This window comes from Taudactylus pleione, unplaced genomic scaffold, assembly GCF_031769625.1.
Source record: "Taudactylus pleione unplaced genomic scaffold, aTauple2 ptg000053l, whole genome shotgun sequence".
NCBI lineage: Eukaryota > Metazoa > Chordata > Amphibia > Anura > Myobatrachidae > Taudactylus > Taudactylus pleione.
Window position 1 is genome coordinate 32,812,118 of NW_028284455.1, and position 72,089 is coordinate 32,884,206.

The 72,089-nt window shown below is 42.6% G+C and overlaps 1 long non-coding RNA gene across 1 annotated transcript; it reads right to left on the bottom strand.

Moving 5' to 3' along the window:
- Nucleotides 1–14,477: 14,477 nt before the first annotated feature.
- On the bottom strand, nucleotides 14,478–29,270 carry LOC148535344 (uncharacterized). Its single transcript, XR_015875558.1, has 3 exons — nucleotides 29,195–29,270; nucleotides 14,690–14,800; nucleotides 14,478–14,581 (listed from the first exon to the last, which is right to left on the bottom strand). It is a non-coding gene; the product is annotated as an uncharacterized LOC148535344 (long non-coding RNA).
- Between the last annotated feature and the right edge of the window lie 42,819 nt (nucleotides 29,271–72,089).

Consider the following 72,089-nt stretch of genomic DNA (forward strand, 5'->3'; position numbering starts at 1 on the left):
GTCAAATCTGTAAGAATTTGTTATGATCCAAAATTTTTTTAGCTCAGGTTGTTTGACTGACCGGTGGAAAGGTCCGTATCTGACGATACAGCATCCTCAAAGGGTGGCCGGGGAAGATACGTGGGTCTATTCCACTCACTATAAGGAGGTTAACCAACCGGTGGAGATACAAGGCAGAGACAAGACCGATAACATGGACCTGTCGATTGCGAGCTTGTGCCGGAAGGATTAAAAAGGTGACGGTGAGATATCTGAGCTAAAGAAATGTGTAGATCAGTGCTTCCAGCAATGGAGTGGTCTGCTGTGGTCATCCTAGTTCTTTTTCTTTCCAGAGTTTTATTTTTTTTGTCATGATGATCTGTTTGGGGATGCTCGGTGTCTGTGATGGGGGACCGATAAAGGAGATGTGAGTTTATGGCGGAGCTGATGGAGTGGAGTCAGGAGGAGGAGTGCAATGCCAATCAGAGGAGTGTCTGACCAATCTTAGTACTGTTATTGTTAAGAGAGCTGTCATTCCGGATACTCGGGGAAGGTGTGAAGGGTTATCGTCTGAAGATTCCTGTATTTGTGAGTTTAGTGGGTCCCTAGTTGATGAGAACTGTATTCAACGGTGCCAACCTAAATATAACCCGTACTTCCTTTAGAGGATTATCACAGCATGGTAGGCAAAGTGTTAAATCAAACCGATTGCTGGTTGTGTTCACATGTGCCACAGGGACAGCATAATGTAGGGTTGGTGCCATTTCCGCTGAATATCACGGAAATTTTAGAATTACAAAAGGGGAAAACATTGGATGGAAAATTCCTCTCATCCAAACCGCCTCATTTCAAACTCTATCAATTTCAAGTAGATAAATCACTTTTGTGTTTAAACATAACCAACCCCAATAAACCCGGAGGTTGGGAAGTGACAGGGAATAATCAGATGATGACCTTCTCACAAAGAGCTGATAATGAGTCCATAAACTATGATCTGCTACGCTCAATTAAATCAAGTGGGAAATATTTTAGGTACCGGTATACATTGAGTTCCACCAAAGAAATGATTGGTAAAGTACCAGATGGTTATTGTGCTAAAATAATACAACCAGAAACTTGCATATACCAGATGGAAGAGCCTGAGATAGGATTGTTTGCAAGAGAAATGTGTTTAATGATAATGATGCATACCATTCCTTATATTCTCCCTGATAATGTATATTTTATATGTGGAAGAAAAGCGTATAAATGGCTCTCCCCGAGTTCCGAAGGTTTGTGTTATCTGGGAAGAGTAGTCCCAGAAGTTATGACCCTCACACATGTTGAAATGTTGGGAAGACATAAAAACACACCGTCACCATATCTTCACACACAATATGAACACAGAGGCAAGAGAAATATGATACCTGGTGATATGCATAAAGCCGCTCAGTTAATCAGTGAGACAACTGGCTTCCAAGTTTTAGTCTCCCTGGATCCCACCAGAATTGCTAGGGGTACATTAAATTTTAGATATATCCAGGAACTTGCTAAATTAATAGATAATATCACCGAGATGTATGATGACACATTCAGGTACACGGGGAGAGAATTGCAAGCGTACAAGAAAGAACTAGTGCAACACAGGCTAGTGTTGAATTATTTAACCGCTGTTACTGGAGGGTATTGCGTAATGTTAGCCACCCAATTTGGAGTAAAATGTTGCACTTATGTCACCAATGATACCAGCGACCCTAAGGAGGTGATAGACCAGAAGATGGATGAGATTCTGCAGCTAAAGTGGGAATTTCGTAAGAACCATAACGCATCAGTGGCTGAAGCAGGGGAAAAGATAGAAGGATGGGTGTCATGGCTGAACCCAGTTAAATGGTTCTCGGGTCTAGGGGAATGGGTCCAGGAAGTGATCGCCAGCATAGGCAAATTCTTGATCCTTATACTGATTGTCATCATAAGAATTGGCATATGCGTCCGGTGTGTTCCTATTGTGTTGAAGTGTGGAAAATGTAAAAATAGAGTAAAACGAAAGAATGAAATTATGATGGTAGTCAGAAATGATAATATGTATACCGAGGTAGATACAGAACTGCATTACAACCCTGAGCTAGGAAGTACCATCATTTAAATGAATAATATTTAGACATGCATAGAAGATATTATTGAAATGTTATTTATAGAACACCTCAGATAATATAAAGTCTCAAATTCCCCTTCAAGACTGCTGTTATAAGACTGGTGCATTCCCACATCTGTTACATGATCTCCCAAGATCCGCGGTGTGCGTATAATAGTAGTTTTATGCCCCCGCCTAGAGACACATTATTGATGGATTAAGAACCACCTTGTGCCATCCCATAATAACACCAAATAATATGTAAATGTAAGCCTAAATTAAATTCTAATAGCAGATTGTGATAGCATGTTGTTTGCTATCAAAGGGTGGACTGTCGAAGCTGAATAATTGGCTGAGACAAGTTCAGTTTAAAATTTAATCGCGGCGACGCCATCTTGCGAATGGCCGCAAGACTCCATTTTGGAAATGAGATCGCAAGACACCATTTTGTGGTCAGCATCAATTCAAGTTATAACTCAGGAGCTAAGAACAGATGGCAATGTTTTTGTTAACCTACCAAGGGCAACTGGAAAAACAAGTTTTCTGAGTAAAAGTAAATAAGAATAGACAATGGGTATTTTTACATACAAATTGGGAATCCCTGGATGCAGATAAAGTATAGTTGTGGCAATTGTAATATAATCCAGGCATTGATCTACACAATTGGATTTGTCTGAATCCTAGACAGGATGGCCCCAAACTCCACAGCTTGAGGTGGTAATACATTTGCATTTCACACAAGAGTCTGTGAGAACAAAAGAGGTTTTGTTTTCCTTTGAACACACAACAGGTGGGGGCCTGCTGACAGAGGGCATGTAGAACTACAACCCTCAGCCATCCACACTGCTGGATGTTCACTTCGTGTATGAGAGATTATGCACTTAAATCTCACCCATTAATAACTAGCGTCCTTATACCAAACCCCGAATACCCACACACTACATATTCGCACACAAGGTTCCATTAGCATCAAATTGTATGATTCAAGTTGGTTAAGTTAGTTTAAATGCTAAGAAATAGAGGTTTTTGATAACTAAGGTATTATACATGATAAGCAAGGTGTGTTTGTTTTCGTTCTGATGCGTACGCTTTTTACAGCATCCCGGTGTTATCGGTGGAGAGATCGCATCATGCAAACTCAAGTTATGGATCGCAGAACTTACAAGCAACAAAATGTTTAGCTGATGGAATGTTATAGGAGGCGTTACTAGAAAGACCCCTGTTGTCGGAGGCAGGGAAAGTCTATTTGAAACAACGTGTTAAATGTTCCGTAACATATGCTTCTCCTCTGGGAACTAATGAGATCAGCAGGAAGTTTTCCCTTTGTCCTGTTTCAGTCTGGGGGGGAATAAATACATGTGTCCAAATACTGGTTTGCCAGTCCATGCTGAAGGTTGTATGTACTAGGAGTCTCTAGTCTGAGGTCTATCTCTGGGTCCGGAGGCGCAAGCGTATGTATACTGTACTTGGGTCTGTATTATTTCCTTTTTACGCCTAAATTATGTATGTATAGATTGCGTGTAACTGACTGTACTTTTACCTGAATAATACTTGTGCGTTGGAACCACAGATTCCACTCCTGTCTTTATTTGCGGTCATACTGCGTACGCAATTAGCGTTGTGTTTAGAGGTTTATAGGAAGGTTTTCAGAAGGTATAGGCAGGGGTATATAGAGGTTCATTTCTAATATTGTTAGTACCAACCAACCAGCTCCTGTCATTTTTCAAACACAGCCTGTGACATGGCAGTTAGGAGCTGATTGGCTGGGACTTTATCTCCGTTCATTTTATCTCCATCCAAGGCTTAATAAATAGACCTCTTAGACCCTAGCTCATGCTATTCCTCCTTCCCCCTCCCAGGGTTTTAAATTCTGAGCAAACTTCCAGCATAACCCAACAGGCATCAACCTTCACCATATTACAGCTGTATACAAAAGATAAAGGTAAAGGTGTATACAGAGCTACATGTATCTTAAGAAACGTAGAACTCCCATATTATGGTAAATGTGTACTGCATGAAGAAGCGCTTAAAGTGTATCATACAATAGAAACCAACAAACAAATATTTAGGCGCTAACCTTCTGGGAAAATATATCTATCAGTTTATATATATACACACGTAAATGCAGTACTTGTTGAATAGTTTTAAATAGATAAGAATTTGACTGCTGCCCTCACACAGTTTGGGAGATACTGGATCTCTCAAAAAAATAGGAAAAATATAAAAGAAAGGTGTTGGAGGCGCTAGTCAAAATTTTAAAAATGAACATTTATTGCATATAAAAAACATAAAAAACAAACACATCTATAAATGAAACACTAATAGATTAAGCATACTAATGAACAATTTAACATAAAAATCAAAATGGCTCCAGCTATGACGTAATTCGTAATTCACTTCTTGAAAAAGCCACCGACGGGTCTAAGAGGCGGAGAAACACGTTGAACTGAGTACCCACATGTGGAAAAGTCTCCGGTGAAATAGAGGTTCATGTGTAACCAGTCTCCTGGTTTGACTAAACGCTGTTTCCAGCACCCAGTCTACATCATTGCATGACCGGCAGCCGGCTTTTGGAATGTATAGCAGCAGTACGATGGACTGGTAATATGAGAAACACTTCATATTAACAAAAATATAGTGCTGAGCATTTAAGGAAAACAAAATTCTGGATTTTTTTGCACTATACAAAAATATAAAGATATATACAAAAAATATTTTTGTGTGCATGCATGCTAAATTCAGAAACTGTTTCACCTATGCCTAATGATCCACAGCATTTGTTACTGAAAGTTGGAATATTGAACAACTAGAATTGGCTAAAATCTTTTTTTAAAGAATTCAGCATTTTGCCTAAATATATCCATCAAATGTCTGTATAAAATCATAGAGAATTGTTTATAAACTCACTTGGATTTTTTATGCTTGTATGAGTCTCCAAACAGAGGGACAAGCTGATTCACAAACTATTTAATTGGAACATTTAGAGAGAAATGTCTTTTCCCTCTCTAACCAAATAGTAACATCGCCACAAAAGATATCATTCTTTCCTCTTTGAGACCATTTACATTACAAATTTGTATTACGAATTATGTCATAGCTGGAGCTATTTTGTTTTTTATGTTAAATTGTTCATTAGTATGTTAAATCTATTAGTGTTTCATTTATAGATGTGTTTGTTTTTTATGTTAAATTGTCCATTAGTATGTTTAATCAATTCATGTTTCATTTATAGATGTGTTTGTTTTTTATGTTTTTTATATGCAATAAATGTTCATTTTTTAAATTTTGACTAGCGCCTCCAACACCTTTCTTTTATATTTATCATACAATAGAGATGTCCTCATCATCATCAATGTGATGACGAATGGCGTCCTAGGGGCATATTCAATTAGCCGCGAAATGTACCGTACTTTTCGCCTGCCAGACTTTCCATGGCGTGTTTTTGGAGAAAACAATTTTCGTGCCCGAGGCCGCTTTTCGCCCTATTCAATTCCAAAGGATGCGAAACACGTCCCGGTGAAACTCAAACAGGCGAAAAGTGCTGTCTGATTTGCGGAAATCAGCCTGACACCCCCGAAAAGATGCACTGACATTGAGGCTCGCTATAGATATCCCCGAGTAGCCCTGCTGAAGGTATTTAGTGTGCTTAAATGCTCTCAATAGCTGCTATTTAGCGGTGAAGAATAGCATTTAGCAGGGGTTTTTTGCAAAAATAAGTAGTCCCTGCAAATTTGGGATACATGAAAATGGGTGCAAGAATGGTTAAAAATCGCTAAGGTGAGGTTTTAAAAACGCACCTTCAGCAAGCACCTGCAATAAAAAAAACACCAGGGGCACATAGTTTGTCCCCCAACTTTGAACTTTTTCGCTCCCAAACTGAAAGTATTTTTTTGTGGTCATTTAAAATGTTTTTTAAACTTTGTTTTATGCAGTTTACCTTTGGGGGACTGTCCCAAGGCTGCAGGGGTGTTCCGCAACTTTGCACCCCAAACCCCCAATTCTGCACTTTTTCTCGCCTACATTCAGAGGCAAATCTTTTTCGCTGGTTACAAGGCGCAGACTTTTCGCACTGGCAAAAAGACTTTGGAATTGAATATGTGGATAAGTTTTCGCCTGGCGAAATGACGTCATTATCGCGGCTAATTGACTACAGCCCTTAATGTGTCAAAAAATTCCATAACTGAAGGGGATTTGAGCCATGGAGGAGGTGGGGAGGAATCTGCCTGTTTTACTTGTACTGAGCCCCACAATCGCTGAAAGTAGCCCTGCGGGAATAAGAGAAATGGGGTTGGAGCTCTTCATGTTTGGAAAGACATGCTTACGGGGCAGGCTTTCTAGTTCTCTTTCATGCATTTAGTCTGTTCGTTCCAACTGCTCGATCCAGTTGTCAAAAAGTTGTGCATGTTTATATTTGGGCTTCCCATATTTGCACTCATTCCTCTTAAAGCCCTTATCACATCATGGACTTGGATGTTGAAATCCACATTTCTTTTCCAGTGCCTCCTTTTTATATAGGCAAGGCCAAGGCTAAGGATTTGACATTTTTTTTTATCACGAGCTTCTGTTTCCTCTGGCTCATTGTACTGTACCATGAGCCATCTGTACATCTGACAGAAATGATTGTCTCCTCTTTGAGTGACTGTTTCTTATCCTATTTGCACCATTGAGAGGGTATCATTCAACATTTTTATCTCGCTTTACCCAATTGGTGTGAGTCTGGAACAAGTGAAGAGAGATCTCTTTATCCTCAAAACACTTAATTTTGTCACTTTGTTTTACACAAGTCTCTTTCTTTTATCATTAGATCTTAATAGGCCACTGCCTCCTTTCACTCTGATGCATAGGCTTATTTATAATGGGTGCAGAGTGTGTGGTGCACATGGTGCCCTGGGTCCAGAGAGGACCATACACCCTGCTCCCAGAGTATACTTACCTTGTGCCGGCAAGCGGGACCCTCCTCCTCTGTGGCGCCATCTTCCCAGTGACATCTTCAGGAAGATGTTGCTTCAAAGTGAAAGTAGACTCTAGTGCTGTGCCAAAACCTCTAGTGCACATGTGCCATCTTCCTGAATATCACTGGGGAGATGGTGCTGCGGAGGAGGGGGGACCCACTTGTCGAAACAAGGTAACATAATGCGGTGATGGGGGATTCGAGGAGGGGGTCTCCAGCACATGGGCCCCTCTGGAGTTATTTCACCCTACTCTAATGACCTTTTATACATTCTCTTAATGTCACCATATCTTGTTGAATGATCACAAGTTCTTTTTGTTGAAAAACAGCAACTTTTTGGCGCTATCTCTGCTATGATGATGCTACTGTTCTGCTCAGCTTTTACTGCAGTCTCTTCCAATAGTTCCTCAAGGCACTTAGCCATAACTGCCAGTTGTATGTCTGTCTCTTTCTGTCACTTTCTATTGTTTGCTCTGCACTCTCTTTAGGGGCAACATGTATTAATGCTCACATTTTTTAATGTGATCATTAATGTACATAGTTGCCTACTTACCTGTGGTAAAGTCCACCAGAATTCTTCATCTAAGATACGTAGATGTCCAGGCAATGTCTTCACTTTCAGGATTATGACCCAGCTGATGTAATGTGCATGCGCAGCCATAAGCTTAGCATGCATTAGTGGCCACAATTGGAGAGGGATCCTTCTGATACTTCTCCAGGCCTCTGCAATATTGTAACCAATCCAGCCCAAGCTTCATAAGTGTAGATTTGTACAGCCATATCACAGCCCATAGAAACCAATGGGGACTGCTATACCGCTGATGATATCAGAGATATCTGCTGTTAATTCTAATAATGCATATGGGGATGCTATAGTAATGTGTTGAACTTCTGAAAATAGCAGTTTTTTGGCAGGTTTAATCACAAAATTAGTTTGAAATATCTCACCCTAAAAAGAAAAAGTTTCCTTGGCAGCTTTTTCTAGAAAGAAAATGTTTGTTTAAATTGCTGTAACCAGTGTGTGTGGGTGGATTGTAGAGTCTGTATGGGTTAGTGTATGTTTTGTGCAGTCAGGATGACAAAATCCCAATAGTGTTTTGAGCTGTTTATTCCTATATGAGAGGCACAATGTTTTTAGTAAAAGACAGGTATTAGAGTCAGTGGGGGAGTGTTGTTTTTAATAGGGTGCAGATGGCTCCTGTAGGGAGCAAGTCACCTACATACTGGTCCAGCCGGCCTTGATGTACATCCCCATGGGTAGCTACTGTGTAGCTGTGGGATTAGTCTCCTCAAGAAGGCTTCTATGGTAGGTAAGCTGTGTGGGTCATTGACATGAAGGCAAGGGGGGGTTGGGGTTGGGGGTGGGTGATACAGATTCAGAAAATGTCCAGAGATATGTTGCGGCTGTATATAAATATTCAAAAGATTATCAATGTAGTTGCTGTCTCACCATGAGACAAGTCTCTGAAGTCTTACTGCAGTCTGGGTCTTGCGCTGTGTCTGGTGGGGCGGCGTCCCGTATCCCCCAGGTGCACAACTTACCCTTGGGGGCTTTCTTCACTCTCCTCCTGGAGCGTGGTCCGCTCCGATCTTCTCATCCTAGTCGTCCTCCGCCCGCTGCGCCTCTAGGTTGCAGTGCGTTTATGGTTACACGTGCTGTGGGAAGCAGCTGATCGCCGGCTTGCCACGTGACTTCCAGGGTGCCCGCAATCTCACAAGGTCACGTGGTCCACGGGTCTCAGTGGTAGCCTGGCCGCTCACTCGACTCCAGGCAAGGAGACTTGATGTTACTATAGGCGCTATGGGGTCTGGTCGTAGGATAGTGCTCTGGGTGTGTAAGAATGCAGGTTCCAACACTTATCGGCCTCCGGGCCTTCCTCAGGGAATACAGTGGTTGCCATATTAAGTCTGGTATCCTATTTATAGGGTGGTGTTACAAGGCGCCATCTTTGTTATGGTCTAATTCGTAGGTCATTGTGGGTAATATTTGATCGCCATCTTGGAAATTGACAAAAGGATGCCTGTGGCCATCTTGGTTGAGGGATCTGTTACTAGTATTGCATCTCTGTTATGAATGCGATTATTGCACGTTATCTATATATGGGGGATGACATATCTATATATCAGCTGTTAATTGTATCAATAGTAGGTTGTAAATTAGTTTCATTACATTAAGAAACTGGTCGTTCTGGCTGTGGATTTTGCACTATACCTGTGCAATGCATACACTGTTAGTTCATAATCACTGCCTTGATTTCATTATCTAAATTTAATCCATAGGGTTTGAGAGTTTTCATAGTGAAGATCCATTTTAATTCCTCCCATGAATATATGTTGCTGTATGAGTGGAAGACTTTTATACATCACAAATTTCAGCAGATCATTGCTGTAATGTACAGATGAGTACTATGTACTTTGCCATACACTGGGAAGGGGCGTGGCCACACAATAGTACCAATTCAAAGTATGCCACACAGTAGTGTAACCGTATTCAAATTACACTGCACAGTAGTGGCCATTATTCACATTACACCACAAAGTAATATTTCTTAGTATGTCTTTAATTGAGCCTCTTCTGTTCAGTGTGAACTGCTGCCATGCCAGTAACAACATTGAAATTAAGGAATGTTCTACTTACATTTGAAAGCACATCTGTAACTAATGGCACAGGCATTGCATGCTAAAAATCTGTGTTCACTTGGGATCTTCCAGCACTGAATCCTGGGAAAAAGGTGAAGTGTCATCCTCTACCCCTGTACCGCCAGCGCCCATTCCCTGCTGGAGGTTTGGAATCCATGCAGCAGCAGGTATCACAGCTGCCACCTGCTGGCTGCGATCTTTGAAGTTTAGTGAGAGCACTGCTGAGCGCTGCTCACTCTAGTCCCGCTATCAACTTTGCCGGTTTTGCAGCGCCCACTGCCTCTGTCATAGCCTGGCACTCTTGCTCCATGTGCATCACCCATGCTATGCCCCTGCACTCACAGCATCAGCAGCTTGTTGACATCGTTCTCCTCACTGGACGGGGCGCTGGCAAGTTCGCTACCCCCGGCCCACGGGTAGCACCGCCAAGCAGCATTCCCCCTTGGCCAAAGCTCCTGCCCAGCTTGTATATGCAAATTATAAAGGTTTCAATGTTATTGTAAGCAAATAATTATTCCAAATTGTTAGTAAAATGCAAGCTGGTGACATTATAAATATATGAAGATTCTAGAAGCTCCAATGCTTGTATAAGCAAATAATCGAAAGCTCCAAAGTTCTTAGTCTATAAGATGCTGCATGCTCCTAGTATACAGCTAATAAAGAACATCAGTAAGGTCTAGTTATTCATTCCTCCCAAAACAGCGGAGAATAACAGTCCGTATAGTAACTTGTGCTGTTATCTCCTTAGGAAAAATTAACATCTTTAACGCGTTTCTCCACCTGTATACAAAGTCGGCAGTTGCATATTATCCTAATGGAGATTTTTTACAAGCCGGTTGTTTCAGTGAGGATGACATTCACTTTACATGCAAATATGCATTTTTATAGCTGCAAAGATAAAGTAGCATTACATATAGAAGGTCATCTGATGGCAACGCTGCCTCCAATTTATGTGTGCTTTGGAGCGTCATACACCCTTTCAAACATAATCATTATACATAAACATAATATGATTTGAAAATATTATGTTTGCAATAAATAAGTCATTATTCCTATAGTAAAAATGCACAGCGAGTGGCTTAAATCTACATGATTTCAACTGGATTAAATTTGATTTGACAAGATGAAAACTAACTTTCGCCCCATTGGCACGTTTGTGAGAGTTCATCAACTAACTCATAAGAGGTCTAGTAGCTTATGAGGTTAATATGATCAGATTGGGGAATTGCAATCCAATAACAGGGCTACTCATTTGTATAGTACTTATAGTATTATTTTGTAAGTGGACCTATACAACCCCCTGTACATGATGCTTAATTTCTTCCTCTAACTCCTTCTTATAATGTCATAAGCGGCTTCTTGTGATCTATCAATCCCGCTCACATACATACAGTATACATGTGCACTAATGCTGCTAGAAAGTAGGCCTCAAAAAAACTACTGGTGTTCTGCCTCTGCCTGTATACGTGTGGCCACATTTCTAATAGATCTGATTATGCTGCAACATTTATGAATATCTTTAATCATATATATATATCAATTTGACAGTTTAAACATAAAATTTGCCAGCGAACAAAGACAACAGATTGTTCTTTGTTTCTCGCATCTTACATAGCACCTTTATTTCTCATCACCCACTCTGCTAGTGAACATATACTGCTATAATTGTCTCTAATTTTACCTAAGTCAGGATTAGACTCTGAAACACCTTGTTTGTGTGGTGTTTGATCTTTACATAAACACCTTCATAGCCCTTGGGGCGAGCTTCACTCTCCCACAGGTATGATCGTTTTCCAACCTACTGGTTTTTTTATTTTTTCAACACTGAATTATTTCTTCTCTCATCTAGTTGTTAATAATTTCTCTTTGCTATTTTTTTTACTGTATTTTCCAAAATCCAAAGAAATGTTTTCATTTTTTTATACAGTTGTTCCTCTGTTCTTCTCTCCCAGAAATGAGAGTCTGGCCCATGATCAGAGTAGATTGTACTGACTATTGTATTACGGAGGTGGCTGAGCTGTGTTGCCTCCAATGTGATATGTTATGATGTGTGTTTTATCGTCTATTTTGCCAAAGATGAAATGTGGGTACTCCTGACTATAGGATGCCCACTGTTAAAGGTAATAATCTGTTTGCTAATGTGTCTTTAATGTAGGGATGTGCAGGCTCGGATAGGTTTGAGTTTGCACGTGGAGTTCGGATTTTTCCCTCCAAAAAAACGGAACTCAGAACGAGGCAAAACGTCATCTTACATGGACGAACATCATCATTCCTGGACAAAAGTCCAGGAATGATGATGTTCATCCATGTAAGATGACGTTTTGCCTCGTTCTGAGTTCCGTTTTTTTGGAGGGAAAAATCCGAACTCCACGTGCAAACTCGAACCTATCCGAGCCTGCACATCCCTACTTTAATGTAAAACTCATTCTAGACTTTATCTAAAACGGTATGTTATTTATTTAATATTAACCTTTGCAGCATTTTATATGATCGCTTATGAATAAGAAATACTTTTGTGTAAGATTTATGTTAAAAATGCTTTATTGAAGCTTTGTAATGCTGACTTACTGGGGTACCTGGGAGACGGAAATAAATTAGAACAAAGTGTAATTTTTATTTAAATTAGCCTATAGAAGTACTCTGACATTCATCATTCTTGTTCTCTAAAACTCTACATCATTGTTCTTCCTATGTTAGTGTCTCTGTGACATGGCTCACTCAGACCACTAACCCCGTTAGACAGTAGATGATGCACATATATGATCTCCCATCATCTAAGCCACTAACCTCTCTAACATTAGTGTGCATGGAAGGCAGTTTTTGGGGGTTTGGTACGGGATCCCGGTGTTCATAATGCCAGTGGTCAGAATCCGGGCATCGTAATTCCGATGGTGGAAATCCGATGCATGCAGGTAAATATCCTACTCCTTCCCCTAGCCCTACCCCTAACCGGCATTTTGACCGCCGGCACTGTGTGCAACAGCATACTACTACTGTACATGCTGTTTCTGGTGCTAGGTACATTACCCTCCACTTTACATTCCAAACAGATGCAACCTTGCCCATAGATACATGTAAATATGTAACATTTTTAATATTTGAGAAGGCCTGAAGGCTGATGTAAATACACAAATGATGATGATTGCCAATGGTGAATCTGCTGTTGGTGCAGACCTGCACGTATCTTGCAGTAGTTACAACTTTGTATATGCCTTCAATTACACCTATCTACACTTGGCAATTTGGGAAGCAATTGCACCCCACTCAGCATCTGCAACAGTTTGTGTTAGAAGGTAAAGAAAGGTGAGATAACCCATCTCCCCAACGGGGCATTGAGGTACCCTGGGATGCAGGGGATACTTTGGTGAAATTAGAAATTCCTTGGAATTCTGATTTTTTAATATATCATAAAGAAAAAAAGTGCACTAATATTAACTTTGTAGACTGCATACATTTTGGATCCACCTTTCGATGGGGTACTAGTTATTGTTCCTAGCTTTGCAGGGTGTTTTCCCTCTCTCTTCCCCCACCTTTCCATATCTATCCCCATTTTCCCCTCGTCCTTCCATCTGACTCTCTCTCTCCCCTCATCTTCATTCCATCTCTTTCTCTCCCTCAGCTTCCTCCCAGCACCACCTCTTCCCTACATCTCTCTCTCTCTCTCTCCCTCTATTTCCATGTCAAGAATGGACACCATAGCAAATTATATAAAATATATAAAATTTGCTTATCTGAACTGCACTGACCTCTCAGCATTACATTTCAGATGTATGATTTGATGTGCGCCAACCCCCGTGTTTTGGTTTTGGTTTTGGATCTGGATCTCCCATGGTTTTGAATCTGGATTGGTTTTGCCAAAACCTCACCTCCGTGCTTTGTTTTTCGGTTTTGGTTTTGGATCTGGATTTTTCTTAAAAAATCATATAAACAGCTAATATCACATAAAATGGGCCTGTTTTTGTTCCTACAGTATTACTAACATCAATAACATTTATTTCCACTCGTTTCCAGTCAATTTTGACCACCTCACAGCTCACTATATTGTTTTCATCCAGTTTAGGCCCAAAATTTGCACCAAGCTAGCTGCTGACTGTTAAGTGGCAGCACTGGGTGACACAAACACGTGGCAGTTCAACTTCAATCAGGAAACAAATGTTTTTATTATTCAAGAGAGGCCTGAGGGAGTTGGAGTATGTATGTAGTTGAAGGCAGGGCAGGGATAGGAAGGGCTGATTGGTTGTAAATTTTATTTCATATTTTGATTCCGAAGAAAATGTATGGGGGAGAAGGGGAGGGGCGGAGGCATTTACAAAAAAATATTTGACACATTCACATCAGTCCTTGCCCCTGAAGAATCCTTGAGCGCCATGCCTGCTGCTGCTGGGAGTGGATTTTCTCATCCCAGAAGGGGACCAGGAAGACTTCTAGTAGTGCTTTCCACATGAAAAAGCATTTCCCAACCTGTACAGGGACATAAAAAAAACATAGTTAGTTAGTGGCCTCAAAGTGCCACTTAACCAGCACAGATATGTGGGCAAGCGTAATATCTATGATTTAAGGCAGGGGTAGCCAACCCTGGTCCTCAAGAGCTACCAACAGTGCATGTTTTCCAGGTCTCCTCACAGAATATGGTAATAAATAATTAAATGTGTTGGTGAGTAATGAATACACCTGTGCACCAGCTAGGTGGTCTGGAAAACGTGAACTGTTAGTAGCTCTCGAGGACTGAGGTTGGCTACCCCTGATTTAAGGCCTTATGTTGTGTCTTTCTTGAGAATCCTGCACCTGCTTCTGCGGCTAGGAGTGGATTTTCATCCCAGCAGGGGACCAGGAAGAGTGCTTTCCAAAAACAATTGACTTAAATAATCCTTTGCAAACCTTCTGTAAAGGCATTTCCCAACCTGTACAAAGACATTAAAAAAAACAGAGTTAGTTAGTGGCCTTCAAACTGCCGTTGTTCCCACTGTCCACTTAAATGCAACATTTCAGATTTAAGGTTTAAGTCTTACGTTGCATCCTTCTTGGGAGTTCTTTCTTGAGCGCCATGCCTGCTTGCTGGGAGTGGATTTTAATCCCAGAAGGGATGAAGACATTGTTTTTTCTTCCCAACGGACACAGACCTGAAGAGAAAGAGATACATGTAAATAACTACTGGCAGGAAAAAGTGGGGTAATTTTAGTTTTACTAAAGTTTCTAAAAATGAAAAGTGTTCATGTTGCCCATAGCAACCAATCAGATTGTAATTATCATTTCTCTATTGCATTCTACAAAATTATAGACAGGATCTGTTTGGTTGCTATGGGCAACATGAACACTTTTCATATTTAGAAACTTTAGTAAATAAATATACCCCTTGGAGGCCGTTACACAAAAAACTGTGATTGCTTTACTTGAGCTGCCCACCTTCCAGTGTGTACTCAGAAAAAGTTTTCAGCACACCCGGGAACCTTGCCAGTGATCGGCCTGAGACTACTTCCCCAAAATGTTGAAAAGATGATGTCCATCAAAATGAAATACAAATTGTACAAGAAAGACCTTTACTGTCAATTACGTGCAAAAATTACAGAGGTACCTGTAATGGTGGATTCCAGTGGGGACAAATTAATATTGTGTAAAGAAGATGATGTATACATCACCCCAGATTATACTATCACCCAAGCCTATATTATCATCCCATCCTGTGTTGTGTATAAATTACAGCTGCGCTCCCTGTTAGATTGGGGATTCATTGTCCACTTTAGTGGATGTGAGCTCCATTTTAGTCCATATCATCACCACACCTCCTACACATCTTCTGACCTGGGCTACAGGAGAAGCAGCTGCACTCTGGAATACGGTTGCATGGAGTTGCCCCTTTAACTCACTGAAAGTCAGGTAGAGGGGTCATGGGTAGGGAGTACGGACACTATAATCAGAGAACACAGTTTTAGCTGCTTTAATCCATTTTTTAAACCATATCCTATATTTTCACCTTTGAAAATGTTTATGCAAATCTCAGCAGAGGCGTTTGTGATGCCATGGCTAATGCGCACACACACACACACAGAAAAAAACAAACACATTGATTGACAGATTGATTGATTTAAAAAAAACAAAATTGGCACTTGGGAGGGAGAGCACCCGAACAAGGCAGCAGCCTCTTGATAAACAACACAGGCAGCACCCCTGACACACACACACAGAAAGATTGATTGATTGACTGACTGATTGATTTAGTTACATTTTTTTGGGGCACTTGGGAGGGAGAGCACCCGAACAAGGCAGCAGACTCTTGATAAATGGCACAGGCAGCACCCCTGACACACACACACAAAAAAGATTGATTGATTGAATTATTTTTTTTTGCCACTTGGGAGAGAGAGCACATGAATGAGGCAGCAGCCTCTTTATAAACGACACAGGCAGCACCCCTGACACACACACACAAAAAAAGATTGACTGATTGATTGAATCCATTTTTTGGGGGCACTTGGGAGGGAGAGAACCCGAACGAGGCAGCAGACTCTTGATAAACAACACAGGCATCACCCTTGACACACACAAAAAAGATCGATTGACTGATTGATTGATTGAATTAATTTTTGGGGGGCACTTGGGAGGGAGAGCACCCGAACGAGGCAGCAGACTCTTGATAAACGACACAGGCAGCACCCCTGGCACACACACAAAAAAAAGATTGATTGAATTAATTTTTTGGGGGCACTTGAGAGAGCACCCGAACGAGGCAGCAGCCTCTTGATAAACAACACAGGCAGCACAGCACCCCTGCGCACCTACGTTGCTGGCAAGTGTGGCTAACACGCACACAGAAATTTTTTATTTTTTTTCACACTGGGGGTGAAGAGCACTCCTGAAAGAGGCAGCAGCCCCTTGGCAGACAGCAGCACAGCACCCCTGCGCACCTACGTTGATGACAGGTGTGGCTAACACGCAAACAGAATAGTTTTTTTCATTTTTTTTACACTGGGGGTGAAGAGCACCCCTTATGGACAGAGCACCCACTGGACAACACAACAGAACAGCCAGCCCCTATGGACTACAGCCAGCCCCTATGGACAGGACAACAGCTAGCCAGCCCCTATATATGGACAACAGACAGCCAGCCCCTATGGATGGACAGGACAACCGCAGTCACAACAACAGCCAGCCAGCCCCTATATGGACAACAGCCAACCCCTATGGACAATAAACAACACAACTGTAGCCAGCCCCTATGCACAGCAGCAAAGCACAGCTCACAGCTCCCTCCCTCTTCACTCTCCAACAGTGGGATGATGATGTTTTGCCTCCTTTTCAGATCCGAGTCAGGCGGGAAAACCCAAGTCGACTTGGATCTGACTCAGATCCTCTAAGTCCGGGTGGGTACAGTTCTCAGTAGGGGTGTGCACCGGCCACTTTTCGTGTTTTGTGTTTTGGTTTTGGATCTGGATCTTTCTTCGTGTTTTGGATCTGGATTGGTTTTGCCAAAACCACCCTTCCGTGTTTTGGGTTCTGGGTTTTGTGTTTTGGATCTGTATTTTTTTGAAAAAAAGCATAAAAACAGCTAAAATCACAGAATTTGTTGGTTTTTCTGCTCCTATGCTATTATTAACATCAATAACCTTAATTTCCACTCATTTCCAGTCTATTCTGAACACCTCACACCTCACAATAGTGTTTTTATGTCCAAAAGGTTGCACCGAGGTAGCTGGATGACTATGCTAAGCGACACGAGTGGGCGGCACAAACACGTGACCCATCTAGGCGTGAAACTGCAGTGGCAGACAGGATGGCAGTTTGAAAAACTAGGCCCCAAACTGTACATAATGCAAAGAAAAAAAAGAGGTGCAAGATGGAATTGTCCTTGGGCCCTCCCACCCACCCTTATGTTGTATAAACAGGACATGCACACTTTAACAAACCAACCATTTCAGCGCCAGGGTCTGCCACACAACTGTGGCTGAAATGATTGGTTCATTTGGGCCCCCACAAAACAAGCTGGCAATTAATCTGTCCCTGCACAAACTGGCTCTACGGAGGCAAGATGTCATCCTCATCCTCCTCATCCACCAATTCCTCACCCTCTTCAGTGTGTACATCCTCATCCTCACAGAGTATTAATTCGTCCCTGCTGGAATCCACAACCACAGGTCCCTCTGTACGTTCTGGAGGCTGGTCTCCCTGGAAGAGTTGATAATTCATTTTATGAACATCATCTTCTCCACATTTTGTGGAAGCAACCTCCTACGCCTTTCGCTGACAAGGTTCCCGGCTGCACTAAACACTCTTTCGGAGTACACACTGGAGGGGGGGCAACTCAGGTAAAATAGAGCCAGTTTGTACAGGGACCTCCAAATTGCTTCTTTTTCCTGCCAGTACAGGTACAGACTGTCTGACATGCCTACTTGTATGCTGTCACCGATGTACTTCTTTAACAGACAGACGCACGCTTGTCGCTGCTGCTTTGAGGATGCAAGTGCGGCTACAGCCCACACAATTCACAAAGACAGAAAAAAAAAGAAGAATATTTTTATTGTTTGTGGAGTGCACTTTGAGGGTTACACCACCCTTTAACAGACAGACGCACGCTTGTCGCTGCTGCTTTGAGGATGCAAGTGCGGCTACAGCCCACACAATTCACAAAGACAGAAAAAAGAAGAATATTTTTATTGTTTGTGTAGCACACTTTGAGGGTGTCACCACCCTTTAACAGACAGATGCACGCTTGTCGCTGCTGCTTTGAGGATGCAAGTGCAGCTACAGCCCACACAATTCACAAAGACAGAAAAAAAGAAGAATATTTTTATTGTTTGTGTAGCACACTTTGAGGGTGTCACCACCCTTTAACAGACAGACGCACGCTTGTCGCTGCTGCTTTGAGGATGCAAGTGCGGCTACAGCCCACACAATTCACAAAGACAGAAAAAAGAAGAAGAATATTTTTATTGTTTGTGTAGCACACTTTGAGGGTGTCACCACCCTTTAACAGACAGATGCACGCTTGTCGCTGCTGCTTTGAAGATGCAAGTGCGGCTACATCGCACACAAGTCACAAATACATTAAAAAAATAGTTTTTTATTTTTTGGAGCACTTTGAGAGTTACACCACCCTTTAACAGACAGACGCACGCTTGTCGCTGCTGCTTTGAGGATGCAAGTGCGGCTACAGCCCACACAATTCACAAAGACAGAAAAAAAAGAACAATATTTTTATTGTTTGTGTAGCACACTTTGAGGGTGTCACCACCCTTTAACAGACAGACGCACGCTTGTCGCTGCTGCTTTGAGGACAGTATCATATGCAGTGACAGTAGACTTGTCAGAAATTGTTGGCACGTCCTTCAATCCGGACCAGATGTCCAAACCAGCCCTTGACTTATGACACAGGCGCACGCTTGGCGCTGCTACTATGTTGATGCATGTGCGGCTACATCGCACACAAGTCACAAACACATAAAAAAAATAGTTTTTTATTTTTTGGAGCACTTTGAGGGTTACACCACCCTTTAACAGACAGACGCACGCTTGTCGCTGCTGCTTTGAGGATGCAAGTGCGGCTACAGCCCACACAATTCACAAAGACAGAAAAAAGAAGAATATTTTTATTGTTTGTGTAGCACACTTTGAGGGTGTCACCACCCTTTAACAGACAGATGCACGCTTGTCGCTGCTGCTTTGAGGATGCAAGTGCGGCTACATCGCACACAAGTCACAAACACATTAAAAAAATTGTTTTTTCTTTTTTGGAGCACCTTGAGAGTTACATCACCCTTTAACAGACAGACGCACGCTTATCGCTGCTGCTTTGAGGATGCAAGTGCGGCTACAGCCCACACAATTCATAAAGACAGAAAAAAAAAGAACAATATTTTTATTGTTTGTGTAGCACACTTTGAGGGTGTCACCACCCTTTAACAGACAGACGCACGCTTGTCGCTGCTGCTTTAAGGATGCAGGTGCGGCTACAGCCCACACATTTCACAAAGACAGAAAAAAAAAGAACAATATTTTTATTGTTTGAGTAGCACACTTTGAGGGTGTCACCACCCTTTAACAGACGCACGCTTGTCGCTGCTGCTTTGAGGACAGTATCATATGCAGTGACAGTAGACTTGTCAGAAATTGTTGGCACGTCCTTCAATCCGGACCAGATGTCCAAACCAGCCCTTGACTTATGACACAGGCGCACGCTTGGCGCTGCTACTATGTTGATGCACGTGCAGCTACATCGCACACAAGTCACAAACACATTAAAAAAATAGTTTTTTATTTTTTGGAGCACTTTGAGGGTTACACCACCCTTTAACAGACAGACGCACGCTTGTCGCTGCTGCTTTGAGGATGCAAGTGCGGCTACAGCCCACACAATTCACAAAGACAGAAAAAAGAAGAATATTTTTATTGTTTGTGTAGCACACTTTGAGGGTGTCACCACCCTTTAACAGACAGACGCACGCTTGTCGCTGCTGCTTTGAGGATGCAAGTGCGGCTACATCGCACACAAGTCACAAACACATTAAAAAAATAGTTTTTTATTTTTTGGAGCACTTTGAGAGTTACACCACCCTTTAACAGACAGACGCACGCTTGTCGCTGCTGCTTTGAGGATGCAAGTGCGGCTACAGCCCACACAATTCACAAAGACAGAAAAAAAAGAACAATATTTTTATTGTTTGTGTAGCACACTTTGAGGGTGTCACCACCCTTTAACAGACAGACGCACGCTTGTCGCTGCTGCTTTAAGGATGCAGGTGCGGCTACAGCCCACACATTTCACAAAGACAGAAAAAAAAAGAACAATATTTTTATTGTTTGTGTAGCACACTTTGAGGGTGTCACCACCCTTTAACAGACAGATGCACGCTTGTCGCTGCTGCTTTGAGGACAGTATCATATGCAGTGACAGTAGACTTGTCAGAAATTGTTGGCACGTCCTTCAATCCGGACCAGATGTCCAAACCAGCCCTTGACTTATGACACAGGCGCACGCTTGGCGCTGCTACTATGTTGATGCACGTGCGGCTACATCGCACACAAGTCACAAACACATTAGAAAAATAGTTTTTTATTTTTTGGAGCACTTTGAGGGTTACACCACCCTTTAGCAGACAGACGCACTCTTGTCGCTGCTGCTTTGAGGATGCAAGTGCGGCTACAGCCCACACAATTCACAAAGACAGAAAAAAGAAGAATATTTTTATTGTTTGTGTAGCACACTTTGAGGGTGTCACCACCCTTTAACAGACAGACGCACGCTTGTCGCTGCTGCTTTGAGGATGCAAGTGCGGCTACATCGCACACAAGTCACAAACACATTAAACAAATAGTTTTTATTTTTTGGAGCACTTTGAGCGTTACACCACCCTTTAACAGACAGACGCACGCTTGTCGCTGCTGCTTTGAGGATGCAGATGCGGCTACAGCCCACACATTTCACAAAGACAGAAAAAAAAAAGAACAATATTTTTATGGTTTGTGTAGCACACTTTGAGGGTGTCACCAGCCTTTAACAGACAGACGCACGCTTGTCGCTGCTGCTTTAAGGGTGCAGGTGCGGCTACAGCCCACACATTTCACAAAGACAGAAAAAAAAAGAACAATATTTTTATTTTTTGTGTAGCACACTTTGAGGGTGTCACCACCCTTTAACAGACAGACGCACGCTTGTCGCTGCTGCTTTATGGATGCAGGTGCGGCTACAGCCCACACATTTCACAAAGACAGAAAAAAAATGAACAATATTTTTATTGTTTGTGTAGCACACTTTGAGGGTGTCACCACCCTTTAACAGACAGACGCACGCTTGTCGCTGCTGCTTTGAGGATGCAGGTGGAATCTAGACGGGATTTGGAACCGGGGACACACTACCTCCATCAATTGTCTAAATCCCACTGTACTAATGGCGGATACCGGACGAAGTCTAACACCAACATAGCAGTCAAGGCCTCAGTTATACGTTTTGCTTCAGGATGACTGCTGTTGTACTTCATCCTCATCGCTAGGGACTATTGGAGGGTCAATTGTTTAGTAAAAGTAGTGATGTTCCTACTTCCTCTCTGGGATGATGAACAACTCCCAGCAGCAGCAACAACACTAGGAGGAAGTGGTTCTTGATTTTTCCCTATTTTATTTTTATCGGAGAAAGTTTGGTCCTCCATTTATGTTATATTGATATATACGTGTGGCTAAAGCGCACACAAACACAGAAAATATTTTTTTATTTTTGCTGGAGAGTAGTGCACTTTGTGGGTTACACCACCCTTTAAGAAATGAGCCAGCCGGCTCTTTACTTATGGGACACAGGCGCACGCTTGGCGCTGCTCCTTTGTTGATGCACGTGCAGCCACAGTGTACACAAGTCACAAACACAGAAAATATATTTTTTTTGGTTTGGACTGGAGTGTACTTTGGGGGTTACAGCACCCTTTAACGGTCAAGCCAGCCGGCCCTTTACTTATGACACAGGCGCACGCTTGGCACTACTTTGTTGATGCATGTGCGGCTACTGCGCACACAATTCACAAACACAGAAAATATATATTTTTTTGGTTTGGACTGGAGTGTACTTTGGGGGTTACAGCACCCTTTAAAGGTCAAGCCAGCCGGCCCTTTACTTATTACACAGGCGCACGCTTGGCACTACTTTGTTGATGCACGTGCAACTACTGCGCACACAATTCACAAACACAGAAAATATATATTTTTTTGGTTTGGACTGGAGTGTACTTTGGGGGTTACAGCACCCTTTAACGGTCAAGCCAGCCGGCCCTTTACTTATGACACAGGCGCACGCTTGGCACTACTTTGTTGATGCACGTGCGGCTACTGCGCACACAATTCACAAACACAGAAAATATATATTTTTTTGGTTTGGACTGGAGTGTACTTTGGGGGTTACAGCACCCTTTAACGGTCAAGCCAGCCGGCCCTTTACTTATGACACAGGCGCACGCTTGGCACTACTTTGTTGATGCACGTGCGGCTACTGCGCACACAATTCACAAACACAGAAAATAATTTTTTTTTTGGTTTGGACTGGAGTGTACTTTCGGGGGTTACAGCACCCTTTAACGGTCAAGCCAGCCGGCCCTTTACTTATGACACAGGCGCACGCTTGGCACTACTTTGTTGATGCACGTGCGGCTACTGCGCACACAATTCACAAACACAGAAAATAATTTTTTTTTTGGTTTGGACTGGAGTGTACTTTCGGGGGTTACAGCACCCTTTAACGGTCAAGCCAGCCGGCCCTTTACTTATGACACAGGAGCACGCTTGGCACTACTTTGTTGATGCACGTGCGGCTACTACGCACACAATTCACAAACACAGAAAATAATTTTTTTTTTGGTTTGGACTGGAGTGTACTTGGGGGGTTACAGCACCCTTTAACGGTCAAGCCAGCCAGCCCTTTACTTATGACACAGGCGCATGCTTGGCACTACTTTGTTGATGCACGTGTGGCTACTGCGCACACAATTCACAAACATAGAAAATATTTTTTTTTTTGGTTTGGACTGGAGTGTACTTTGGGGGTTACAGCACCATTTAACGGTCAAGCCAGCCGGCCCTTTACTTATGACACAGGCGCACGCTTGGCACTACTTTGTTGATGCGCGTGCGGCTACTGCGCACACAATTCACAAACACAGAAAATATATATTTTTTTGGTTTGGACTGGAGTGTACTTTGGGGGTTACAGCACCCTTTAACGGTCAAGCCAGCCGGCCCTTTACTTATGACACAGGCACACGCTTGGCACTACTTTGTTGATGCACGTGCGGCTACTGCGCACACAATTCACAAACACACAAAAAATATTATTTTTTTAGCATTTGGGGGGAGCACCCCTGATGGACAGAGCACCCCCTGGACAACACTACAGCACCCCTTTAGGACTGGGGCACTGCACAGGACTTTGGAGTGGACACAGCCCCTATGGAGAACTGACTGCACAACACAGTCCAGCCAGCCCCTATGGACTTTGAAGTAGTGGACACAGCCCCTATTAACAACAGCAGCACAGCACAACACAGCCAGCCCCTATGGACTTTGAAGTAGTGGACAACAGCAGCACAGCGCAGCACAGCACAGCACAACACTACTCTGCACTACACTACACTACACAGCCCAGCCAGCCCTAAATCCCACCCTCCCTCTTCACTGTCCACAGCCGAGTGAGAAAATGGCGCCGACGCGGGTACCTTATATAGGTTCCAAACCCGCGAGACTCGGAAGGCGGGATGATGACCTTTTACCTCGATTTCAGAACCGAGTCAGGCGGGAAAAGTCGAGCCTGACTCGGATCTGCCTCGGATCGGGGGGGGCTCGGGGGGGTTCGGATTTCAGAAATCCGAACCCGCTCACCACTAGTTCTCAGGGAACCAAATCCACTCATCTCTAGTGAAATCCAATGAAGATTCCTGTACTTGTAATTTGCAATACACTCACATACTGTACCAATAGCACCAAGACACAGCCCAGCCCACAACAGTGTAGTATATTTGGTTTAATTAATAATATCACATAAAGAGCTGAGTACATTAAAAACCCAATTTGAATGCTTATCTGATTTCAGTCAATCCTCAGAATGTGAATTCAGTCTATCGTAGTAGTAGCAGTAGTAATAATTATAATAATAATACTCATAAAAGACTAGATAATACATTTTATTATTACTAGCATCGAAAATAAGTGATTTGTGCATGGGAAGCCTTTCATCTTCTCCTGTGTGAGACATATGAGTCATGATCCTTCTCCTAAAGAGGATGTTGTTACAAGCCGAGCCTTGTATATGTATTTGTCTAGAAGCTGTCTGATTAGGTTGTGAATAATTTTCAACCTTATCTAGGAAGAGGAAATATTTCAATAATGTGGTCAAAAAAGATCAGGTTAAGTCTCTGATTATTTGATGTTATTTGCAGTGTGATGGTAGAAGTAGGTCATTCTCTAGCCGGCAGCATATCTGCCTCACTAACCAACTTAGAGGACAGACTCACATGCTCACTTAGTTTGACTTTTATCTTTGTAAATATGCTGAAGGCACAGAGTGCACACATAGCAATTTTGGCTTCAATGTTTTGAGGGACCATTTAAAAAATCCTGGAGGTAGTGTCTAGTGGAGCATTAGAAGCCGTTCTATTTGGGTATAGCTCTTGTTAGTCATAAGGACATAATAAGCCTCATGTTTTGAAATGTGTGGAAAAAGTATGTAGAGCAGGATATCACCAGCCATCACTGAGTTAATGATATACTGGGGTCTATTTACTAAGCAGTGTTAGGAGACAGAGTGAAAAGTGATAAGGTGCCAGCCAATCCACTCCCAACTGTCATTTTTCAAACACAGCCTGTGACATGACAGTTGGGAGCTGATTGGATGGCACCTTGTCACTTTCTTATAACTTTTCACTCTGTCTCCTAACACTGCTTAGTAAATAGACCCCACAATCAGTTATTGACATAACTATGTTTCAGTGTATGTCCTACTCCTAAATTAAAACTATCAAAAATACAGCATATTAAAATAGGGGATAAATGCTATTGTAGGTCACAAGGGCAAACGTCTAATATGAGAAATGTTTTGATGTCTTCGTTATATTTTCAGAGGACTATGGCCCTGATTCACGCCAGTGCACCACTGATCGCAGATTCCTGATGGTTAGGCATCTGTGCAGGCGCCTGACACATTCTGTGCATGTGCAGAACGAGACTCCGATGCCGCATGCAGACTGGAAGCAGACTGTCATTGATTGACAGTCTGCTGCCATTTGTGGGCAGGTAGGGTGCAGCAACGGCCTCCGTTTCCTGAGGCGTGTTGCTGCCGTTGGGGGGAGGGAAGAGGCCAGGATCTCCGTTGGTTGAGAGACATTTCTTGGCCTCTTTCTCTCATCTGCGGTGGCCGGCTTGCGTGACACCATGGGTCACTTAGCCGGCCGGTGTACCCACAGATTATCTGACGATGCATTGTACAACGCAGCTCGGATAAGTAATACATGCAGGAGAGGTGACGCCTCCTGCGGCATTACTATAATTGCAAGGACGGAATTGTAAAGCTGCTTGCATGCAGCTTTACAATCCCATCGTAAACTGAATCAAGCCCTATAACCGTTATCAGTCAGACTATGGAAATCCCATGCTTCTATGCATGCCCAGGTCTAACAAATACAGCCACATAGGCTAATGGATCATTTCTTATGGATACATTTCTCCTTTTTCATACTTTTCTTGAAGCAAACAATGAGTACAAATAAATCACATACTTTCACATAATGAAATTGAAGAACAACTGCGTTGTTTGGAATACATGAATATTCTAGGAACGTGGTGGCAGTGGCAGGGTACCAGTGACAGCCACAGGCAGCATGACCATCCTGCAGCGGCGTCCAGGTCCATACATACACATTACAGAAGCCCGAGCATGATTTTGGTAATGTGGCAAAGTGATCAGACTGTTTACCTTATCTCTTTGCCACCTTACCAAGATTATGCTGCTGCTATTGCCAATACCTCAGCTATATTGCCATATGAAGAGGAGAGCCACTGGAGAGCTTTTCAGACCTATGATATGTGATAAAGAGCCCATCAGTTTTCCAGAACTGGTCAGTGTCTGCCGCATTTGCAAAATAACCAGGTAAAAAGAAACTTTGGACTGTGCCTAAATCTGTGGACTTTTCTGCTGGACTGGACCTGGATCTGCTCTGTTTTGCTGGTCTGGACCTACTCTGTCCTTTGATTTGGACCTTGACTTCCTCTCTTCCTTTGACAGCTCGTACAGGACTATAAATATTCCTGGTAGCTGACTCTCTGGCAGTGAAAATCTCCCCTCCCTCTGCTGGTTTGTAAGTTAGCTCTCGAACTATGGCAGTTTCTTTAGTCCAAGGACAGACTGCTGACAAGCTGATGAAACACGTCATATGGAAGCTCCAGATCTAATAAAAAATGCAAATATGCAAGGAAAACAAATACATTATTTTACATAAATGGGCCTAGAAGGACAGGAATTCACCATTAGACTTACAAGTAGCACCTGCACAGTGTTGGACCTAAAAGATTTCTATGTCATCAATCCTATGTGGAAAAAAGACGTGTTGTTATGATCAGGAGAGTCTCCTATTCCATGAGAGTTCTTTACTATATAGAGGCCCATTGGTCAAAATGGGAATTTTGAAGTGGTGGTATGAAAAATTTAAGGTCGTACTTATGCGCATGCTGGAAAAGGAGGTGTGGCCACTCAAAAGGGGAATGTCCTTAAGACGCGCCCTCTTTTAATTAATGTAGTGTACCATACTGTAGTACCCCTTATACACATTATACCATACAATAGTAGTACCCCTTATACACATTATGCCACACAATAGTAGAGCCCCTTATACACATTATGCCACACAATAGTAATGCCCCTTATATATTATGCCACACAGTAATGCTGCTTACACATTATGCCACACACAGTAATGCCCCTAAACATTATGCCACACACTAATGCCCTTTTCAAATGATGCCACACAGTAATGCAATCTACAAATTTGGCGACAAACGTATTAGTACCCCTTACACATTATGCCACACAGTAATGTCCCTTAAAACATTATACCCCACAGTAAGTCCCCTCCCCTCAGCCTCTTACTGTACCCTGTGTCCCTCCAGCAGCCTCTCACATCCCCCTCATGGGCAACCAGCAGCAGCCTCTGACCTTCCCCTCAGCAGCAGCAGGTGTGGATTTGGTGCCATCATTTCAAAGCTGGCGCTGTTTGATAGCAACTGGAGCTCGCTGACCAGCAGCCAATCAGGAGCTGCCGCTGCAGCTGCTTTTTGGCTGCTAGTCTACAAGCTCCAATTATCTCCCGGACAGCGCCAGGTTCTAAATGACGGCAGCGCTGTACTGTTGACTCTCCATGGATGCCTGCCGGTGTGCCAGCTGTAATCAGCTGGTGGTCTGGCACCAAATCCCCATCGGCAGTCACATCTTCCAGCAGGCAGTGGGCAGCACAGCAGGGCTCAGTGCTTGAAAGAAGTGATGGTATATCATACTGTTGTATACCAGTACACTTGTATACAATCGCTTTGAAATTTCGGATGTATTCTTAGTACCGGCAAGTATGAAATAGCCCCAGCAGGGACAAAGGCTCCAAAATGAGTCAGTCCCTGTGAGGAGCTTAGAGTAAAGAGACCATCTCTTTACTTCTGTGCTGGACTCCTGCGCTTGCACTCCGGCCATTGCCATGGAGGGTTCTTCCAGTACCCTCTCACGTCTAGTTTTACGATATGTAAACGATATGTGGCTGTAGGCTACAACAGTAGAACTGCTTGGTAAATCTGACAGCATCATATCCCCCATAGAAACCTCGGAGAGATCTGCTGTGGTCCCTCCATAATACATTGCAGGGATACTAAATATTTGCGTATATCCCCCAAAACATGGTGTTTTTCGGGGGAATATGCAGCAAATAGTTAATGATAAATGGTGCACCAGATCACAGTGCTCCTGGTTCAAATTAAAAAAGAATACTAACCTAAATCTTAACATAACAGCCCTACTCTCTCATATATAGGTCTAACATTAAGCCTTGAACACAACTATTAATACAATCCTTAATCCAATCATTAAACATACCTCAAGATCTAAAACTAAACAATAAAACATTTTTCTTGTCTGCTCTGAGGAATTATATAATGTTCTGTACTTTTGGGATACAGTTACAAGAGTCTTCTGTTCTGCACAATGTGGTGTTGGTAATGGGGAGCCTGCTAATTATCTCACTCTGTGCCCTGGGCTGATTAATGTCTTACAGTGGCATTGTCTATATACTAGGCTGTATATTAAAGTAGAGCTTTTACCAACTTAATAGAATGTGTTCAGACTTCATAATAGTCAGTTTAGCTCAACAGTTTGCTGAAAAACACAAGCGTCTCGCCAATACAGTTCACAGACACAACTCACTTTCCTTCGTGTTATAAACGCAGGCACTCTAACATGGCCCCTTCCACATAATACAATGTATTCTGTTTACACACTTTTCACTTATTTATTTCTTAATATACGGTATAATATCAAATGACTCAAATTAGTTGGCTATTATAATTATCTTGTTTATTTATCCATTATCCATTTTCTGTTTGGTTTTACACAAATCCTTATTTCAGCTCTGTTCTTGTAAATGCAGAAGCAGGCCTATAAGAGGACATGGGACCCAGTTATGGGGCCCATTTATCAACGAGTTTTATCATATGCAACAAGTTTAGTTTTAAACACGTTGCGTATAATAAATGGTGCTCCAGCTGTCATTTTTCAAACAGATAACAACAGAACAAAATGGAAGTCCAGACAGGCCGTAAATGACCAACATCCAATAATTGAGCAATATACAGTATCTCAACCTATTTTATGGGGTCGGTCGGTATCCTAACCTTTACCCTATCCCTAACTCTAACCCTCCCTCCCCGGTGCCTAAAGATAACCCTCCCCTTTAGTGCCTAACCCTCCTCCTCCCCCTAATGCCTAACTCTAACCCCCCAACCATAACCCCGCTACTTACATTTGGGATGCCGGCGGTCGGGATGCCGGTACCGGGATTCTGATAGGTGTAGGGATTCCTGTGCCGGCATTCTGATCACCGGAATCCCAACGGTTGGGATTATGACCCCACTCATTTATACAGCTGATGTGCACTTGATATATAACATGTAATAAATAACAATTGATATGAAACAGTAGACAAGATACAACATATTCAATTTTCCTTAGGGTTAAAATCAGGGGAACATATAGCACCTCAGGCCAAAGCTATTCTGAGTAAACCATAACTGACACAGGAGTTAACTGTTGAGAGAACACCTGCCCTAATCATACTGTGATATCATTCAACATATAGTAAATCGGTGTTAAAGGGACAGTTTACTGAAAACAATACTTTGAAAATAATTATTGAGAACTCAAAATGTGTAACATATCCTATGTCTGCAGGATGTTTTGTTCAAAAGATGCTACTTGGGAGAGATTATTCTACATTTGTTGGCTTTGTGTGATTAGAAATACATACTAATAACATTTAGGGAATGAGTGCCATATTGTACAGAAGCTTGAACTTTGTAAGCAGGTCATGTGCTGCCCCCACCCCCCAAAAAAAAGGTCACTATGATGAACTTATTAAAAAAATATTTTTTATTGAAGCAATTAGTGATACAATAACATTCATAATAATACAACAAAGGAGTACACGTAAAAGTTAACAGAAGAGAAGGGGACTGTCAATGTTAAACTGACACAAAACAGAATAACAAACATCATAGTAAAAGTAATATATAATAGTTGGTACAAGGAAATACATATACTGTATGATGCACAAAAATATCTTTTTAGTAAATTTTATATTTCAGCTGGAAAATGTAGGATTGACTGAAGTTTATTGTGTTGCTGCCAAGGGTTATGCCAGTATTCCCAAGTCCAGTCGTCGGGGAATAACAGTGAAATAATTAGCATCACCTATCGATCTTTTAAAGTATGTCAATCAGTAATACATACGTGTGCTCCAGCAAAAGTATGTAAAACATGCACTGTTCTAGGGGTCCTTGAGGACTGAAGTTGTGAAATACTGGTTAAGCAATCACCTTAGATTAACACCTGGGCTGCCGTGGTCAGTTTTCAAAAAGTTTCCTTCTGAGGAAATAAATTAGGTGGGTATTTTTTTATTAGAGATGAACGTTTTGGTTTTGACTCAGTTATTATCGCCAAATTAGTACAAGTATGGATTTATCTAATTGGCTATCCAAAGCACGTGAGAGCCAGATTGCCATTATGATGCTGTTTTTGAGATCTGAACATAACCGAGTAAAACCGAACTGCTCATCTCTAATTTTTATATTGTTTTCTAAGGGAAGATGCACATGGGGCATCATTTACCACAGGTATTACCAAAACATATATAGATACAGTATATCCATGAATAAATGATAACAATTATCTAGATTTTTTTAGTGGTTGCAAATAATGTAGTGCATATCATACTATCATACAACCACATCTCTATATAAATAAAACAAAGTCCCCGATTTAGGGTTCTGTTCGTTCAGGCTAATCTCTTGAACCACTTGATGGATTTTGATGGGGTTTTCTCTATTCTATACAGCATTGGTCGGGGAAGGTTTATGTGTATGAACAATTAATCTGTGACAAAAGGGAGCTGAGCAGTGACGATTTTAGTGAAGCAAGTCACAGAAAACATCTTGCATTAAGCTGCTGTATAGGTGCTGGCCAGGGTGCTGAAACAGTAAGAGAGCATCTGAAACTGAGGCTTTGCAACACCATCGAACTATTTCCATTTGATGGTGGCAAATGTACCACCACCTCCATGTAAAACACTACCATCGGAACAAAAACATTGATGGTTAGTAACCATCGGATCCAAATGTCCATCCCTATGCTGAACCTGCAGGCAGACTCCAGCCACTCCTCCACCGTGAAGTGCTCCCTCTCCAGCATAATGTTCCCACTCAGCCCTCGGTGAACAGAAAGCACCTCCCATGGAAGTCAGTACTGTTCTCGGACACGGGTACCATGACGAGGAGGCTCAACAGGAAATCCCAGGAAATACAGGGCACTTTGAACAAAGTGGACATTGCTCATTGCCATGTTTGGCAGCTAGGAAGAGGTGCACATGGAGGCTGTGGAAATATGCACATGTGCCCCAGCCCCAGGACATGCTGCAGATAATGCTTATGGTAGCTGCAATACAAATCTCTCATCGATGATCCTCCTGCCCTTCCCAGCACATCCCAGTGGCCATACCCCAGCCAACTGCAGGGCAGCAGCACTGGGGGGTTGTGGTGACACTGGGGAAATGCAGGGGACAGGAGTGAAAAGCAGGGGGGCTGTGGTGAGATGCAGGGGACTGTGGTGACTTGGCATATATTGTTATGAGATGCAGGGGGCTGTGGCGAGATTAAATTGCACCTGTGTGAAGCCAGAGCAGGTTGCTAGTTGAACATAATTATGAAAGTAACAAGTGTCCAGAAGACATATACTCAAGAGAGTAATACAAAGTCACCAGAGTTCACTAAAATTAACTGTGCTATATATATAGGAAACAGTTTCAAACAGCACTCACAGACCTTGCAGCATTATGAAATACTCCATTGCCCTCCTCTGCTGGACGTCCATACATAAACCAAAAGGTAAGAAGGCAGAACTCTGAGACTTCAGATAAGTTGAAAAAAAATCACTCATTTATTTGTATAGCGTTTGCCTGCAGCTTCGCTTGCGTGAATGTCTGTTATGGAGTAAATCTTGGATAGATTCAATCTCTTTTGAGACGGCATTATTGTATCACTATAATAAACAGTACACCAATAGCCAAGAATCCACAGTTTTCTGTTTTTGCATGTAAACAACAAAATCCAATTCAAAGGGCAATCAATCTCAAGTCAAACTTTACTTTAGTCAAACAAATCTTTATCTTGTAGATCCCAAATCCGCTGCTACTTAACCTACAGTAACACTAAAGGTTTCAAGTAACATGAGCAGATATGTAGTATTTGTCTTGGTGCGCCATCTACTGGATTGACATGTATACTGCAATTTCATGAGTCAAGATAAGCTGCCTGATTAGTGCTTAATATATAGTTGGATTGTCCTGCCAAATAAATCTTGAGATATATATATCTATATATTTCTATAAACATACATATAGAACTGTTTGCATTTGGGGTGTGCAATATATGTACAATTCTGTGCAAAAGTTTTAGTCAGGTGTGGAAAAAATACTGCAAAGTAAGAATGCTTTAAAAATTAGAAGTGTTCGTAGTTTATTTTGATCAATTAGCAACATGCAAAGTAAATAAACAAAAGAGAAATCTAAATCAAATGAATATTTGGTGTGACCACCCTTTGCCTTCAAAACAGCATCAATTCTTCTAAATACACTTGCACAAAGTCAGGGATTTTGTAGGATTATAGTCAGGTGTATGATTATCCAATCATACCAAACAGGTGATAATGATCATCATTTTCATATGTAGGTTGAAACACAGTCATTAACTGAAATAGCTGTGTAGGAGGCTTAAAACTGGTTGAGGAACAGCCAAACTCTGCTAAAAGGTGAGGTTGTGGAAAACAGTTTTGTGTTACAGATCATACACCATGGCAAGACTGAGCACAGCAACAAGATACAAGGTAGTTATACTGCATCAGCAAGGTCTCTCCTAGGCAAAGATTTCCAATCAGACTGGGGTTTCTTCTGAAGAAGCACAAACAAATGGACAATGTTGAGGACTGTAGACACAGTGGTCAGCCAAGGAAATTTAGTGCATCAAATGAAAGACACATCATGCTTACTTCCCTTTGAAATCGGAAGATGTTCAGCAGTGCCATCAGCTCTGAACTAGCAGAAACCAGTGGGACCTAAGTACACCTATCTACTGTTTGGAGAAGTCAGTCCAGAAGTGGTCTTCATGGAAGAATTGCAGCCAAAAAGCAATACCTTCGACATGGAAACAGGGCCAAGTGACACAACTGTGCATGAAAACAACATAGGAACTGGGGTGCAGAAAACTGGCAGCAGGTGCTCTGTACTGATGAGTCAAAATTTTAAATATTTGCCTGTAACAGAAGGCAGTTTATTCGCTGAAGGGCTGGAGAGCGGGACAGTTATGAGTGTCTGCAGGCAACAGTGAAGCATGGTGGAGGTTCCTTGCAAGTTTGGGGCTGCATTTCAGCAAATGGAGTTGTGGATTTGGTCAGGATTAATGGTGTCCTCAATGCTGAGAAATACAGGCAGGTACTTATCCATCATGCAATACCATCAGGGAGGCATCTGATTGGCTCCAAATTTATTCTGCAGCAGGACAACAACCCCAAACATAGAGCCAATGTCATTAAGAACTATCTTCAGCGTAAAGTAAAACAAGGAGTCCTGGAAGTGATGATATGACCCCCACAGAGCCCTGATCTCAATATCATCGAGTCTGTCTGGGATTACATGAAGACAGAAGGATTTGAGTAAGCCTACATCCACAGAAGATCTGTGGTTAGTTTTCCAAGATTTTTGGAAAGAAGGTTTTAAAAGTGAAACTGGGCGCTCCCTATTGTAAGCAAGCCGTGTGGACAAAAAGTTTCCACTAGTGGAAACTGGTCAGAATATGTGGAAAAAAGGGAGTATTTGTCCTGGTTAGGCGCTAATTAGGATGCTAATGACTAATGGACCCAAGAGGTCTCGGATAAATCTCAAATAAATACATTTATTGATAAAAAGAATAAACATACAACATATGCATATTAGAAACACGATTTTTCACAACTTGCAAGTATATTCGATACTGTTCATATAAAATTGTGGCAGTGAATTGAATAATCCCACATGGAGGGTTGGAATTCACAAAACCCAAATGAAAAAATAAAATAAATGAAAAATTTCTCAATGTAAATAAAACAATTGAAGTTAAAATGCCATTATAAATGAATGGATTTGTTCATGAATTGAGGAAGTCCTACCCGACAGGGGGTGGGGAGCCAGCGGGTGTTGGCTGCAGGATCCCGGGTTGCCCTGCAGTGGCTCCAATCGCATGTACCCAGTCAGGGAGGAGGTCCTTTGAAGTTTTGGAATCCAGAGGTTGGCACAGGTGCAGGTTGCCGATGCGTTTCGAGACGTATAGTCTCTTCTTCAAGGCTGCTGCTACCTCTGTGCCTGGTGTCCCTTTTATAGCAGTAAATTTTGATAAAAATTTTGTTTGTCTCCATAGTCATGATCAATCCCTAAAAGTATATTTGTCCCAAAAAAATTATATTTATATAGATCTAGTAACTTTTGGCTTGAGGAGCCTGCACACTGCATGTGTCGAGTGTCAAGCATCTGTTTACTCCTTTAATGCTCCTCTCCCTGATGTCACATTGAGATCAGGGACAAACACAGGATTTTTAGTTGGATCTCTCTCTCTCTCTCTCTCTCTCTCTCGCTCTCTCTCTCTATATATATATACACATACATAGCAATTACAAAAGTGCGGCACTCAAGGCGTATAAACAGCAGACTCCGCTACATGAAGATAATTTCAACATTTCAATCATTTAAGATTGTCATCCAGATTTACAGAGAAAGTAAAAACATCTTACCTTCTACACTCTCACCCGGCATGTGAATGTGTGCGTCCCGTCACAATACCGGATCGAGCACAGGAGGAGGGGGCGCACATTAATGACATCATCAGCGCTACGCACGTCAGTGAGGACACCATCACCATGGGAACACAATTAATACATTATGGTAAATTATAAGAACTGCACCTAATTTGCAAATCGGGCACATAGTGGCATATATAAAGTTTACAATACAGAATTGATACATGGGAGTAAATTACATAAACTGTAACTAGATCGAAATAAACTCACCTAAACCAAGATTTAGACAATACTATAAATGCCGTACTGCATAAGGTTATAATTGCAGGTTAAACATGATAAAGGCAAAACCTCATTGAGTACCTTGGGAGCAATCACATCCAAAAAGTAAATCCAAAAAGATTCTCGTTTCAACAGAATCTTATTCCTGTTACCTCCTATCTTAAGAGGGGGTATGTGGTCGATCATTCTATAGCAGAGACTGGCAAGATTATTCCCAGACTCAATAAAATGACGCTTCACAGGTTGATCGCTGGTGCCATTGGTGAGTGCTATTCTAATGGAGGATCTATGGACACCCATCCTCTTTTGAATTTTCTAGTGGTCTTACCAATGTAAGTAAGACCACAGGGACACAGGATCTGATAGATCACAAATTATGACTCACATGTCAAATGATGTCTGATATGTAATTTTTGGGGGGTGAAAAAATGTGTTGCCAATTAGCATGTGCCTACAAGTGACATACGTGCACCTGAAACAACCGAGTTTTTTAGGCAAAAAACTTCTCGGAGGATTTTTACCTCTACCTGTTATATCACTCCTGACCAACAAGTCCCTGGGGTTACTACTTCTAGAGTAGCATGTACGTAACGTGCAATCTTTAAAGTTGTAAATCACTATCTGTTTGAACCAAACTCCACAATTTCTTGGAGATGTTGTTAATCTGTGGGGATAACGTGTTAAACTGTGTAACCCATGTGAATTTATTAGTAGTGTTAACCTGTACTTTCCTACACAAAAGGTCACTCTGTTCAAGTAATAGAACTTTCTGCTTTAACTGTAACAGATGTTTAAGCTCATAGCCCCTAGAGATAAAACGGTCAATCAAATCATTAATCTGCTCTTCTGCTTTTTGTTTAACATTATTGATCCTTCTGAGCCTACCCATCTGTGAATATGGAATGCCATATTTTAAACCCTTGGGGTGACAACTGTTTGCATGCAAGAAGGTATTACGATCAGTGCTCTTACGATAAACAGTGGTATTAATCACTGTAGGCTAATTTTGACATCCAGAAATTCAATTACTTCTTGATGCATTTTATATGTGAATTTCACAGGGCCGTCAGAGATATTATGACATTCAAAAATAGCCTTCAAATCATCACATGGACCAATCCAAATCAAAAATAGGTCATCTATGAACCTTTTATAGAAAAGAATAATTGATGTGATCAAATTGTCAGAAAAAAAAATTGTTTTTCAATGTCAAACATATAAATGTTCGCGTATGTCGGTGCTACAGATGACCCCATAGCGTAGCCTTTTGTCTGTAAGAAGAACTCCCCGTCAAAAAGAAAGAAATTCCTATTAAGAATCAACTCCAATAACCATAATATAATCTCAATAAAAGCCGAATCAAATATCTCCTTGCTGATTAGTAGCCTTTTGACAGCAGTTAGACTCTCTTGGTGTGGAATTACAGTGTATAAACTGGTGACGTCTACTGTCACAAGCTAGGCATCTTCAGAGGGTACATCCAATTCCCTGAGCAGATCTAATAGCATAGTGGTATCCAAAAGGAAATTGGGGTGATCATGAATCAAGGGTTGCAAAATTGAGTCAAGCAAAATAGATGTTGGTTGGAACAAGGATTTGCGCGCCGAGATTATCGGTCTACCAGGGGGCGGATGCAGACCCTTATGTACTTTGAGAAGTGTATAGAGGAATGGTGTCACCGGAAATTCAGGAAGAAAGATCTGAAATGCCTCTTCATTAATAAAATGTGCATCCCTGGCCAAAATCAGGATCTCCTTCAAATCCTGAGTAAAACTGGCTGTAGGGTCCCTTTTGAGTTTGCAATAGACACCAGGTTCATTCAACTGTCTAATAATTTCGAATCTGTAATCCATAAGGTCTTGTAGGACTATAGAACTCCCCTTGTCCGCGGGGCGAATAATCAGATGTTCATTCTGTCTTAAAGACTTCAATGCCTGTTTTTCAACTGGTGATAAATTATGGTGTATTGGAGTTCATTTAGTTTTCTTGACAACTTCCATAGTCTCATGCGCCAAAATTCTCATGAACATCTTGATCGACGGATTATTTGATAATGGATCAAATGAGGACTTCTTCTGTAAAGGTTTACATTTTTCAGGTATAGGGTTTATGACATTCGAAGCAATAGGCTAATTTTTTGAAAAATATTCTTTAAGCTTAAGTTTCCGATTTAGTTGATGTTTCTCCGCTTGCCATCTCAAATCTGCAAAACTATTAGATGGAACGAATGAAAGGCCCTTAGATAGTAGACTACGTTCACCAACAGTTAATTCATGACTAGAAAGGTTGAAGATTATTTCCTCTTGGGTTGTACGCCCACGCCCTCAGCCTTTGGTATCAGCCCCCTCCTTGAGTTGGTCGTTTGTTAGCGCTCCTTTGGAACGAGTTACAACCCCTAAAGGGACAGACTGGTCATGAAATCTACGATATTTACCCTCGTTGTCACTTGCAGTACTGTTGCTATCAGCTGATGTCTCCGTATCCAGGGTACTCTTGGGATATTTGCCCCTTCTATGGAAAGGTTTTCTTCTTTCTTCAGATCTATTGCCTGTGGAAAGCCATACAACTACTCAGGTCATTTTATTATCTCTTTATTTATAAAAGTGGAAAACAAGAAAGTAAGACATTCACAAACTAACAAATTATACATTGTTTTATTATCTCTTTATATATAAAAGTGGAAAGCAAGAATGTAAGACATTCACAAACTAACAAATTATACATTGTTTTATTATCTCTTTATATATAAAAGTGGAAAGCAAGAATGTAAGACATTCACAAACTAACAAATTATACATTGTTTTATTATCTCTTTATATATAAAAGTGGAAAGCAAGAAAGTAAGACATTCACAAACTAACAAATTATACATTGTTTTATTATCTCTTTACATATAAAAGTGGAAAACAAGAAAGTAAGACATTCACAAACTAACAAATTATACATTGTCAAACTACAGAAAAACAACAAACAAACAATTTTTGCAGTTTGTGAAGTAAAAAACACGGATATAGTGATTCAGTACAGATCACAATTGTGATTGCAATAGCGATTACGCACGCAGTCTCACTGCGATAGTATGATAATCCTCTGCGATCGCTATGCCGTCACAGCATAACATAAGGACGATCACCTTACCTTTCACACTGTAATACTGAGCAAGACTGCTAAACCATCGGTAACATCGGGTACAATCGCAGCCTCACGCACACTTGCACAAGGTCTGACTTAACTCAGGAATTGCTAAACTCGTTGTTCGCAGTGAAAGCTCAGGCTGTGTATGGCATTGCAGTGGCAAATATATGCATGGCCCTGTAACGGCGTTCAAATGAAACACGCCGCGTTTCTCTGACCAACCCCTCGTCACCACACCCAAACGGTACTTCCTGTCAATCACTCTGTGATGGGTCTGCGTAGTCACTGCGAGCACAGTCCCGATCGCAGTGGAGTGTTTGCACACTGCAATGCATACGCATGTGCAGAATGCAACAATTGGCCAATTGTATGTGTAATCGCAATTGCGATCCTTGCTGAATCAGGCCCATAATAAAGATTTGTCAAATCCACTTTGTTTTTGAACTTTTTTGTTGCATAATGAAGAATGAATAACGGTTAAACAGTATAGAGATGGAGGCTGGGAGAGGGGGGGGGGGAAGAGTATAGGAAGAAACACCACTACAAGTTGAAATAAACAGGGCCTGTACAGATGAATAAAATGATAGAAGCCCAAATTCTACAGTAGGGTCAAACAGTAATATTATAAGGTACCGGGGATTTGTCTATGGAAGTAAAGATACCAGGGACTTGAAATATCATGAAATTTATCTACTGAGTCATGGAGCAGGGCAGTAATGTATTCCATTGAAGCTGTATACCATATATTATTAATTAGTGTTTGTGAAGAAGGAGCAGCAGGATGTTTTCATTGTGTAGCAATTAAAAGTTTGGCTGCATTAAAGATATGGTTACAAAGTTTACCCGAGGGCTGTAAAGTCCCTTACAGAGGTTTAGAGAGCAAAACATGTTGTGGGTCTTTCCGGGTGGGGGAGGGGGGGGGGCGTAAGGACTTTGTTCCAGTAGGGTATAATCAAAGGACAGTCCCACCAGACATGCAAAAATGTGCATTTGTGCCCACAGTGCCTCCAGCATAAGTCTGAGGAGGTCAGGAAGATATAATGTAATTTTTCAGGGACCATCGTGTATAAATTTTGTAGGCATTTTCCTAGAAGATGGTAGGGATAGATGTTTTGGACACCTATTGTCTGATGTTTGACCAATCTTCATCTGCTAGGTTTATCCCCAAATCCCTTTCCCACACCTGTTCAAAGGGCTATTTAAAAGCTGGATATTTTTCTCCCAATGGCTAACTACCTGTGATTATGCAAATTTGCTTTAAACACACCATGATGCACTATTGTTGGGATGCATAAAGCTATTTTTAGATTACAAGAGTCCCAAAATAATGCTTTAAGGTATTTTAACACTAATATCCTGTCATTAGGGGCGTTGATAGGACGCATACCTGACACACCTACAACCACTTCTTCCAGCAGCACTCCACAAACTGGTTCTAGCCCATCATCACCACCCAGACGTGACTCCCACTCTAGGAGTGGTTCTGCACGCAGAAGTCCTGAAGGTCCCCCTCCTACTCAACATCCTAAAAGAGAAGGTAATAAATAGTGAATGGTATGTTCAACAGGACGCCGCAGACAGCAGTGAGAAGCCGGCAATAGTCACAATGGACTTCCCGGCTGAGTCAAACTTGTGGCTGGCGTGAGGGAGATGGTATCCGTTTGGCAATAAGTCGGGTGGTTGTTCAGTATAGAGTAACTGAAACCAGGGTGGATCTCTGGTGGACGTGGAAAGGAGCAGCAACGTGTTTCAGCTACCAAAATAGCCTTTTTCAAGCTGGATCCAATCCAGCTTGAAAAAGCTACCATCTCCCTCACGCCAGCCATAAGTTTGACTCAGCCGGGAAGTCCATTGTGACTAGTGCCGGCTTCTCACTGCTGTCTGCGGCGTCCTGTGAAACATACCATTCACTATTTATTATCCAACCAACTGTTTCATGGACATCATCTGCCCTATGATAGCCACAACCTGATGCAGCCGGGAGTCCACTGGGATCAGTGACGGCTTGTTTGACTGCTAATTGTGGCTCTCCGTTGGAATTACCATCCACGCCGATGTACTCCCTGAGACGTGAGTTGAGAAACTTACATCCTCACAGAAACTCCTGTCTGCCGCAGTGTCCCGATTTTACAAGGTACAGCACTATACATGAGTTACTACACCAGTGGTTTGTATGGATAGTACTTTCATGCTACTGCACTCACAAAAGTGTACAGGACTTGTCTATACAGCAGTTGTTTTAGAGACTTAATTTTCCTGTGGCTTGATACAGACGAATTAATTAACCATCCTTATACATTTGCATGTCGGGTACTTGCTAAATGCAAAAGTTATTGGAGAATTGTTACACACAAATTATTCTCTGAATAAGATCTTCGTGGAAACTATTGTTGAGATACCAATTTGTATCAGTCTTTTGGATACAACATCACCATTTGTATCTCCTACTGGCTTATTAAATCTGGATAAGCCTCTTTTTACAGTTTTTTAATTTTTGTTCATTCAACAACCATTCACTATTTAATAGTTCATTTTATTGCATTTATTTCATCTTTTTTTTCATTATTTATTTTTACAACATAAGAGTCTGATCAACTCCATGTGTTGGTTATACAATCTGTGAATTGCTATTCCTATGTGTATTGTCAGTTATATTTAATTTCATCTTGTTTTATGTGCTGCTATTCATTTTTATATTGTATTAATACATTATTAATATTATTTCCAATTGATGTGTGCTATATCAGTGTCCCAGCATAGGTTTGGAGCGCAGTATTTGCTTGTTCCATTACAGGTATTTAAGTGCAGTATAATTTTGCTACTGAATATATGCTTACCTATGAAACCTTAGATAAGGGCAATTTGTATTCACAAATGTACAAATAAATAATTGAGCTTTTTAAAAAAAACAAAAACAAAAAATCAAAAAAACAATTTGCCATCTGCATCACTGATAGTGTGAAGTATACTTAGAATTTTAAAAGTTGTTTATTAGGGGTAAATGTACTAAGATTCCAGTTTGGTCGAGTTTTTTAGTTTTTGCTTCACCAAAACTCGGGTGAGTTTTCCCTTATCAAACTCGCAAATTTACTAAGAAGTGAGTTTAGCTGAAAGTGAGTTTTTCGATGGTGAAGCAGATCGAGTTTTTTCTTCCAAATTGCGAGTTTAGATGATAGTTTAAGGTGAGTTTAAGGAGAGTTTAGATGAGAGTTTAAGGAGAGTTTAGATGAGAGTTTAGATGAGATTACTTACTGGAGATTGCAGTGTTTTCTCTCTGCAAAACTCACCCGAGCAAGCAGCCTGCACATATCAGTGAGATATGTGTAAGCTGCTTGTGTGTTTTAATACCTGTAAAAAACAGGTTAAATAATAAAAAAAAAATGACATAGGGTCCCCCCCTAAAGCTTAAACAGCCCCGGACTTGCCAGCCTGTAATAGTACCTAAAATTATGGGGAACAAAACGAGTAGGGTTCCACCGTAAATTAGGTACCAGCACCAGGCTGCAGGGCCAGTCCTGGTTTTAATTATAGTGGTAAAAAAATTGCGTAGGAGTACCCCTAAGATTAAAACCAGCCCTGGAGCCTTTCTAGTGGAGGGCTGATGCCACAGCCAGGGGTGCCCTTTCACCGGGCCCCCCAGCTGCAGAATCAGTCCTGACCGCTAGTCAGCCCAGGCCAGGGATCCCTGGGGAGTTGGGTACCCCTCCAATAAGGGGACCCCTTCTCCAGGGCACCTCTGGCCTAGGCTGATAGCCCAGAACTATCCTTGCCACCCCTGGGCGGTGAGTGGCGGGTTGATAGTGTAGGTGTAGTGTTAAAAATGTAAATAACAATATTGTCTTTACAGTAGAACTGCAGGTCCCAGCAAGCCTCCCCCGCATGCTGCTACTTGGAGAACCACAAGTACCAGCATGCGGAGCATTAAGGGGCCACTGGTACCTCTAGTTCACCTGTAAAGAAATGTGTAAAAAAAACAACACACACCGTGAAAATAAAGATTTATTACTTACACACATACTTACCTGCTCTCAGATGTTCACGTCCCCTTCTCAATGTAAAGTATCCAATGGTCCTACCTGAAACAAAGATCCAATACTCACCTTTTGTCCCACAATGTTCTCCGCAGTATTCCAAAGAGGGCCCCGGAGACACTGTAACAAGACGCTACAGCATATTGTTATAGTATTGCTAATGTCAGCTCCGGGCTTGAGCATTAGTGCTGGGGCGCCAGCCAATCAGCGGTGGCTTCAATTAGTAGCTGCTCATTCGCTAAGCCCATGTGGGTCCCAGCCAATGAGCGGCCGCTAATGGAAGCTGCCGTGGAGACTTAATTCGGTCCCTGTTCATGTTTTGCTGATCCAGAGTTCCTGTAGAAATTCTTAGCTAAGTGTATCACCACTGTGCATTTACCCTGCTGATATACACTCCTTTGTATACCACTGTGTTACCTGTGCTTGCATTATCAGCTGAGCAACCCACCTGTGCCTTGCTGGAATCACTGTTTTAACCAGTGCTTTTCTATATTGGGATTGCTGTGTTATGCTGCTTCTGCAATAATAGTGAGTGTTTTCATTAGCACTGCATTGAAGACTGGTACATATCTGAGTGTTCTATTACTTGTATTCATCTGTGGTTTAATACTGTGCTGCACTTTAAGAGAATTGCATTATCTTATGTCCATTACCTGCATTCACCTGTGGTTAAATAGTGTGCTATACTTCAAGGATTGCGTTACTTCAGATGTTACCTAGTGATCTCTTGTCTGTTGCATAAACCCCTACTGTTTGGAGGTATAAGACCTGGTGGCCGCCTTAGTACTGGTGTATGCTTCTAACACTAAGGGAATAGCGGGTGGCTGTTATAGGCAGAAGAGGGACTCTAGGGGTCTTATGCAATAGTGCAGGAGTTTCATAACAGAATCCTGGCTGGGGAAATAGATACAGGTGTAGAAGAGGGTCTTCAGGGCTGCCATGACCTAGGTGAGATGAAGGGAGAATGTTGCTGCTCTAGAAGACACTGACTGGAAGAACCTACTGGCAAAAAAGTACAGAGCAGTCAGAAGCATGTGCATGACTAATACTGCACATCACCGAGCAATGTCCGGCTCAAGATGAGTCTTGATGGGGTTATACAGGTTTATTAAGTTGTTACAGTTGAGTTGGAAAATCTGTATGACCTTGCTATCAGACACTGCATTGAGGTTTAACCACCTACAGAAGAATCTAGGCCTGTATAGGCTCTGCTGTACTTTAGGAAGCTGCTGATCCTACACTGTTGCCTCCTGAGCTTTTTCAGTCAGTTGACAGAGTGCTGCATAGCTCAGGAAAGTGGAGAGCACTGACAAACTTCCTGCTACCATATTTCCTACAGCAGCATTTTTGCAGGTGGTTCTGTGTCTTTTTATATTCATCATGATAAAGTTTATGTAAATAGAATCCCTTTTTAGATACAAACTCACTGCTCAATTGCATATCAGAAAAAAAGGGGGGGAAGAAAGTACAAGATTCTCTGGTCTGGTGCATTAATAGGTCTAGGTGTAATAAAACTGATATATTGTCCTCAGAAAAACAAATAAAATATAACTTTTATTAGTTAATTTAAAATTATAGTGTGATCAGATGTAGGGCGAAATATAAAATAAGTAAAGGAAAGAAAGTGAAAATATAATGAAAAAATAGTGATTTAAAGCACCTTCTGTTGCTGCCGGTTTATTACGCTCCTATTATAAAGGATTACTACAGTAATCTCTGTATCTTTTTCTTCACTACATACAGATGTGCCCAGGTATCACGTGGCATCACAGCGTTATCTCTCACGCCACGCATGGTGCGCCACACACCACGCCATCAGTCGCGCCACAAAGAAAGTTTAGTAATGTAGCGTAGCGTAACGCTGGAAAAAAATCATTACGTGTAATACAACTTTTGCCCACCAGATGTCACTTTTCCTAAACTACATAGCGCATGCGTGTGATTTCCAATGTACCGTACGGTATGTTCTGTATCACCGCCCGATGATTGGTTGACAGAAGCGGTGATTCGGTACACTATACAGTATTACAGCATTTTCCACATGGAATCAGGAATGTACAGTATAATAAACCGGTAGAAGAATGTCTAATAAAGTTTGAAATCATTAAGCTCTGTATTACCCACCGACTGTGCAGTTGAAATCATACTTGCGCAAATGTAAATACTGTCGGCACTGTCCCAGACTTAGACATTGTAGTGGTTTCATTACTTTACAAACTACAGAACTCTAGTAATGGGTGAAGCATGTGGCCTAGCGGTCTAATGCCTAGTCTCACTGCTTCTCCCCTCTTCTTGTTCCGTGGGTTCGAGACCTTGAAAATATGTTTTTTTTAATTATTTTAAAAATCTTCACTTAAAATATTCAGTATTCAATACAGTACATGTGGAGCGCATGCCCAGTGCTTTGGGAGTCAAACAGCGAAATTTGGATTTTTATTACTGTACATACTGTACCTTAGAACGCAAACTTGCATCAATGCCGGCGCTGACCCAGACTTGGACATTATAGTGATTTTTTATGACCATCAACTGGTAGTGGGCTTTGTTAAAGAGAGTGGGCTCTGTATTACAAACTGACTCTGCGTTTAAACCGCAAAATTGCGTCAATGTCAGCGCATGCCCAGTGGAGGGGTTACAATGACAATGGAATGTGTGCCGCATGCCCAGTGGAGCCAAGCCATAAACCAAGTAGTGCTATGCCATGGCGCATGCCCAGTTGTCTGTATTGCTACAGTACTGTTGAATTTTCACACTTGTGCCATTCTGCACTGTCTGAGACTTATAGTATACACAATAGTCATTTCATGACTTCAAAAAGTGCTACAGTAGTGGGCTTTGTTTGGGAGGGAAGTCTCTGTATTACAAACTGACTGTGCTTTAGAGCGCAAACTTGCGTCAATGTCGATGCTGTCCTAGATTTGGAAACTTTAGTGATTTAATGAGTTCAGTAACTGATAGTTGGCTCTGTTTGAGAGAGAGGTCTCTGCATTACAAACTGACTCTGCGTTTAAACTGCAAAATTGCGTCAATGTCTGCACAGTTGGCGCTGTGGTGACTTATAGCCAGTTCTGAGGGGTTACGGTACAAATAGGATCTCTGGCGCGTGCCCAGTGGCGGGGTTGCAATGCATTGCCAGTGGTGCTGCGCCATAGCCATACCCTTGTAGCGCTATGCCAGTATGGAAGATCATACAGTAGCGGGCCATGATTCACACACTGTGAAAGTGGGATCTCCGTATTACACACTGACTGTGTAATAATAATATTAAAAAATAAAAAGTGTAACCATGACTGTCTAATAATAATAAAGTCTGTACAGACTTTCTGCTCGTCTCTTCGGCACTTATCATCAGTATGAACCTTTGAGATACTACTATCTGCAACATAACCTGACTTCCGAGTTGCTGTTGTTGCTGCTCATTACCGTAATCTACTGTACCTCTGATACTCTGCCTGACTACCGAGTCACCTTTGTTGCTGTACCCTGAACTTCTACAGCTGTTTCATAAAGTGTATCAACCCGCTGGTACTGTAAGTAGCTTACTACAGTACGGTATGTATGGTTCACGGTCATTTTGCTGTGTTTAGTCTCCCGTGAGTGACCGTCCTGTCCCTGCGGCCATATTGTTTTGCTCAGTGGCCATCTTAGTTTCAGTCGCAATATTGCTGTGTTTAATATCCCGCTGCCTCGGTATGCCCCATCCCCGTAGTGGCTTATTTGCGTATCGAGTTTCTATCAAACACACCGTATACCATTGATTGATTCCTAGCCGCCCGCTGCCCTCGTTTAGTCTCCTGTGAGTGAGCGTCCTGTCCCCGCCGCCATCTTGTTTTGCTCAGTAGCCATTTTAGTTTCAGTCGCAATATTGCTGTGTTTAATAACCCGCTGCCTCGGTATGCCCCGTCCCCGTAGTCGCTTATTTGCGTATCGAGCTTCTATAAAACACACCGTATACCATTGATCAATTGCTAGCTGCCCGCTGCCCTCTTTTAGTCTCCCGTGAGTGAGCGTCCTGTCCCCGCTGCCATCTTGTTTTGCTCAGCGGCCATCTTAGTTTCAGTCACAAAATTGCTGTATTTAATATCCCGCTGCCTCGGTATGCCCCATCCTTCACCCATCCCCGTAGATGCTTATTTGTGTATCGAGTAACTATCACACACACCGTATACCGCTGATCATTTCCTAACCTCCCACTGCCCCTCATAGTCTCCTGTGAGTGACCGTCCTGTCCCCGCCACCATCTTGTTTTGCTCACCGGCCATCTTAGTTTCAGTCGCAAAATTGCTGTGTTTAATATCCCGCTGCCTCGGTATGCCCTGTCCTTTACCCTTCCCCGTAGACGCTTATTTGTGTATCGAGTAACTATCACACACACTGATCGTTTTCTAGCCGCCCGTTGTCCCGTATAGTCTCCCGTGAGTGACCGTCCTGTCCCCGCCGCTATCTTGTTTTGCACAGTGGCCAATTTAGTTTCAGTCGCAATATTGCTGTGTTTAATATCCCGCTGCCTCGGCATGCCCCATCCCCGTAGTCGCTTATTTGCGTATCAAGCTTCAATCAAACACACCGTATACCATTGATCGATTCCTAGCCGCCCGTTGTCCCTTATAGTCTCCCGTAAGTGACCGACCTGTCCCCGCCGCCATCTTGTTTTGCTCAGCGGCCATCTTAGTTTCAGTCGCAATATTGCTGTGTTTATTGTCCTGTTTGTCTCCTTCATACGGTAGATGCATATTTGCGTATTAAGGGGCATACTGTATGTACTGTATGAAAGCTTGATGTGAGATTAAATTGGGAAATATATATCACTAATTAGCTCAAAACTATCATTTATTAAACACAGCCTGCAAAATGAAATTTACTAGCTGGTTATACTGTATCTCACAATGTCCCCGGCCCTAGATGCATATTTGTGTATCCAGTTTACTGTACACTGTACAGTACATTGTACAGGTACTTCCCAATATATAGTACAGTACTGTACATTACTACTGTATACAGTATATTTGTTTAAAAATAGTACAGTACAGTATGTTACAGCTGATGTACAGTAAGAATGTAATACCCACCTGTGTTCTAAAGGACTGTACAGTACTGTGTTATACAGTATATATTTTTTAAGATACTGAACATTAAATTATGTACTGTATACTGTACTCAGTCTGTATACTCAGTACCAGTACTGTACCGTATTTCTCTTGTTCTCTCCACAGATTTTGTCGTCAAACATGGCAAAAATCAGCAAAGCCATCAGCTTTGAAATTTTCAAAAGGCTGGGGCCCTTCAGTTGGTGATGCTGTTCAAAAAAAATTATGTTACTTACTGTTACACAAGTACAGAAGAGGGAAAGAGAGAGAAAAAGAGAGAGAGAAAGAGACAGAGAGAGAGAGGGGGGGAGAGAAACAAAGAGAGACTGACAAGGGAAAAAAAGGAGAGAGATACAGGGGGTCATTCAGACCCGGTCGTTAGCGCCGATGCGCTCGGACCGGGTCGATGGCCCCCACACAGAGCATGCACACGCCGGCGCCATCATGCGCTTGCATGAGACCCGCTACGACCAACAGCGCCGGTCGTAGTGGGTCTCGATCCAAAGGGGGTGAGCTGTCGATGTTGATTGACAGCTCACCCCGTTTGGAAGGCGGGCCAGGGGGGTGGCAGCCCAAACGGAGGCATTCCCATGGGAACGCCTACCGTTTGGGGGCGGCCCCACTGACATCACTAGTGATGTCAGTGGAGAGCTTCCGGCTCTGACAGAGCCAGAAGCTCTCCAGGGCTTACGACCATCGTGACCATCACCGGAGAGGTCATTAGAGCTGTGGGTGTTAACCCACAGCCTAACGACCGCAACAGAGGCGGGCGGTCAGGATGCAAGTGGCCGCCCAGTTTCTGAGCGACCGCTTGCATCCTCCAACCGCCTCTGAATGAGGCCCACAGTGGTGTAGAAAACAATGTGTTGTACTGTACTTACGCGGCATGGAGAAGCCACTGGGGCCAGGTGATGGTGGTGGTAGGACTGTGGAAAAAGAACAGTTTCAATCAAAATCATTTGGAAACAAATAAACTGTATAAATCTTGAACAGAGCCTCCATAACAACAAAAACAAACACAGAAGGAGGGAGAAAAAGAGTGAGAGAGAGAGAGAGGGGGAGGGAGATAGAGAGGGGGAGGGGGAGGGAGAGGGGGAGAGGGAGGGGGAGAGAGAGGGGGAGAGGGAGGGAGAGAAAGACAGAGAGGGAGAGAGAAAGAGAAAGAGAGAGAGAAAAAGAGAGAAAGAGAGAGGGGGAGAGGGAGGGAGAAAGAGAGAGAGAGACTGACAAGGGAAAAAAAGGAGAGAGATACAGTGCTGTAGAAAACAATGTGGTGTACTGTGCTTACACAGCATGGAGAAGCCACTGGGGCCAGGTGATGGTGGTGGTGGTGGTAGGACTGTGGAAAAAGAACAGTTTCCATCAAAACCATTTGGAAACAAATAAACTGTATAAATCTTGAACAGAGCCTCCATAACAACAAAAACAAATACAGAAAGAGAGAGAAAAAGAGAGAGAGAGAGAGAGAGAGAGGGAGGGTGAGAGGGAGGGAGAGAAAGAAAGAGGGGGAGAGTGAGAGAAAGACAGAGATGGAGAGAGAAAGAGAAAGAGAGAGAGAGAGAGAGAGAGACTGATAAGGGAAAAAAAGGAGAGAGATACAGTTCTGTAGAAAACAATGTGGTGTACTGTACTTATGCATCATGGAGAAGCCACTGGGGCCAGGTGATGATGGTGGTGGTGGTAGGACTGTGGAAAAAGAACAGTTTCCATCAAAACCATTTGGAAACAAATAAACTGTATAAATCTTGAACAGAGCCTCCATAACAACAAAAACAAATACAGAAAGAGGGAGAAAAAGAGAGAGAGAGCGAGAGAGAGAGGGGGAGGGAGAGAGAGGGGGAGGGGGAGGGAGAGGGGGAGAGCGAGGGAGAGAGAGAGGGGGAGAGGGAGGGAGAGAGAGAGGGGGAGAGGGAGGGAGAGAAAGACAGAGAGGGAGAGAGAAAGAGAGAGAGAAAAAGAGAGAGGGGGAAAGGGAGGGAGAAAGAGAGAAAGAGAGAGAGAGAGACTGAAAAAGGAAAAAAAGGGGAGAGATACAGTGCTGTATAAAACAATGTGGTGTACTGTACTTACGCGGCATGGAGAAGCCACTGGGGCCAGGTGATGGTGGTGGTGGAGAGAGGGAGAGAAAGACAGAGAGGGAGAGAGAAAGAGAGAGAGAAAAAGAGAGAGAAAAAGAGAGAGAAAAAGAGAGAGAGAAAAAGATACAGTACTGTACTTACAGAGAGGGAGAGAGAGAGGGGGAGAGCAAGGGAGAGAGAGAGGGGAGAGGGAGGGAGGGAGAGAGAGAGGGGGAGAGGGAGGGAGAGAAAGAAAGAGAGAGGGAGAGAGAAAGAAAGAGAGAGAAAGAAAGAGAGAGAGAAAAAGAGAGAGAGGGGGAGAGGGAGGGAGAGAAAGACAGAGAGGGAGAGTGAAAGAGAGAGGGAGAGAAAGAGAGAGAGAAAGAGAGAGAGAAAGAAAGAGAGAGAGAGAGAGAGAGAGAGAGAGAGAGGGGTGGAGAGAGCGAAAAAAAGAGAGAGAGGGAGAGAGAAAGAGAGAGAGAGCGAGAAAAAGAGAGAAAGAGAGAGAAAAAGATACAGTACTGTACTTACGTGGCATGGGGAAGCCAGGGAGCTGTTCCTCCAGTTGCTCCTGCTTGAATTTTTTTACTGTGTTTTTAAGAAAAAGACGATTATATGGTAGAAAAAATAACACCTCCATAACACCAATACAAACACACAAAAAACGAGAGTGATACAGTAGAAGACAATGTACAGTACTGTATACTGTAGTAGTGTAAGGTACAGTACTTATGTGGGCAAAAACCTAAATTTGGATCAGTGGGGGGCTGGCGCCGGGGCTTTCCTTGTTGCAGAACTGTGGGGGGAAAAAAACAGAATGTTCCTGTTACACAAGTACAGTAGAGAAAGAATTATAGTAGGGCCTGATTCAGATCCGCGCGCAACCCGGTCGATTGTCCGGCAGTGCGCACGCGAGCCCCGGAGCAAGTGAGATGGGTCTTTGTAGTACGGGAGGGAGAGAGAGACACTGTGAAAGTAAAAAAAGGAGTGAGATACAGTAGAAGACAATGTACAGTAGTATACGGTACAGTACTTACACAAAATAGATTGCCTCCGTTTCCAGGCCTCTATGGGAGGCTGGTGCCCTTCTGTGCCTTGCACTGTGGGTAAAAAAAAATTGTCATTTTGCATGAAAACAATATTGAAAAATGTCAATAATTCAGCCTGACAGTACTATTACTACTGTATTATTACACTTTACTGACAGTATCCACTTACTGTAGAGTGTGGGCATTAGACCAGGTACTGTATACAGTATATGAGGCGATATTGTTCGTCACAGTGCCGGCGTTGTCAAGTGTACTCTATGCACACTTGCTGATGCCGACAGCGAAGAAAGACAAGGGGGTGGGAGGGTTAACAATATCCAAAGATTGACCTGCATGTACAGCCCACTGTGGATATCGTTGATGCCTTGGGGGAGCGCGCACATGCATCCTTGGTGATTTACTGCATACAGTACACTAGATAATATGAACAACACTGTATAATGTACTGTACTGTATCATTGAACAATATTGTTAGCGTTCATCCAAATCGTCTAGCGTGTATGCACCTAAAGGTAGGTCACCGAAACATACTGTACAGTACTGGAAAATAAGAAAAACACAAGGGCAGAAAGAATTAGCGTGTATTGAGAAGAGGTTGGAGATGCGTGGAGAGAGAGACAGTAAATATACAGTGGTAGAACAATGTAATGTACACTACTGTACTTACAGATCGAGGCAGGGCTGCTGCACTCTTCCACTATAAAGCAGTCATCTGTGTGTCAAAAAAAACAAATGTTGACAAGTCAAAAAATTTATGAAAACACACGAGAGAGAGAAAAAAGAGAGAAAGGGACAGAGAAAGAAAAAGAGAGAGAGAGAACAATGTACTGTAGTGTACAGTACTGTACTTATGCAGACTCTTGCTGGGGCTGGCTGGGGGTACGGTCTCTAGAACTGTGGGGAAAAAAACACATGTAATTTTCCTTGAAAACACACGAGAGAGTGAGAGAAAGAGAGAAGGATATTGGGAGGGAGAGAGGGAGAGACAGAGAGAGAGAGGGAGGGAGAGAGGGAGGGAGGGAGGGAGAGAAAGGGAGGAAGGGAGGGAGGGAGAGAGGGAGAAAAAAAGAGAGAAAGGGAGACAACGGGAGAGAGAGAGAAAAAGAGAGAGAAAGAGAGAGAGAGAGAAAGAGATAGAGAAAGAAACAAAGAGAGAGAGAAAGAGAGAGACAGAGAAAGAGAGATAGAGAGAAAAAGAGAGAGAGAGAGAGAGGGAGGGGGAGAGGGAGGGACAGATAGAGGTAGAGAAAGACAGAGAAAGAGAGGGAGGGAGAAAGAGAGGGAGGGAGAGAGAGAGGGAGGGATAGAGAGAGGGAGAGATGGAGGGATGGAGAGAGGGAGAAAAAGAGAGAGAAAGGGAGACAAAGGGAAAGAGAGAAAAAGAGAGAGAGAGAACAATGTACTGTAGTGTACAGTACTGTACTTACGCAGACTCTCGCTGGGGCCGGCTGGGGGTACGGTCTCTGGAACAAAGAGAGAGAGAGAGGAAGAGAGAGGGAGAGAGAAAGAGAGAGAGAAAAAGAGAGAGAGAAAAAGAGAGAAAGACAGAAAAAAAGAGAGAGAAAAAGAGAGACAAAGGGAGAGAGAGAGAGAGAGAGAGAAAAAGAGAGAAAGACAGAAAAAAAGACAGAGAAAAAGAGAGAGAGAGAGAAAAAAATACAAGTTTAAGGTTTACTGGATTCGCTGCTCTCCAGCTCCACTATGACTATATGGAGGTGTTCTACATAAAGAAAATAATAATACAGTATTGTACAGTACTCAGTGGGAAAGTAGAGGGTAAACATACTCAACTGTAACATTACTACAATATATACTGTACTGTATTACAGTATTAATACAAAATGTCCTACAGTATACAACTGTATACAGTACTTACTTGGCTGGGGAGGGGAGTCTGGGTCCTCCTCTTGGCCTGGGGAGGGCTGAGGCCCTTCAATGTCTTCAACTAAAATACACAAGGCAGAAACAATTATTGTGTAAGGAGAAGACATTGGAGATGTTTTGAGAGAGAAAGAGAGAAAGAGAAAAACAGAGGGAGAGAGGGAGAGAGAAAGAAAGGGAGAAAGAGAAAAAGAGAGAGAGAAAGAGAGAGAGAGAGAGAGAGAAAGAGAAAGAGAGAGAGAAACAGAGGGAGACAGGGAGAGAGAGAGAAAAAGAGAGAAAAACAGAGGAAAAGAGAGAGAGAAATAGAGAGACAGAGAAAAAAATGAAAGAGAGAGAGAGAAACAGAGGGTTACAGGGAGAGAGAGAGAAAGAGAGAGAGAGAAAAAGAAAGAGAGAGAAAAACAGGGAAAGAGAGCAAAAAAGAGAGAGAGGAAAATTAAAGAGAGAGAGAGATAAAGAGAAAGAAAAAGGGAGAGAGAGAGAAAGAGAGAGAGAGAAAGAGAGAAAAAGAGAGAGAAAGAGAGAGCGAGAGAAAGAGAGAGAGAGAAAAACAGAGGGAGAGAGAAAGAGAGAGAGATAAAGAGAGAGAGAGATAGAGAGAGAGAGAAAGAGAGAGAGATACAGTACTGTAGAAAAAAATGTGGTGTAGTGTACTTACGCGGCCAGGTGAGGCCACTGGGGCTAGGGATATACCCTTCACTTGGTGATACTGTTGAAAAAAAATAATGTTACTATTACACAAGTACAGAAAAGAGAGACACTGAGAAAGAGAGAGAGAGAGAGATAAAGAGAGAGAGAGAAAGAGATACCGTAGGTCGAGAGAGACTGACAAGGGAAGAAAAGGAGAGATATACAGTGCTGTAGAAAACAATGTGGTGTACTGTACTTACGTGGCATGGGACTTATGGTGTAAGATTGCGCCTCCTCATCAATGACGAGTCTGTGTGTAAAGTATAAGAAAAAAAATATTATACAAAAAATAAAAAAGGCAGTAGCATTACACTATTGTGTCCATACTGTAACTGTTTTAATCATTACCACTGTCATTTGAGGAGGAGGCTGCAGAAGGTGGTGGAGGTGGTGGTGGTGGAGGTAGGGCTGTGGAAAAAGAACACTGTACTGTCAGTTTCCCTCAAAACCATTTTGAAACAAATAAACTGTACAAATCTTGACCAGATACTCCATAACACCAAAAACAAACACACAAATGAGAGAGAGAGAGAGAGAACAGTGTACAGTAGTGTTTACTGTACTTACTCCTACAATTCAGCCCACTGGGCCCGGCTGCTGGCGGTGGTGGTGGTGGCGGCGGTGATGGTGGTGATGGCGGCGGTGGTGGTGATGGCGCTGCCGGCACGGGGGGGCTTCTCGCCCTGTGGGGAAAAATACATGTCGTCATTAAGGAGAATTTGAAAACAAGAGTTCAGACCTCTATTCCAAATTGGAGAGGGATTACGGTACAGTACTGTAGATGGCCTTAGGGAATTAGCTATTGATTAAAATACAAACCAATACAGTATACTGTAGTACAAAAACTACTGTAGTCTGTGAAGCTGGCATTGGGCCCAACATAAAACAGTATGGTACTGTACTGTACTGTATATAAAAAAATATACAGTACAGTAAAGTATTGTATGACCAAGTGGTGCAATGTCACACAGAGGCTCTATGGGTGGCACTGTCGCCACCCCACGCGCTGTACAAGATGGCACAAAAGATGGCGAGAGCGATGTGGGCCCCATTGCCGGCAATGGAGACCCGGAAGTGCCTTTCCAGCTTCAATGAAGCATTCGAGGCACTGCCGGGTCTCCCTGTCATGCACATGCGCATGACACTGGAGCCTGTCGCTGGCAGCGTTAAGCTGACAGCAACCCAGCGGAGGACCTCGCTGAGGACTTTGCGGGACCTCGCCGGAGGGGTAAGTACGGTATTACTAAATTCCAGTGGAATTTTCGTTTGTATCACAGTGATACTAAACAAAAATTTCCGCTGGTATTTCCCTTCGTTTGTAAATAGGGCACAGAGTGAGAAGTGATAAGATACCAGCCAGTCAGCTCCCAAATTTCATTTTTCAAACACAGCCTGTGAGATGACAGTGGGGAGCTGATTGGAGACCCCTGAATCTGTCCATGACGTACAGTAATAATGTCAGACTTAAAGGGGGCAGGCCCAGCACAGATAAATAGTGTGTACAGTACTGTAGGTTAACATAGATTTGGTCGACAGGCATTAGAATGGTGGATCAATCAACTTGCCTTTTGCTACTGTAGGTTTATCATACAAACAAGCCATGTCGGCCAATAGTGTGTCACCCTTTAGTCCGTGTACAATACAGTACTGTAGATTTAATCAGCCTGTCAATCAAATGTCTGCCAGTCATGTCAGTGTGTGGTAACAACTGTCAGTCATCGTCAGATACTGTAGTATCCAACACCCTACAGTGCAGTGTACAGTACTGTAAAGTACGGTACCGTACCGTATGTCAGAGTCGTGCATTGTACTGTATTTGTTATTGTACAGTATACTGTAATTCATGTGATTATACAGCAATACTGTACTTACTGCGCCTTGGACGCCTCCTTATTTGCTCTAGGCGAGGCCTGTCTCTCCTCAGCAGGTCCGACCACCTGCGCTGAAGGGACCTCACGTTTCGGCGCAGGCCGAAATGCCTGAATATCTCTTCGCTCTCATTTCTGTAGGCGAGCTCTTTGTCTAGATTCGTGGCAAACGCTTGGTCTCACCACTTCACTAGAACAAAGAGCTCGCCAGACAGGTACCTCCTCGCCCTTATCGCAGCCATTTTCAATAGCCAGTGACGCACGACGTATAACGTTCGGCGTACAATGCACGACGCACAAGGCAGGCACTAATTCACTCGTTACGGCAGGCGTCTGTGGTGCACTGTAGTGTAGTCATAACCGTAGTGGCAAAGTAGTGTGGGCATCACAGGATTTAAAAGTTTCTAAAGTCATGAAATCACTATCACTACATTGTCACAAGTTTGCTTCCCCCAAAGCAAGGCTCTTGCTTGCTTTGGGGGAAGGGACCTGATGCACTGTGTATGACTCTCGGCCCACTGGGCATGCGCCAGAAATCCCATCGCAACCCTCCTACTGGGCATGCGCCCGCCAGAGATGAAAATTCAACAGCATACCGACTGCAGTAATACAGCCAACTGCGTATGCTCAGTGATGATCTTCCATACGCCATGGCATAGCGCTACATGGCGTATGGCTTGGCGCCACAGATCCCATTGTACCCCCTCCATTTCTAATTCATCGCAGATGGCTGACAGCCACCATAGCGCCAACCGTGTAATACAGAGAGCTCTCTCTCATACAGATCCCACTACTACCGTACTTACTGGACATGAGAAATCACTATAGTGTGCAAGGTTGGAGCAGCATCACCATTGTCACAAGTTTGCGATGCAACGCTATTTTACGCTTCAAACACACAGTCAGCTTTGAACACAGAGAGCTCTCTCACAGACAGAAACCACTCTCAGATACAGTCCAAGAGACGTCGCTATAGTGTGTAAGGCTGAGACCGCATCTACGTTGTCGCTTGTTTGCGCATGTATTGCTAGTTTATAATACAGCGCATAGTCAGTTTATAATTTAGAGAGCGCACTACTGTAGCGGGTTCTGAAGTCATGAAATTACTATTGTGTACAAGTCTTGGACAGTGCAGAATGGCACAAGGGTGAAAATTCAACAGCATACAGTACAGTACTGTAGTAATACAGACAACTGCGCATGCTCAGTGATGATCTTGCATACGCCATGGCATAGCGCTACATGGTGTATGGCTTGGCGCCACAGATCCCATTGTAACCCCTCCACTGGGCATGCGCATGAAATCCCATTGCAACCCCTCGAAGCAGACAGCCACCACAGCGCAGACATTGACGAAAGTTTTGCACCTTTTAAAAACACAATCAGTTTGTAATGTCTTACTTTTAAGCAGCCTTTTAAACAACAACAGTACAGTATTACAGTACAACACTACTAAAGTAGTTTCACTATAGTGTCCAGAGCAGACAGTGCCAATAAAAAAAAATATACAGTATACGGTATATTCTTTTCCAGGGATCGAACCCGGGACCATAATTCTCCCAAAGTGATCACCTAACCACTAGCCCACACGACAGCTACAGTGAACCGCATAGAGTGGCCTCATCCTTGTGCACTCTTCCCGCTGCTGTTTTTAATTAAAAAAAAAATTGTCATACTGTAATTCATCCCATCTCAGTGAAAGCTGTGTGTGCATCTCATTAATCTACAGTATCGGTTATACCGTGACAACAACTCGGGCAACTTCTCTACTGTTCAGTTACTGCACCGTATGTACAATACTGTAGGTGCAGTGATTTGCATCCTGTTATAAGATCTTACTTTACGGTACAGTACTGTACTGTATGTACATTATGTGACATTAAAAATATTGGTTGTGCGAACATGCAAATGCTGTGAATGTGATATCCATCCAATTTACTGTAAGTTTAACAGTATGGCATTCAGTACAAGGCATTCAGTACAAATTACAACAGTGGAGCACTCGCCACCCAGCGGTTAAGCACTGTATTACATGCCGTAGCATATCCTTCGTTGAAGAATACCACGGTACGCCACAAGTCCATGGCGGACTCAGAGGCCTGCACGCCATGCCACAATTCCATGGCGCGACTCAGAGGCCTGCACGCCATGCCATGAGCAACAAAATAGCTGGGCAGATCTGTATATTACTATAGTGATAGAGATCGACTTATTTATAATGTAATATGATAATCGTGTGTTTACTCCTCACTCAATGTCCGGTGGATCAGGCACTGCAAAATAATACCTATTGGTATTATTAACTCCGTAATGCAAGGTGTCAATACGTTAGAGGCAAAGTGCATACGTTAGTATTTATAATATAAGCCGTGTATCATTTAACAATGACCATATGCACACAGACTTGGTAAATACGTTTCACTGTTATATCAGATCAACCCAGACACAGGTAGCCCTGTTTGTAAGTGACAAGAGTTGTTTATTTTGTCAATGGATACCTAGTATCTAGAGTGTTTAATAGATCAAAAACAGATAGCGCTCTTTGTAAATAGCAATAATAGTATCTTATATTGGTGGATACTTTGTATCTAGAATGTTAAACAGAGAGTCACAGTCGCTCTCTGTGTATACAGTGATCCATCACATACATAATACACTTGTCAAAACTGATTGCAGTAATATATTGTTTTTATAATTAAGAGGGTAATCAAAGAGAAATCCCTCATATATATTAACACCTTATGTCATGTTCACTTTCCTTGTGTCAGGAGCGTAACTTATTCATATAAATACAATGGTGAACAGGGAGTCACAGGTGCTCTCTCTATAAACAGTAATCCTTCACATGCGTAATACACTAGACCTATTAGTGCACCGGACCAGAGAATCTTATTCTTTCTTCCCCCTCCTTTTATTCTGATATGCAACTTGCTTGAATAGAACATGGTCCGTGGGCACCTCCAGGAATAAAAATTTGCCTATTTAAGGAGTCATATATGTCGAACTATACTAAGTGTATATACACTAGACATATACACTTTCCTCAAAATTAGGACAATCACTAATTCTATCGGTGCGGGGCCACATTAGATTTTGTAATTTCACTGCTCAATTGGTAGTCTATTTTTTTTACGTACCTTCAGCGGGTTTTCTACAGGTTCTATTGGTTGTAGAAAACTGTTGGTTAGCAAATCCTGGGTTTCTTTTTTGTCTATCTACAATAAGTGATAGTCTGTCCAATAGTCTGTTGTCATCTATTATCATTTTAAAACTTTTTCCTCAAATTTCTGTCGGATTTGCCTTTAGTAAGTCTCAGAAGTGCAAATCCGAAGGAAAATCAAATAAAAACTACAAAACATGCTTAGTAAATTTACCTCTATGAGCGAAACCAAGATCTGACAAGATAGACAGTGTGAGGCTTAAATAGGGCACCAACCTAAATGGTTACAGAAGTCAGCTGAGGGTAAACTAGAGATCTGCAGTTGTGTGAGACCACAACAAGATGGCTGCACCAACGAGAGGAGTCAAAAGACGGAGTTTTAGGAACTACACCACGATGGTGGTCCCCAGTAAAAATATGGGAACAGGAGAACTCTGGAGACCCTGGCATTATTGCTCCCCAGTAATCATAGAATCATGTCATATTGACCCTGCATCCTCCCCACGGATGCGCGATTCCCAGTATTATTTTCCCCATTTAGGAGGAATGTCTACTTTTGCGGAAACCGGGGGGATGCCTTGAAAAATTAAGAGACCCGGAAGTTCCTGGAGAACAAATAAGTGTGGATAAGGATTACAACTACTATTTATTTTAGGCAATATTACTTAAAAAAAATAATTAAAAACAGCATAACAAAAGAGATTTTTTTAACTGAATAGAAAAATTAAAGTAGAGATATTCTTATCCTCTCTCAATGGTGTCCCTGGTGTAATATCGCTCATAGCTTTTACCTAATGTTTAATACACTGAAGCTGTTTTTAATCAAATCTAAACTTTGGATAACAGATGTGTTTTAATTTCATATACTGTTTTCTCCTGACAATTGCATATTAATAACACGTTTATTCTTAATATTATATTTACACTAACCTGGCTGGTTTAAACCTTTTATAGAATTGTATAGTGGAATATAATACTGCCAAATATAGAACTGATTTATAGTTGCATGTAAGTGAATTTGGGTAACATAAAGAGTCGCAATATTAACAAATTGCGCATGTGCACATCTTGCATCTGTATTATTCACATGTCTCGCTCTTGAAGCCTCCAGCATTTGGGAAGAAGGATAAAGGCCCTTTCAAACAGTGGTGCCCCTTAGCAAATATTGATCCTCGATCCCTTGTGATCAAACATTATGGACCTAATTTAATAGTCTGCCTTATGTGATGGCCTTGCAGGCTGTTATATAAGGGTCATAGTGTGTGATCACTAGGAATCCAGGGACAGTTTTTGCTAAAGGGCATCACTGTTTGAGAAATGTAACTCCCATGCCAGTAGATGCGAGAGAAGGTCCAAAACAGTAAATAAATATAATTAACTAATTTAATGGGGATCAGATTGGGCGTTGTACTGTGGTTAAAAAAATATGTCCTCTTTCTACCAGGCTGGGTAGAGTCCAATGAAAAGAGGTACTATACAGGTAACTTCCATTACTAAAAATTGTCACAGTGGTGGAGACTGTGGAGCTCATTCAGAGTTAGTCGTGAGCGCTGAGCGCTCGCAACCGACTCGATGTTGCCCCACAGTGCATGCGCACGACGGCGCTCTGTCGTTAGGGGTCTCGTAGTAGACGGGGCGAGCTGTCGATGTTGAGTGACAGCTCGCCCTGTTTGCTGGGCGGGCCGGGGGCATGCCCGATCAAACGGAGGCGTTCCAGCCGGAACGCTTGCCATTTGGGGGCGACCCCACTGACATCATTGCTGATGTCAGTGGGGAACTTCCTGCTCAAACAGAGCAGGAAGCTCCCTGGGGCTTACGAGTGCCCAGACCCTACCTTAGGGTCTGGTCGTAAGCCCCGTTGGTCGCGATGGTCTTGGCCATCGCGACCATCACCCATGTCGGTCGATAGAGCTGTGGGTGTTAACCCACAGCTTATCGTTCGACAAGGAGGCGGCCGTTCAGGATGCAAGCGACCACCCTGATTCAGAGCGACCGCTTGCATCTAACGACCGCCTCTGAATGAGGCCCTGTGTTCGTTTCTCTGGTATCTTAAACTCTTTCAGGGGCATATTTACTAATTATCGGGTTTTAGACCTGATAATTATAATTTCTTCACATTCAGGGTTGGGAGCCCATCCCAGCAAATCTGCGATGTGTAAAGAAGGAAATAATTGCAAAAGCAATCATTTCCCTTCTACTGTATATCGGGAGCTGGTGTCATTCTGCGAATGCGCGGTCAGCAGACCTTGCATGTGGGGCGGCCATTGTTGGTAATTTTTGCAAAATAGTAGCTCATAAGCTACTATAGGATAACGCTATCTGATGATAGTTACCTGCCTAAGCTCAGACTACCATCAGATGCCCAAAGTATGCAAGACAAAAAGATAGAATAGGTAAAGCGCTAGTATAACTCCTTGAATATATAATACAATATAAAAATATCTCAAACTACCTATAAATGTATAACCTCAGTACATACTTCATGTGATTTTTATGCGAGTACACATATTTTTGTCAGTCTTCCAAATGATTTTATCATATTAACTCATTGATAATCTGAGGTATATTTATATGGTATTGTTATTCTTGAAGGAGTTCTTGTAGCACCATTACCTATCCATTTTTTTTAGTTATGCCATTGATACCTGCTGTCTTCACCATCCACATCCTTATCTTCCTATCAAGTCCTGCAGCAACCACAGATAAGGTGGGTACACACCTGACAGATATATCTGCAGATGATGGTCGTTCATACACACTGAACGGCCATCATCTGCTTGTGCCTTCAGCTCCCAGCGGCTGGGGGGCGAGACCCGGCAGCCGGTGGGCAGATGGCACTGTGTGTGCTTGGGTGGTCTACAGACCGCCCGTACACACCTGCAGATGGACAGATATGTCTGCAGGCATATCTGTCCATCGGCTGTGCAGCACAGCCGATGCGATATATCAGTGAATGGTGACGTTCACCGAGATATCGCGGGTACACACTGGCTGACGTGCAGCAGATATATAGGCCAATCAGTTGATCGGCCAATGTATCTGTCAGTGTGTACCCAGCAATAGACTAGCCTAATGCTTGGTACACACTATAGCGATATATCTGCAGATGATTGTCGTTCATACACACTGAACGGCCATCATCTGCTTCTGCCCGTGGGTCCCGCCCCCCTCCCTATGGCTGCCGCTGTATGTGTACGAGCGACCTGCAGACATATCTGTCCATCGGCTGTGCAGCACAGCCAATGCGATATGTCGGTGAACGACAACATTCACCGACATATCGCTGGTACAAACTGGCCGACGGGTAGCAGATATATTGGCCGATTAATTGATTGGTCAATATATCTGTCAGTGTGTACCCAGCTTAACACAATATTGTCTTCCCAAGAAGAGTGATAACACCAATGCTGCTGGCACTTAAGGTGAATCTCTGTCACAGAGGGGAACAGCGGTATGCAGTTCCCATTCAGACAGTTAAAAGGTTGAGACTGTAGACACTGTAAATGCATTATGCCAGCTATAAACTTAGCTATGGATAATTGGATAAGTGGTACTGGAGAAACAAAGGACTAAATGGCCGTGGAAGCTCAATTGATAAGTTTATTGCCTCAGGGGCTGATTCAGAGGTGGAAGATAAAGTCACAGGATGTGGAGGGGAAAGTCACAGGATGTGTGTTGTTTAAAAATATGCCAACTGCCGGCTTCTCTGATCCACTGCTGTGTCCGAAGAACAACTGCGTGAACATCTCCGTGCCTCCATAACGCTCAGGTGTCCAGTAAGACTATGCTGATTAGGCCAGCTAAACTACATCTGAAGACGCAGCCACTGGCTTCGGCACACCCACAATACAGGGACGACACGCTCCCATTTTCTGGAACACTCCCCGTTGCCACCCCCAAATGGTATGCTATTTGGATGCCGACATTCCTTATACCGGCGCTGAAATCCCGACGCCAGTCAAAAGCCCGCTGTCTGCATCCTGACCACTGGGATACCGAAGGTAAGTATCTGGGGGTTAGGAGGGGGTTAGGTTTAGGGTTAGGCACTATGGGGAGGGACAGGGTTAGGCACTAAGAGGCACAGGCAAACGCAGGGGGGGTTCCGTCTGCCTGGAAACCCCCCTCCGCAGCCCACACCATGACCACAATAAAAATAGTAATATAATAGATTGTTACTAGTGCTGTATGTTCTTCTCAGTATCACAAATGAAATAATTAGCACCACCTATGGATCTTTCAACATGTATCAGCCAGTAATAAATAACCTGTGCACCAACTAGAAGACCTGGAAAACATGCACTGAGGAGGGAGGGTTATGATTAGGCACCGGGGAGGGTTTAGGTTAGAGTTAGGCACCGGGGAGGGGGATGTTAGGGTTAGGCACCAAAGAGGGAGGGTTAGGGTTGGGAGAGGGGGAGTGTTAGCATACTGACCAAAAATTGTTGGTATGCTAGCCCTTTCGAGATGCCGGCATTGGGATTCTAACAGCTGGGATCCCGAGCGATGGCATCTCATTATGATCCCCCCCAAAACTCTAACAGCATGTCAAGCATTTTGCAGCGAGTTGGGCGGGGCTTAATTACGGTGCCTGCTCTTGTGCAGCTGCTGCTGCGTGGGGGCCCCTTAGGAGTGGGGGCCCCGGGACGACCGCCCCTGTCGCTCCCCCTATAATCCAGCCCTGCTAATAGCACATAACAGCAAACAGGATACTTTTTTATTGACCAAGAAGCATACCACTGTCAATCTGTTGGAAAAACTCAAGCATGTCATAGCAGAATGGCTTATGTACTCTGGATTTTCCTTGTGATCTAGCTTGATAAAGTATAAGGTAGACGAAATGCGTCGTTGTCCTATCTACGAGCACCATGACCTCTAAATACACCACTGCACTGCACTTTAATTGAGAAGTGGCTATTTGACCGATACTGGCACATGTACCACCAGCAGGAACTTTGACTGCCGCTACACCACGCAGCTACAGTAGCTGTGCCTCTGGACTGATCCCTTAGAGCAGACATACATTTGAGGCATGCCGTCTGTGTATCCTCATCAGCCAGCAGGTGGGTGCCGCAGTGGTCTTTGAGACGATTTTAATGGGTATTTTTTACCCTTCATCTACTGAGCATGCGCAGCAGCAGCAGCTGCAGTACAGACCGGCTGGTGTGTGTGTAAGGAAACATTATTTCCTATACTCGACTGCCTTGTTTGGATGGCAGGGACATGGCATGGCAGCCATCCTGCTCAGTGAATACTCCCGGCTGTTACACGGCGACTGTGCCGTGCCCATGCCGTGTGAAAGAACCCACCTGCTTCCATACATCATTAAATTTAACACCGGCATGTGTGAAATAGGTGTCAGGTTGCGGCCTAGAATTGGCCATTACTCACCACAGTGCCTGCTTCCCCTGATCCCTCTAGTGGTCAGACGTCAGGTACGGTGGCGAGTGACGCTGTGAGCATTATACTTAGAGCCACGTAGACACCCATGAGCTGCGCTGTGCCTTGGTTGCTGCAGTTGCCGTCATGGATGCAACCATGATAGTTCACATCATGGTGGCTGGCATGCATTTACAAATGCCACCTCTTTGTGCAACTGTGCGTCAAAAATCCTTTACTTGTGTACAACTACAAATAGTAACTTTTGGTGCAGCTGTACTTCTTACTGAAGTATTTCTCTTGGGCTATTGTTGTATTTTCTCTATTCCCGTGGGTATCGGATACCTGACCAAAGGACAGTGACCTGCCAGCTGGGTGCAGCTTATACCCATATCCCGCTTGGACAGGTCACTGGTGAACACCTCCCGGCAGGTTAGACTCCGCACCTTTGGTCAGGTCTCGTCAACATCCGATATTCGTGGATGAGGAGATCTTATATACAGGCCCCATGCCTCCGATTCCTCCCTCAACCTGGGACCTCAGCTTTCACTCCCTCAGTAGGGGATTAACCTAAGCAAAATGTGACAGTTTGCACAGGCCCAAATGGAAGCTAATGGTTCCCAGGCCACGGGGGCATTACAAAACCTTGCCTCATGCATGAATACTCAGGAGGCAGCTCAACATTAGGTGGGTCAATACCTGCAAGAAGTCTCTGGACAATTACTGTCTATACAGGCAACCCTGGCTACACTCCTTCCTCCTCCCGCTGTGGTTGCACCGACTAATCCTCCAGTTCAACCTCCAGTTTTCGGCGGTTCCAAGTCTCGTCTTCAGCTGGCGTTTCCTGAATGCTTTGATGAGAATCCTCGACGATGCCGGGGGTTCTGCAACCAGTGTGAAATTTGAATGTCTGCCACAGAACTTCCCTAAGCCTAGATCGAAGGTGGCGTACATTGCTTATCTGTTGACTGGAACTGCGTTGGACTGGGTTTTTCCACTGTGGGAACGAGCGGATCCACTAGTATCCAATTATGACACAGGTAAAAATAAACATATAAAATGTTTAAACCAGCGAGCGCTCAATCATGTGTAATAAAGTGCTCTGTCGCAATGAATAAAAACCTGCTTTGTCTCTGTTACAATTCACCTTAATATTAAGCAAAATGCTAAGGTTGTTACGATATACAGACTAAACATGTGACAATCAACCAGGAATACTTGGGATAACAAATTGTATAGGTTTATTCTCGCATTAAATAGTAGTGGGTTGGTTCAAATGTAATAAAATGTACAGTATAAATGCTAATTAAATAAAATAAAAAAACGCACACTGGGAAAGAGGGGGTGGACAAGTGAGGGCAACAATAGGAAAGGGAAAAGGTTGAATCAATCAATAAAAATTAATCTGTAAAATATAAAGTTCCAAAAGTATATAGAAGGTAGAAATTGGGGACAAATAAAATAAATTGTCAGTCTGAGAATTCCAAGGATTGATGCATAACTGTCAAATCCACCTTTGGTCAGGTCTTGTCAACATCCGATATTTGTGAATGAGGAGATCTTATATACAGGCCCCACGCCTCCGATTCCTTCCGCAACCCGGCTTTCATCCCCTCAGTAGGGGATTTCCCTAAGATAAACGTGACAATAGGCCTATATCAATACTGGAGCTGTGGACTCCCTAGCAGGAAAGACGGTATCCAACTCAGGACGGTAAATATCAGCGGTAAAGTACAGGGCAGCAATCCCTAAAAGAAAGTGCCAGGACTTACAAATTGTTTTCAGTGGTGGATTTGCTCCGGTTATTATACATTTGGCTAGACCTGGTGGATTATGGATATTTTGCATATGCATTGGATACATTGAATACTATCACTTTGTAACAAATCATTTTGGATACTTTGAATCGTGGATTCAATTTATTTAAAGTCTCCTATTGACTTAGGAGCGAGTGACTGATATATCCACTTTTTATAATAGAGTTTATGCTTATAGTTGTGCACTAATTAAAACAATTAGGTTGTTATTGTACATGCAATTCTTATTGTCTAATTTATGTTGTGGTTTAAATGTATACAAATTGTTATTAAACTAATTGATTATCACATGAACCTTTATTCAGTGCTCAAGCGCAGTAAGTGATAACTGAGTGTCACCTAGGTGCACACTTCTACTAGTGTTCTTTGGTCTTAGTGGGATTACAAATTCCCTATACTCGCTAGCTGCTGGTGCACTGCATTACACAATAGTTATGTCCAGCGCAGAACTTTCTTTTTTCCTCTCCAAGTGATTCGTCATTTTAAAAAATAGAGTTTGGTGGTTCCAGAATTTTCTGTAAAATAAGAGGCATCTGCAGGAAAAACTGACATGATTTTTGAAAGCACTCAAAATGTTAATGAATATCACAAAAATGCGACAGACTAATGCTGGGTACACACTAGAGTGACGAGCATTTATTCCAAAATCAGATCGAATGCCCGTGAACAGTGATTGTGCGTCCACACTGGACATCTTTAGTGAACAACGAAACGATCACCGTTGCATCATTCATTAACAATGCACTGGCTGCTAGCGATATCGCTAGGTTTAATGTGCAACACATCAAACTTTGTGACTGTCGCTAGCGACCATGGGAGCGTACAATCATGCGTACACACTGAGCCATGTAGGCGATATGTCGTTACGAAATGGCATATCAGCCCAACATTTCTCCAGTGTGTACCCGGCTTAAAGTAAATTGCCAGCTCCCATTAAACTAAAACTCTACATAAAAATATATGTAATTGTTTAGAACGTGGTTAGCTCTAGTTATTATGTAACACTTTATTTTGGTAATGCTTTTAATAATTAAAATGACTAGTTAAAATAAGCAAATTGTTTTGTAAAACATTTTATGTAAGAATTTTATAAACAAAACAAATCATATAGTTACAACATCACAAAATGAATCTCACCAACATTACATCAATGTAATAAGTATAGCTGGTACAGATATGTCATTTCTTACTGTTGCTTCGGTCATGCCAAATAGCCCCTCTCTGCTCCAAGTCCAGTGTTGCTCGACTGCACAGAACGTCTTTCTCGCTCAAAATGTGCATCTTATTCGCATAAATAAAACAAGTGGGAGTGACAAAACTACATTGTTAGCTTGCACTGATCAAATTGATGTGCATTTTTTGCAAATCTGTGTGCGACCGAGTCTGAATCTATCTAAAAATGGCTCTGATGGAAGCATCCGCGGCTTTTTCTCTTACCGAGTTCTGTTGCGATTCATCCGTGACTTTATACATGTGTAAAACCAATTCCTTTGCCATTAGAGTCACAGTCCAGCATCTCTGGTACACCGTGAGGGGGTTTTGCTGCATCTATGATGCAAATAAGATGCAACACTAAGAAAAAAACAAAACAAAATGCTACTCTTCTGGAGCATCTAAGTCATGCCTGGTGTCACACGCCATATGGACTATAGAAAAGCAATAAATGACACATCTGTACATTAAACAGAATTTCAAATAAGCCAGAATTTGTTTTGTAACATCTAAATATGTGTAATAATTTTTATATTATACTTATGCTTTTTTTTCTTATTAGTCTGTGCAGATATGCTGGCTGTGAACTGTAATATGTCTACCCATTTTTGTTATTTGGGAATCTAAGGTAGAACATTGTGGCAACTGCTACAGAAATACAGTATAATCTGCCATGCCACCAACTAAAACAATAGAGAGTAAAGTGATTATATTCAACTCTCTATATACTTCAGACATTTGAGGAACAGCAATATGCCATCAAAATCTACACAGCAAGCCATGAGATAGGGAAAGGAGAGACATGTCACCTTACGCCAACGCAGTAGACAAGTCTTCCCGATTTATGCAATCTACTCAAACCTTTAGAAATAAGTAACAAGTGACACTGCCAGCCTGAGTCATGTCATACCGCTCATTAAACTAGCAGAGTAGCAGCCAGAGAAACTGAAGGCTTTTATGAAAACAAGCAATTCTGCTAAGTATCCAGGTCTTGTAGATCAATTTAGTTATTTGCATTGACAGGACCCTAGGGTTTGTAGCATTTAGAAGTCTGCCTATTCCATTTGCCAACCATAGCTTAAGTTTAATACATACTGTATGTAATGTATTTGCTTCCAACATATAAAAATATAAAGAAATATATACAGCTCCTAAAGAATAAGTCAGCTGAAGTGCAACATAAAACTGTGCCTTCTTCTCATTCTTTGGGAAGGGCTGCTGCTTCTTCCAGAAAATAAACATACTTATAAGAATAATCACAATTACAGTTGCCAATACACACATGTCAAATTTTAATATTGAAAGACAATATATAAAAACATAAAAATTAAAAACAGTAATATAGATGATAATGAAATAAGCAAGCTGTCTGTAGTGATGAGCGTAGTGTGTTTTAAATGTGTTTCACCACTGGTATATGGTTTACTCAGTGTGTACTTTTTCAAAGAAACCAATGAGGAAGCCAGATACACGTGTTGGGGCAAAAAATACACAGACCACTTAATACACAGTTTATCTACATTGCATATGGTATTTCAAGATTATTTTTCCTTTATTAATTTTTTTCTCATGCTATAGTCAATGTATTTAATGTTTGTTTTTATGCTTTCCCTATTCTTATTTCTGTGCCACTAAGTTATGCTTTTTTCAATCATCTACAGTCCAAAATCCTTTTAGCACCTACATAATCTTCCTTCTATTATAACACCTTCATTGATTTCAGAGTGGAGAGCACTGAAGGATAACATCATATATCAAGTGCAGTTCACTGTTCATTGATAGAAGTATAAATTGAACTCATAAGCACTGATGATTTGAAAACATACTGTATATTAAAAGAAATTGATTCACCAATGTCTGATCCCTGTCTGCTATGTTTTTCATGAAAAACAGTACAATATTATTATTTTACATGTTACTATAATGAATACAATACATATACTTTTAAACTTTAATTTTTTAACAAAATTACGCTTGTAATAATATATTACTAGAATATAAGCATTCATAAATATTATTATAGATTAGATATAATATAAATCACATGATAAGTAAAATAAACATATATAAAAGTTTTATATAAAATCTAATCACCATATCGTATAATAATACATTAGTATTATACAAATATACTAAAATCAAATTAGCTGTTAGCCATATAGGTAAGAACTTATTCAAGGAATAGATCTAATGGGTTTTCATTTGCATAAAAGCCACACCACTCCAACATCAATCTACAGGTCATCCATCAATGGACTCCACATGGTGCTATACAGCAATAGATACACTAAATTTAGGTTTACTAGGTAGAGCACATTATGTTTTGTATTGAATGCATATATCATCTCCGACTACAGATATGTTGATTGGTGTAATTGCAACATATTAAAGATTACTCATCAGATTTAGAGACACTTAAATATCTTCACCATCTCAAAGTGAAACACTCTCTAGGCCCCTCTTTCAAGTCATGTTGCGCCCTTAGTGGTTATTGATGTGATCACAAGACAATATCATCCTGCATTGTAGAAATACTAGTAGATCCAGGAGTTTACGGTGAGAGCACTTAAGCAGGGCTGGCTCGAGGCATGTTCAACCAGTGCGATGGAAGACAGGGGCGCCACCCCATAGAGGGCGCGCCCCTCCCAACCATCCTGATTTTCAGCGGGACAGTCCCATTTTTTGGGCACTGCCCCGCTGTTATACCCATGGGCCATAGTGTCCCTCCGGTGGTCAGGAGATTGGGCACCCCCACTGACACAGCTGTGCAGCAGTGCTGGCCCCGGAGAAGAGGAATTGATGCCGCGGCATCCATTCATGCAGGGAGATTGCTGGGGGCAGCCCAGCTACTGAAGGAGTGCTGGGCTCGCCTCCAGCCTGACATTAAATGGGAGGCGTGCCATACGGCATGCCCCCAATTAGCGTCACTTAATGGGAATGGTCTATGGTAATTAGGCCATGCCCCTATGGTAATTAGGTTACACCTTACTGAAGGAGTGCAGGGCTTGCCCCCAGTCTGATGTTAAATGGGAGGTATGCCATATGGGCATGCCCCCAATTAGCATTACTCAGGGTGTGTGGTCTATGGTAATTAAGCCATGCCTCCTCTGACATGGGAGGAAAGGGTGGAAACACCTGGAGCCGCCACCCGGTACTTAAGTACACGATCTCAACCATCCCACCTCCTACAAAGCCTCTGTCAAATGATGTGTCCCCTTATAAGATTCAACAGACAAAAACACTCTATACTACAGAAAGTGTTATGATGTGATGTGGTAGGTTGCCTACTTTTCAAAATGGAATGCCATGCTGGGCTACTATAGTATTCCTACACACTTTGAGGCTGTTTCAGAGCTGCACACAGACGTCCCCATAGTTTCATCTATTGGCGGTCGCTCATCTGCGACTTTATGCAAATACCGCTACAAAGCCCTTCCCTAATGTACATCCATGCGTCCAAATGTGCCCACTTTCAGCATCCGTACATGCTGCATTATGGATTGTTGCATCTTTAGACGCACCAATAACCCTTGCACTATCCCTATGGCAGGCACAGTTTCTCTGTCTGAATATGGCGTCCAGTCTGAGCGTTTCAGCGTTTGTTAATGCAGCCACTTTCACTGACATGTCCGCGATGCTCCCATAATACGCCCATAAGATGGACCATCTCTGTGAGTGCACTAAGACACCTCCCTGTCACCGCCTAGCAACGCCCACTACATTTTCAATACACTTCTCTGTGGGTACATCTGAAATCGCAACTACAGACGCAATCGGGAGACATGTACAAAATCGCTGCACTGAGTCTGACATTGGCAGTGGGGCCACTTCTGAATCATCCCCGAATTGTGTTTCATTAAAACATTTTTATTTTGTTTCTTAAAAAGAGTCATATTAAAGTTCAGATTTTTTTTATGAAAACCTGGATATAAATCCTGCATTTTGTTATTTTGGAAAGGTGGATTAATGCCAAAGCAAGAACCACAAAATATTTATTTGTGGTGTTTATTTTAAAACCGAAACAAGAAAACAACTACATTTACTTTAGTTCACATTCTTTCAATATCAAAACCCACTTTTTGGCCATTCTGGGCAGATTGTATATGTCTTATCAGGAGGATATAACAGAGAAGTGCACCAACCCTTGTGTTTTGGTTTTGAATCTGGTTTTGGATTTTTTTTTGTTTTTAGGTTTTGGTTTTTGATCTGGATTTTTTCTTAAAATATCATAAAAACAGCTAAAATCACATAAAATGGGCCTGTTTTTGTTTCTACAGTATTATTAACCTCAATAACATTTATTTCCATTCATTTCCAATCAATTTTGACCACTTCACAATATAATTTGTTTCATCTAGCTAAGGCCAAAAGGTTGCATCCAGCTAGCTAAGCGACACAGTGGGCGGCACTAACGTGTCAGTTCAGCTTTTAATTTCCAACACAGATACAGTGTGTTATACAGTGTGGGTTGGATACACTAATAGTGCACTTACTGTGACAGCAGTGTCAGCAGAACGGAGTTGCTGACGGTGTCCTCAGTACATGGAATGGCAGTGTCCTCAGTGAAAGGTATCGGCAATGCCGCAGTGCCAGCAGTGTCTTTAGTGCAGGTTTGCTGGCTGTGTCAGCAGTGCGGGGTTGCTGATGGTGTCCTCAGTACATGGAATGGCAGTGTGGGAGTACTGGCAGTGTCCTCAGTGCAGGGTATTGGTGGTGTCAGCAGAGCGGGGGTGCCAGAGGTGTTCTCAATGCAGGGTGCCGGCAGTGTCGGCAGCATGGGGGAGCCAGTGGTGTCAGCAGCGGGGCTGCCAGCGGTGTCAGCAGTGGAGGTGCCGACAGCAGGTGTGTCGGTAGCGGGAGGTGCCCACCCTGCTGTGATGTCAGTCCCTGCAGCATGTGTATGGGCAGCCACCAGACTACCCTTACACACAGTCAGATGTGTGTATATCGGCCATAGGCTGTACTGCACAGCTGACGTGATATGCCTGTGAATGACGTTGTCACAGACATATCGGGGGTGCAAATCTGCTGACGTGCTTGCGATATATCGGCTGTTCAATTGAACTACTGCTATATCGCCCAGTGTGCACTCAGCATTAGAACCCTCACCAATCAAAGTAAAGGAGCTGTGTATTTTTGCAACAGTAGAATGCAGATTTTAATAGCTGATCAGCTTACAGTGGGTCTACTCGTACATCGAAAAAAACCTTTCAATCCAGATCAATGCACACTGGGCCTGATTCAGAGCTGGACGCTCTGAAAAAGCGCTTGCTCTGAATCAGGGAGTTTTTTATTTTTCTTTGGTGCGGCCTCCGGGCCGCTTTCATAGCTGTGGGTGACCACCCACAGCTATTGCGAGCGGCCAGGTGATGGTCGCGATGGTCGAGACCATCGCGACCATCGGGGCTTGCGACGAGACCCTTGCGGTAGGGTCTCATTCCCGCAAGCCCCAGTGAGCTTCTGGCTCTTAATAGAGCAGGAAGCTGACCACTGACATCACTCGTGATGTCAGTGGGGCTGCCTCCAAACAGCAGGTGTTCCATCGGGAATGCCTCCGTTTGGTCAGCTACCCCACCTGCCAAATCGACAGCCGCCCCCTTTTGGTGCGAGACCCGGAGCGACGGAGCGCCCGTCGCTCGCCGTGTCTCGCGCATGCGCATGTCGAAGCCGGCTC